At 36.4% G+C, this 63,045-nt stretch overlaps 1 protein-coding gene across 1 annotated transcript; it reads right to left on the bottom strand.

Moving 5' to 3' along the window:
- Positions 1-22,992: 22,992 nt before the first annotated feature.
- LOC121380065 lies at positions 22,993-56,631 on the bottom strand. The gene is made up of 8 exons (XM_041508808.1): positions 56,435-56,631; positions 49,819-49,875; positions 48,464-48,636; positions 47,817-48,057; positions 35,801-35,939; positions 35,154-35,394; positions 23,701-23,858; positions 22,993-23,296 (listed from the first exon to the last, which is right to left on the bottom strand). Exons 5-8 carry the CDS (start codon positions 35,861-35,863, stop codon positions 23,042-23,044), a joined length of 717 nt encoding a protein of 238 aa, XP_041364742.1. The 5' UTR covers positions 35,864-35,939; positions 47,817-48,057; positions 48,464-48,636; positions 49,819-49,875; positions 56,435-56,631; the 3' UTR covers positions 22,993-23,041.
- Positions 56,632-63,045: the final 6,414 nt, after the last annotated feature.

Below are 63,045 nucleotides of genomic sequence, written 5' to 3'. Positions count from 1 at the left end.
TTTTCGCTGGATGGAACTAGAGTGTGCGGCTTTAAAAGTAACAAATAATTTGGATTTGGGGGCGAACTGGTACATGGAGGGAACAGGCCAAACTAGGGGCAAAAGGTCATGGATTTATTGTCTATACAAAAAGTAAGTTTGTTTTCTTTAAAGACACCACTAGAGCACATTGATTTATTAATCATTGGCTATTGGATGTCAAACAGGTAATTTTGACATACAATTTTTGAGAGGGAACATGCTAAAAATTAATTAAGCTCAATGTATTTTTATCTATGCACCATCCCACAACAGGATACCACTTACCAAGATGAAATACATACGAAATCGTGCAACAATTGCCAATCGATGCATACTTATTGTTTGCTGAGAATATATATAAAATTAAAATATTTATACCATTATATTTTGTGTTACCTGTTTACTCCTCTGTTCACTTCACCCCCAACTGTCGGTATGGATGCCCCCAAATATTTACAACACATCTTTGGTTGCATTTTGTATTTATATTATAAAAATTGTTTCATATTACTTTGACTGGGGTGTGGTATCAAGCCATTTCGCCCCATGCCAGTTAATTTCTTTTCAAAACGCTTGTCTTCTCTTTTGAAAAAAACTATAAAACTCTTAAACTGACACAGGAAAATTCTTGGATAGGATATCAGAGATGCCAACATGTCGAAACGGTTTTCAGGAATCTTAAAAGCCATTTTCAGGAATATGATAGTATTTTCAGGAATCTTTACATTCTTTATCACTACATGTGAACTAAATCCTGAGATGACAACTGAACATTTTTTTAAAGTATAGTACCTTTATTTACAGTGAAATAAACATGTTTCTGGCATGACTGCTGGTTATGGCGGCTTTACTTCTTCAATGACTGATATGTTGCTGACTTGGCCTTCTTCAGCAAATCATCAGTAAAACTTAATTCGTGGCAAAGAACATCTGCAGCAAGCATGCTGAACTTCTGTACTAGCAAAGCTGACAACTGCTCATCAGACAAGTTTGGTCGGAACTCAGTTCTGTTTTTTCTAACTGTGCTAAAAATTCTCTCACTGTCAGCATTACTATGTGGAATAACCAAAATTTGTTTCATAACATTTGTCAGTAAACCGTATTTAGGATTACCATCAGCACTTGTCAGATGTCCTATGTTATTCCAAATGGTATCAATTCTCTCTAAACTGTCAGTGACATTATTGTGAGTAACCTCAGTGGAGAATGTGTCCACTTGGTAGTGTAAAAACTATTTCTAAATCATCCATTTTTCTGCCACCAAGTAAACTGGGGAACTTGTTGACAAAATACTCAACTGAGGAAAACTGCTCAGTTTTCCTGAGACTAACATCAGCAACTTCAGCACACAGCAGAAGCTCACTGTCAAGTGGACATTTGCTGACTATGTAAGTACATGCTGCCGAATAAAATCTTCTGACAGACTCGAAGAATATATCAATCTCTCCTTTGCTAACTGCATCTGCTTCTTCCAACGTGCGCAAATATTGTCTAGCCTCTCGTCCAATAAACACTTCTGAATTGTCTCTTTGGTTTCTCTTGTCATTATGCTCTAAATGAAGTACATCCTTGCAGGAAGCCACAGCATTTGGTGTCACAAACCTAACATAAATGTCAGTCAGTAATGACAACAGTTCTCTTCTTAAAATGTGGATACATGGTTCATTCCTTTGAAGCAAGATATTAATCTTGTCAAAAATGGGGATGGCATCATTCATAAAAAAACAGTAGAGTTTTGTCAGAGGGTCACTGAAAAAGATGTGTAACCTTTCCAGCCTTGATATATTACTCAATCTAAATTGTGATTCACTTTTGGATTTGCCAGACAGACTGCTGAGCTTGCTACTACTAGAACTATCTTTAGACTGTACTGACACACTGCTTTGCTTGCCACTACTAGAACTACCTTTAGACTGGACCGACCCACTGCTTTGCTTGCCACTACTAGAACTATCTTCAGACTGTACTGACACACTGCTTTGCTTGGCACTGCTAGAACTACCTTTAGACTGTACTGAGACACTGCTTTGCTTGCCACTACTAGAACTATCTTTAGACTGGACTGACACACTATTGTTTTTGCCAGATGACACACTGCTTTGCTTGCATTTTGAACTGTCATTAGACTGACTAATTCCACACTTCTGCTTTGCAACAGAACTCCTAGAACATGGAACATTACTGCGTGTGGCACTGCCACTCATTTTAGAACTCCTTTTCAGGTGTTTCTCAAATTGCCTTTTAACAAATTTTTCAAGTGCACTCCACTGCTCAAGTAAACGGCCAACACACTTTCCCAAGGAAAGCCACCTAGTAGTAGCATGCTTCAAGATTTTGTGGGCTGGAGTGTCACACAAGGACTGACATTCTTTCAGATCTTGCAAACGTTTGGCACTCTTGTCCAAATAGTAGAATATATCAATAAGAAAGTCGTCAACAGACACAGGCAATTCTTTAGATGCCTTTTCAGCAGCCAAATGTACCAGGTGACAGGGACATCCTTGTAAAAATACATGTGGTTGCTTTTCACGAATGAAAGCAATAACACCTTTGTGTCTGCCCACGGAATACTTCTTTTAGAAAGTTCATTGTCAACCAAATGAAAAATGTTTTCACCTGTACACCCATCAGTGCAAGATGGTACTGATAACAAAACCGTCACAACTTGGCCAAGACTATCGTCAAAGTATCTAACAACAATAGGATACAACTGAGAATCTGCATCATTGCTTCCATCAGTAGCTAGGGAGTATGGTCCACTTATCATTTGTGTAACAATTCTTGATGTCGAATCACTAGCCAGGGTTTGAATAATGTTTGCAGTTTTCGTTCTGGCACAACCGTATTTACATGTTTTTTTGAATTTACGTGACGTCGGCAATCATCTCGACCACCATGGGACACATTAAAGTCTGTGTTACAAATCTCGCAGAAAATATGATATTCATTCACTTTGGACTGTTTCAAAACAGGAAACAGTTCAGTGTACTCGTGTTTATACTTCTGTAAAACACGAGGCTTTTTTTAACAAGACGCCATTTTTCCACCGGTGTAACTGTTTACTAAACCCCCCGTGTAAAGATCCATTTTCTGCCGGTGTATGTGTAAAATGTTCCCACAAAAGTTTCAATACCAATTTCGGGGTTTTTTTCCGGAATTTTTTTGTCTCGATTCGTAATGCGTAATTTCAACCTAAAATTCGGGATAATTCCGCAAAATCCGGAATGGTTGGCATCTCTGTGATACTGTAGCGCTATAGTGGTATAAATCTTGTGCACTATAAATGAGTCCTTTTAATAATATGGGAAAACAACTGGTATGTGGTTCTGTATTTATTATATACCAGCTTTCTATATTATGAGAAATATTAAAGTTCAATTAAATAACCGAGCTTACTTCGTCTTGAAAGTTAGTTGAATTTTATGGATTGACAGAACACTGATCATCCTGGCTATGAACATGATGTCATTCCTGACTAGGGAGATGACATCATTCAAGTGAACATGTACTACGCATGTGAGATTTTCTATTACTTTTATTGCACAGTCAGAATTGTCTTTATAACTATACTTACATGTAGATTAAATGGGTATGCAATAAAATAAATGAACACTCAGCAAAAGTATATACTCTAGAGCTCTAATGATACGGGAGGTCGCGATACGATACATATCCCGATACTTGGGTCACGATACGATACATATCACGATACTTAACTTTTCATATCACTCATCGATAATAATAAAAATACACATTTAATACTTTTTTGTTTAGTAAATTTCGTAAACAAAAAATAAAGCTATGGTGTACATGAAGACATCAACGTTGAGGACTATTAATAGACATCTCAAATGCTGGGGAATTCCAGCAACTGAACGTCAAAATTATGTTTTAATTGCTCTACTTAATTCCATAAATTTCTGCTTCAACTTATTTACCAAAAATTACTTAAACATGAATGTATCGTATTGTATCGCGATACAGCTGTCCTGAATCGATGTATCGTATCGTGGCCCTCGTATCGCGATACGATACTGTATCGCCGTATCATTACAGCTCTAATATACTCAGTAAACCTCATCCTTGTATTAAGGTTATCGGCAATGTTGCATTTCCATACACACTACGTATATAGTATTTTCTTACAAATTCGATTTTAACTGTATGTATCACGTTTCTATTTGCAGATTTGTACAAAAAAAAAAATTAGGTTTTGTTACTTATTTATTTATTTTGTTAAATTAATGTCAAAAACCAAATATCTGGTAGCCCACCAGGCTTACAACATCAAGGATAATGGTTGACCAGCTATAAAAGTCAGGTCGCCCCAGATGCCTTAGTTTATAAAAACTTACCAGCTGTATTCAGTTACAATGGTTTATAAAGATTTGCCAGCTGTATTCAGTTACAATGGTTTATAAAGACTTACCAGCTGTATTCAGTTACAATGGTTTATAAAGATTTACCAACCAGCTGTATTCACTTACAGTGGTTTATAAAGATTTACCAACCAGCTGTATTCAGTTACAGTGGTTTATAAAGATTTACCAGCTGTATTCACTTACAGTGGTTTATAAAGATTTACCAGCTGTCTTCACTTACAGTGGTTTATAAACATTTACCAGCTGTCTTCACTTACAGTAGTGGTTTATAAGGATTTACCAGCTGTCTTCACTTACAGTGGTTTATAAAGATTTACAACCTGTCTTCACTTACAGTGGTTTATAAAGATTTACCAGCTGTCTTCACTTACAGTGGTTTATAAAGATTTACCAGCTGTATTCAGTTACAGTGGTTTATAAAGATTTACCAGCTGTCTTCACTTACACTGGTTTATAAAGATTTACCAGCTGTCTTCACTTACAGTGGTTTATAAAGATTTAACCAGCTGTATTCAGTTACAGTGGTTTATAAAGATTTACCAACTGTCTTCACTTAGTGGTTTATAAAGATTTACAAACTGTATTCACTTACACTGGTTTATAAAGATTTACAAGCTGTATTCACTTACAGTGATTTATAAAGATTTACAAGCTGTATTCACTTACAGTGATTTATAAAGACTTACCAGCTGTCTTCAGTTAAAATGGTTTACACTAAATTATCAGCTGTCTTTAGTTACAATGATTTATAGAATTACCAATGTCTTCAGTTATAATGGTTTGTAGATTTACCAGCTATCTTCACTTACAATGATTTATAGATTTACCTGCTGTCTTCAGTTAAATGGTTTATAGATTTACCAGCTGGCTTCAGTTAGAATGGTTTACACTACATTACCAGCTGTCTTCAGTTGGAATGGTTTACTGTAAAAACTTACCAGCAGTCTTCAGTTTGTTTGCCTCTTGGCGCGGAAAGTTGATTTGCACCAGAAAATCTTTGTTTTTTCTGGAATTCAGGATGTGAGTTATTGGTGGATCACTACCTCCATACATTGCTGACCTCAGTTTCTCTAGTGCATCTCTGATGAAGGTCAGTGGTCGACGAGACAAATAAGAACTAAGATCATGTAACTTCTTTCCAACTGCAGGGTCGTCCCCTGACTGAACCTCATCGGCCACCGAACGGAGGATCTCAGCAACTTCAGCTGATGATGATAATTTAACGCTCCTCTTTATGGCTATGGCAAGTTTTGACCTAACCTGCAGGATTTGTATTGCAGGTCCCACACTCCCTATCAGATGATCAATGTCGATAGCCTCTTTATCAGCAAAACTACGAGGGGGAGTAGCACCATAATACTGAGCAGAGCCAGAATCCAGATGATATGTAACAGTACATGATAAAGATTTAGAAAAAATTTATAGGAATTGTGAAAATAAAATCTGGGATAACTATATGTGAGACGGATTGACAGACGGACAGACAGACAGACAGACAGACCGTCCATGATACAGTAAAAAGATCAGTGTACTAGCTACAATGTGATCACTTTGGAGTAATGGAAGATGTATAGGATATCACTTTTGGTAGTACTAAACCAAAAAACTTCCGGCTGGGTTTGAAGTGCACCAAAGTTTTGATAGAGAAGTGAACACCACAAGTCCTGTGATTGGTGATAAAGGTGAGTGTGTTGGTTGTAAAAAAAAAAAGTTTCATCTGGACAAAAAATGTATGCAATTTTATTTCATCTAGTACCACTGTGTCAAGTAGCCTTGTGCTTGAAACATGTATGGAGTACCTGTAAAATATGTACTCAAATTTTGTGTGGAACTAGGGTAGTCACAGACAGTACCCGTTATCTCAGAAATGAGCAGCTTGACCTCCAATTTTTTCTGATTCACTTTAAGGGTGAGGGATGATAGTATTTATATCTGTGGCATTTATGTCGATTGAGTTTTAGCCACATATGTTACTACTGTCGTCTATGGGATTTGATTTGGTAGTATACATCCTTATTAATATTACTCACATGGTTTAAAATAAAGTTATTTAAATGTATATGGCATTGGTTATAATAAGACATTGAATACTGTTACGGCACACTTCTAATGTCTCTAGTCTACACAGCAGTTGCATGCTTGCTACAGGTGTGGCTTGTGAAATTTACATCATTTAGCACTTTCTAAATGACCTTGATGAATGTTATTAACGTTAATTCCTAAGGAATACAATCATACCAAACATTCTGACTAGTGAATTATTTTTTGACAAAAAAACACAATGATGGGGTACAAATTTATAACTTTTACTCACATTGTTTTAACTTAAATGTTTTACAAATACTTAAAATTATGATCATGTGTGAATCAATATTATCATGTGTGAATCAGTATTATTTTTTAGGGTTTTTCTCATTTTTATGATATTTTACATCAGTTTATGTTGATTAAAATTAGGCAAAAAATCAATAAAGTGGCATTTACTTATGTGGATTTGTGGCCAGATGACTAGTATTTATAGCCATTATTCCCAATAACTGTTTTTTTTACCTAAATTTGTTTTGGAAACATACTACATGTACAATTCATATCCCAATATTTCCTGATTTTAATTGTTGGTAAACGGTCAAATCTATTATCAAATCAGCTATCAATTCCTGCAAATGACCACGATGTTCTGCCATTGTTTTCAAGCGAACATTCTTGCTAAAAATGACTTTTTCAAAGTTCTCCACATTTCGAGGTATTATCAAGATTAGTCTCGATCAGTGTTCTTGTGGTATTATCTCAGGTCAGTGCCGTGTGTAAAATGAAGGGAAATATGAATGAGTGACTGTATTGTATGTGGTATACACTGTGTGGGTTTGTGTGACGTTGGACAGGATATCTCACTCACAGTAGTCAGACGTTAACGTCCATTTTAAATAAATAAATTATCACATATGTGCAAGTGTTACATGGAATTTATTATGTTTTATCAATAAAATAATTCCTGAACACATTCCATATATTTTGTATCGCACTCCTGCTTGTGCAATAATATATATAGATTAATATATTAGATAAATGAGGGCTAGCTACTCAAGCTTAACAAGGGCCAGTAACAACTTATTTTAACTGGACCTGCTGGCTACCATGAATTTTAAGTTAAGTTTCAATGCTGAGCGTAGGATTGTTCACTGTGTATATAAAGTTTTGTTTAGTTTCAACACTGATTGTAGTATAGGAAGGAAAAGTTTTATTTAACGACAGACTCAAACACATTTTATTTATGGTTGTATGGTGTCAAACATATGGTTAAGGTGTATAGTGTTCACTGTGTATATACAGTTAAGTTTCAACGCTGAGTATAGGACAGTGTTCACCGTGTATATAAAGTTTTATGTTAATTTCAACGCTGAGTGTAGGACAGTGTTCACTGTGTATATAAAGTTTTATGTTTAGTTTCAACGCTGAGTGTACGACAGTGTTCACTGTGTATATAAAGTTTTAAGTTAAGTTTCAACGCTGAGTGTAGTACAGTGTTCACTGCATACATAAAGTTCAGAACAGTGTTATAAGATGTATGTATATTACTGACACACATGCATTAAAAACAACACAGACATTTTAAATCCTGCGTGACTTGGTAACAAGATGGCATTCAAACCTTCCCCAGATGGATGACCAGCAGGGTGGGTACTCGTGTGCTGGTTACTTGCAGGGTTTTCTACATTCTCCCTCACAGTCATATTGCTAAATGGGCTACCTAGTTGTCTGGCAATTGGGATACTGCTGGGTGCAATTGATGGGAGATTGACTCTATATATGTATCTCCTAATTCCATCGGCTGCTCAGCAGCAACAGGAGCATAACCAGCAGGGTGACTACTCACATACTGGTCACAGGCCTGACCATCCCCAGATAGATGACTAGCAGGGTGGGTACTTGCATGCTAGTCACTGGCCTGACCATCCCCAGATGGATGACCAGCAGGGTGGGTATTTGCATGCCGGTCACTGGCCTGACTATACCTAGATGGATGACCAGCAGGGTGGGTACTCGCGTGCTGGTCACTGGCCTGACCATCCCCAGATGGATGACCAGCCGGTGGGTACTCGTGTGCTGGTCACTGGCCTGACCATCCCCAGATGGATGACCAACACGGTGGGTACTCATGTGCTGGTCACTGACCTGACCATCTCCAGATGGATGACCAGCAGGGTGGGTACTTGTGTGCTGGTTACTGGCCTGACTATCCCCAGATGGATGACCAGCAGGGTGGGTACTCGTGTGCTGGTCACTGCCCTGACCATCCCCAGATGGATGGCCAGCATGGTGGGTACTCGTGTGCTGGTTACTTGCAGGGTTTTCTACATTCTCCCTCACATCCATGTTGCTAAATGAGCTACTTAGTTGTTCGCCAATTGGAATACTGCTGGGTGCAATTGATGTGAGATTGTCTGGCACTATACAAGGAGCAGCTGCAGCTTGTGGCTGTAATGTTCCTGCTGATGCACAATGTAACACAAATTATTAACACAATGAATCAAACATTAAAAAAAAACTAAAAAAGACTACCTCCTATATAAAATGGAAAATAAATATCACTTACTGTCCACTCTATAAAATATCCTTTGCTACTCATGAAAACATGTAGCAGGTTTCCTGTAAAGACTATATGTATGTACCAGAATTTTCAAAAGTTTGATATCCAATAGCCAATATGATTGATTCATTAATGTGCTCTAGCGGTGTTGTTAAACAAAACATTTTTTTTTAAAAAGACACAGGTGATTGTGTGCTGTTTGTGCCATTCTCATGGAAAAAAATATGAATGTTGCCACCCCTCCACAACAGTGAGAAAACAAACTTTTATTAGTCAAATACTAAATCAGTAAATGTTCTTGTAATTTTACATAAACATTAACAATGTTCTATTCTGGCTGTTTGCCTTTAACCTACATGTGTCATACTGTATGTCATAACGAATGGCCGGCAGAGAGGATTGAATGTTCAGGTGTATGTGGTCTAATTTCAGATGAGTGATGTTCAGCTCGCTACATTTCAATTATGGCAGAGACTGCAATGTTTAGAATAGTTGTAATGCCCACACTGACACATGACTAGAAGTAATGAGATAAATAGTTGTAATGGAAGTGGTGTAGGCCACACTCACATGACTAGATGTATTGAGATAAATAGTTGTAATGGAAGTGGTGTAGGCCACACTCACATGACTAGATGTATTGAGATAAATAGTTGTAATGGAAGTGGTGTAGGCCACACTCACATACATGTATTGAGATAAATAGTTGTAATGGAAGTGGTGTAGGCCACACTCACATACATGTATTGAGATAAATAGTTGTAATGGAAGTGGTGTAGGCCACACTCACATACATGTATTGAGATAAATAGTTGTAATGGAAGTGGTGTAGGCCACACTCACATACATTTATTTAGATAAATTGTTGTAGTGGAATTGGTGTAGGCCACACTCACATAATATGTATCAGTGTGCGATTTTGGTTTTAAAAATTAAAGTGCCATAAGGACTCCCTGTTTACAAATCTTGAGAGCCCGGCAAGAATCCAGCGAGCCCTACAGCGCTATAGATTTTTTTGCAAATGGTATACTAGCAATCTCGTTCTGAAATGTGATGTATAAATTTTATGAAACTCAGCTGTTACTCTGTATATAGTAAATGTTGAAATGATCTGAAATAGGATTAATAAAACTTGCAAACAGTTATTAATGATACAGGATAGTACATACCATGGCCTTTGATATGCCAGTCGTGGGGCACTGGTTGGGACATGGCAAAAACCAATCTGAGAATGGGTCCACAGAGGAGGTTTGATCCTAAAACCAAAGCCCCCCAGACGAACACTCTTCAAGTCTATCGACTGAGCTAAACCTCGCCATAATCTTAAAATTAATGCAAATGATAATTTCCATTGGCAAATGTCAGATTAAAATTTAATGGAGACTTGCATACATGCATTGTTAAAATAAAATACTTTAACAGTAATTTAAAGTTTGTTTTTGTTTAACGACACCACTAGAGCACATTTATTAATCATCAGCTACTGGATATCAAACATTTGGTCATTGTGACAAGTAGTCCGAGGAAACCTGCTACATTTTTCCATTAGTAGCAAGGGATCACTTACCCGGTATATGCACTTTCCCACACACAGAAAAGCACATAGTACCATGGCCTTTGATATAACGTCATGGGGCACTGGCTTGGATGGTGAATCATGCTACATTATACAATTAAATTTGTTGACATTTTAAATAAAATGTTTTAACTGTACACCGAGTACTCTGCGGTAACCAATAAGTGTCAGTATGGGCATTGAAATTATCAACATCAAATTAAAGGTAAACTAAAAATAAAACAATTATTCCACACTGGACACAATATTCCAAATTTATTTCAGACAATCTAATAAAGACTTTCTATGATGCTGTAAATGGAAAAATATCTGTGCAGTACTAGTGAAACAAGTTTGAAGTTGGGTTGCCTTTCCATTAAGCTGTATCGTAATGAGCAAGTCCTGACATCGTCGTGTCACTGGTTAGGATACAGCTTTAAGACCTCTCAGAGTTCGGTAGAACGTTCGTAATGAGCAAGTCCCGACATCGTCGTGTCACTGGTTAGGATACAGCTTTAAGACCTCTCAGAGTTCGGTAGAACGTTCGTAATGAGCAAGTCCCGACATCGTCGTGTCACTGGTTAGGATACAGCTTTAAGACCTCTCAGAGTTGTGACAAGTAGTCCGAGGAAACCTGCTACATTTTTCCATTAGTAGCAAGGGATCACTTACCCAGTATATGCACTTTCCCACACACAGAAAAACACATAGTACCATGGCCTTTGATATAACGTCATGGGGCACTGGCTTGGATGGTGAATCATGCTACATTATACAATTAAATTTGTTGACATTTTAAATAAAATGTTTTAACTGTACACCGAGTACTCTGCGGTAACCAGTAAGTGTCAGTATGGGCATTGAAATTATCAACATCAAATTAAAGGTAAACTAAAAATAAAACAATTATTCCACACTGGACACAATATTCCAAATTTATTTCAGACAATCTAATAAAGACTTTCTATGATGCTGTAAATGGAAAAATATCTGTGCAGTACTAGTGAAACAAGTTTGAAGTTGGGTTGCCTTTCCATTAAGCTGTATCGTAATGAGCAAGTCCTGACATCGTCGTGTCACTGGTTAGGATACAGCTTTAAGACCTCTCAGAGTTCGGTAGAACGTTGTAATGAGCAAGTCCCGACATCGTCGTGTCACTGGTTAGGATACAGCTTTAAGACCTCTCAGAGTTCGGTAGAACGTTCGTAATGAGCAAGTCCCGACATCGTCGTGTCACTGGTTAGGATACAGCTTTAAGACCTCTCAGAGTTGTGACAAGTAGTCCGAGGAAACCTGCTACATTTTTCCATTAGTAGCAAGGGATCACTTACCCAGTATATGCACTTTCCCACACACAGAAAAACACATAGTACCATGGCCTTTGATATAACGTCATGGGGCACTGGCTTGGATGGTGAATCATGCTACATTATACAATTAAATTTGTTGACATTTTAAATAAAATGTTTTAACTGTACACCGAGTACTCTGCAGTAACCAGTAAGTGTCAGTATGGGCATTGAAATTATCAACATCAAATTAAAGGTAAACTAAAAATAAAACAATTATTCCACACTGGACACAATATTCCAAATTTATTTCAGACAATCTAATAAAGACTTTCTATGATGCTGTAAATGGAAAAATATCTGTGCAGTACTAGTGAAACAAGTTTGAAGTTGGGTTGCCTTTCCATTAAGCTGTATCCTAACCGACCATTTTAAAATTGTTATCAACAGTTGAAACCGCCAAGTAAAAGTTGTTTGATTATTTAATATATGGATATATGGATAGAAACAATTCTTATCGGTATAGTGTCGCACGCTCGACTACACGAATCTGATGCGCCGTACGCTGGCAGTTAGAATGCAGCAATTAAAATAAATGGTTTCTAAAAAAAATCGCTCGCATCGCATGTGTCCGGTTAGGATGCAGCTTTAGTTTGATTTTATTCCCATGGCCAGCTGTGCCGGCATGAGGGAAAAATAGAATAAAGCTGTATCCTAACCGGACGCGAGTGTCGAGCTGTATGCATGTGGTTAGGATACGGCGATTGAAATCAATGGTTTCTAAAAGAAAACATTGCTCGCGTGGCATGCGTCCGGTTAGGATACATCTTTAAGACCTCTCAGAGTTCGGTAGAACGTTCGTAATGAGCAAGTCCCGACATCGTCGTGTCACTGGTTAGGATACAGCTTTAAGACCTCTCAGAGTTCGGTAGAACGTTCGTAATGAGCAAGTCCCGACATCGTCGTGTCACTGGTTAGGATACAGCTTTAAGACCTCTCAGAGTTCGGTAGAACGTTCGTAATGAGCAAGTCCCGACATCGTCGTGTCACTGGTTAGGATACAGCTTTAAGACCTCTCAGAGTTCGGTAGAACGTTCGTAATGAGCAAGTCCCGACATCGTCGTGTCACTGGTTAGGATACAGCTTTAAGACCTCTCAGAGTTCGGTAGAACGTTCGTAATGAGCAAGTCCCGACATCGTCGTGTCACTGGTTAGGATACAGCTTTAAGACCTCTCAGAGTTCGGTAGAACGTTCGTAATGAGCAAGTCCCGACATCGTCGTGTCACTGGTTAAGTAGTCATAGGCTCGAACCCATACAATTACGTAAATGGCAGGCCCGTAGGACAGTGGGGGAGCTCATTTTTATGGTTGTTCTATCGTCAGGTTTCCGTATTAACATTATAAGACATTTTAAAGTCCCGAAATAAAAACCGGTGAAAAAAGTGTGTGTGTGTGTGTGTGGGGGCACTAGCCACTGGCTCCTATGGGCCAGAATGGAAGGAACCGTGTCATACGAAAGGCCTCAATGGAAATGTACTAACCATGCTGCAGGCGCATGTGCAGAAAATTAGATCGACTGGCTGGCGAAGCAAGTGCCACAGGCGCAAATTCAATCTTATCATCTTATAGAATACTGAACGAGCTTGCCTGTCATACCATTTTTATGAAATGAGTGAACAGTTTTGGTATCTGACAAGCGAAAGCGAGTCAAATACCAACACTGTTCACGAGTTATAATAAAGAACGCTAATCTTGCACAGATATTCATTAAGTCTAAATTAAAAATAATAACAACTGTCAAATTATGTTTTAATTAATTAACCCGATCAAAAATTTAAAACTGTAAAAGCAAAACTTTTGAAAAATTAATGTCCTCTTGGAGCATGTCGGTTTCAAAAAAATCTCTGTGACGAAATTGGCCGAGTTATTCCAAATTACGTTTACGATTCTTACTGACCAGAAAGCAACGAATGGGTTATCGAGACTACTAAATTTCCACACATGGAAAGCGAAAATAGCACCACGAAATCACGGAAAACATTGCGATTCAAGACTGTCGTTTTCATGGGTTTTAAAATATGTTGCATGTGTCATTTAGAAAATTCAATTTCATTTGTACAAATTATATTTAAGAACCATGCAGGCCCGTATTCGAGGCAAGCCAGCGAGTCCGACTTGCCTTACAATTGCACACTGTGTATTGAGATAAATAGTTCTAATGGAAGTGGTGTAGGCCACACTCACATGACTAGATGTACCGAGATAAATAGTTGTAACGGAAGTGGTGTAGGCCACACTCACACGACTAGATGTATTGAGATAAATAGATGTAACGGAAGTGGTGTAGGCCACACTCACATGACTAGATGTATTGAGATAAATAGTTGCAATGGAAGTGGTGTAGGCACACTCACAGGACTAGATGTATTGAGATAAATAGTTGTAATGGAAGTGGTGTAGGCCACATTCACACGACTAGATGTATTGACATAAATAGTTGTAACGGAAGTGGTGTAGGCCACACTCACATGACTAGATGTATTGAGATAAATAGTTGTCACGGAAGTGGTGTAGGCCACACTCACACGACTAGATGTATTGAGATAAATAGTTGTAACGGAAGTGGTGTAGGCCACACTCACATGACTAGATGTATTGAGATAAATAGTTGTAACGGAAGTGGTGTAGGCCACACTCACATGACTAGATGTATTGAGATAAATAGTTGTAATGCAAGTGGTGTAGGCCACACTGACATCACTAGATGTATTGAGATAAATAGTTGTAATGCAAGTGGTGTAGGCCACACTGACATCACTAGATGTATTGAGATAAATAGTTGTAATGCAAGTGGTGTAGGCCACACTCACATGACTATGGAAGTGGTGTAGGCCACACTCACACGACTAGATGTATTGAGATAAATAGTTGTAACGGAAGTGGTGTAGGCCACACTCACATGACTAGATGTATTGAGATAAAAAGTTGTAATGGAAGTGGTGTAGGCCACACTCACACGACTAGATGTATTGAGATAAATAGTTGTAACGGAAGTGGTGTAGGCCACACTCACATGACTAGATGTATTGAGATAAATAGTTGTAATGGAAGTGGTGTACGCCACACTCACACGACTAGATGTATTGAGATAAATAGTTGTAATGGAAGTGGTGTACGCCACACTCACATGAATAGATGTATTGAGATAAATAGTTGTAATGGAAGTGGTGTAGGCCACACTCACATGACTAGATGTATTGAGATAAATAGTTGTAACGGAAGTGGTGTAGGCCACACTCACACGACTAGATGTATTGAGATAAATAGTTGTAACGGAAGTGGTGTAGGCCACACTCACATGACTAGATGTATTGAGATAAATAGTTGTAATGGAAGTGGTGTAGGCCACACTCACATGACTAGATGTATTGAGATAAATAGTTGTAACGGAAGTGGTGTAGGCCACACTCACATGACTAGATGTATTGAGATAAATAGTTGTAACGGAAGTGGTGTAGGCCACACTCACATGACTAGATGTATTGAGATAAATAGTTGTAACGGAAGTGGTGTAGGCCACACTCACATGACTAGATGTATTGAGATAAATAGTTGTAATGCAAGTGGTGTAGGCCACACTGACATCACTAGATGTATTGAGATAAATAGTTGTAATGCAAGTGGTGTAGGCCACACTCACATCACTAGATGTATTGAGATAAATAGTTGTAATGCAAGTGGTGTAGGCCACACTCACATGACTAGATGTATTGAGATAAATAGTTGTAACGGAAGTGGTGTAGGCCACACTCACACGACTAGATGTATTGAGATAAATAGATGTAACGGAAGTGGTGTAGGCCACACTCACATGACTAGATGTATTGAGATAAATAGTTGTAATGGAAGTGGTGTAGGCCACACTCACACGACTAGATGTATTGAGATAAATAGATGTAACGGAAGTGGTGTAGGCCACACTCACATGACTAGATGTATTGAGATAAATAGTTGTAATGGAAGTGGTGAAGACCACACTCACATCACTAGATGTATTGAGATAAATAGTTGTAATGCAAGTGGTGTAGGCCACACTCACACGACTAGATGTACCGAGTGGTGTAAGCCACACTCACATGTCTAGATGTATTGAGATAAATAGTTGTAACGGAAGTGGTGTAGGCCACACTCACATGACTAGATGTACTGAGATAAATAGTTATAATGGAAGTGATGTAGGCCACACTCACATGACTAGATGTACTGAGATAAATAGATGTAATGGAAGTGGTGTAGGCCTCACTCACATACCTGTATTGAGATAAATAGTTATAATGGAAGTGGTGTAGGCCACACTCACATGACTAGATGTACTGAGATAAATAGATGTAATGGAAGTGGTGTAGGCCTCACTCACATACCTGTATTGAGATAAATAGTTATAATGGAAGTGGTGTAGGCCACACTCACATGACTAGATGTATTGAGATAAATAGTTATAATGGAAGTGATGTAGGCCACACTCACATGACTAGATGTATTGAGATAAATAGTTGTAATGCAAGTGGTGTAGGCCACACTCACATCACTAGATGTATTGAGATAAATAGTTGTAATGGAAGTGGTGAAGACCACACTCACATCACTAGATGTACTGAGATAAATAGTTGTAATGCAAGTGGTGTAGGCCACACTCACACGACTAGATGTACCGAGTGGTGTAAGCCACACTCACATGTCTAGATGTATTGAGATAAATAGTTATAATGGAAGTGATGTAGGCCACACTCACATGACTAGATGTACTGAGATAAATAGATGTAATGCAAGTGGTGTAGGCCACACTCACATGACTAGATGTATTGAGATAAATAGTTATAATGGAAGTGATGTAGGCCACACTCACATGACTAGATGTACTGAGATAAATAGATGTAATGGAAGTGGTGTAGGCCTCACTCACATACCTGTATTGAGATAAATAGTTATAATGGAAGTGGTGTAGGCCACACTCACATGACTAGATGTATTGAGATAAATAGTTATAATGGAAGTGATGTAGGCCACACTCACATGACTAGATGTACTGAGATAAATAGTTGTAATAGAAGTGGTGTAGGCCACACTCACATGACTAGATGTACTGAGATAAATAGTTGTAATGGAAGTGGTGTAGGCCACAATCACATGACTAGATGTATTGAGATAAATAGTTGTAATGGAAGTGGTGTACGCCACACTCACATGAATAGATGTATTGAGATAAATAGTTGTAATGGAAGTGGTGTAGGCCACACTCACATGACTAGATGTATTGAGATAAATAGTTGTAATGGAAGTGGTGTAGGCCTCACTCACATACCTGTATTGAGAAAAATAGTTATAATGGAAGTGGTGTAGGCCACACTCACATGACTAGATGTACTGAGATAAATAGTTGTAATGGAAGTGGTGTAGGCCACACTCACATACCTGTATTGAGATAAATAGTTGTAATGGAAGTGGTGTAGGCCACACTCACATGACTAGATGTACCGAGATAAATAGATGTAACGGAAGTGGTGTAGGCCACACTCACATGACTAGATGTACCGAGATAAATAGTTGTAATGGAAGTGGTGTAGGCCACACTCACATGACTAGATGTATTGAGATAAATAGATGTAATGGAAGTGGTGTAGGCCACACTCACATGACTAGATGTACTGAGATAAATAGTTGTAATTGAAGTGGTGTAGGCCACACTCACATGACTAGATGTATTGAGATAAATAGATGTAATGGAAGTGGTGTAGGCCACACTCACATGACTAGATGTATTGAGATAAATAGATGTAATGGAAGTGGTGTAGGCCACACTCACATGACTAGATGTACTGAGATAAATAGTTGTAATGGAAGTGGTGTAGGCCACACTCACATGACTAGATGTATTGAGATAAATAGTTGTAATGGAAGTGGTGTAGGCCACACTCACATGACTAGATGTATTGAGATAAACAGTACTCACATGACTAGATGTACTGAGATAAATAGTTGTAATGGAAGTGGTGTAGGCCACACTCACATGACTAGATGTATTGAGATAAATAGTTGTAATGGAAGTGGTGTAGTTGTAATGGAAGTGGTGTAGGCCACACTCACATGACTAGATGTATTGAGATAAATAGTTGTAATGGAAGTGGTGTAGGCCACACTCACATGACTAGATGTACTGAGATAAATAGTTGTAATGGAAGTGGTGTAGGCCACACTCACATGACTAGATGTACTGAGATAAATAGTTGTAATGGAAGTGGTGTAGGCCTCACTCACATACCTGTATTGAGAAAAATAGTTATAATGGAAGTGGTGTAGGCCACACTCACATGACTAGATGTATTGAGATAAATAGTTGTAATGGAAGTGGTGTAGGCCACACTCACATGACTAGATGTATTGAGATAAATAGTTGTAATGGAAGTGGAAGTGATGTACTGAGATAAATAGGTAATGGAAGTGGTGTAGGCCACACTCACATACTAGATGTATTGAGACACTCAAATAGTTAGTTATAATGGAAGTGGTGTAGGCCACACTCACATGACTAGATGTATTGAGATAAATAGTTGTAATGGAAGTGGTGTAGGCCACACTCACATGACTAGATGTATTGAGATAAATAGTTGTAATGGAAGTGGTGTAGGCCACACTCACATGACTAGATGTACTGAGATAAATAGAGAAAATAGTTGTAATGGAAGTGGTGTAGGCCACACTCACATGACTAGATGTACTGAGATAAATAGTTGTAATGGAAGTGGTGTAGGCCACACTCACATGACTAGATGTACTGAGATAAATAGTTGTAATGGAAGTGGTGTAGGCCACACTCACATGACTAGATGTATTGAGATAAATAGTTATAATGGAAGTGGTGTAGGCCACACTCACATGACTAGATGTACTGAGATAAATAGTTGTAATGGAAGTGGTGTAGGTCTCACTCACATACCTGTATTGAGAAAAATAGTTATAATGTAAGTGGTGTAGGCCACACTCACATGACTAGATGTATTGAGATAAATAGTTGTAATGGAAGTGGTGTAGGCCACACTCACATGACTAGATGTATTGAGATAAATAGTTGTAATGGAAGTGGTGTAGGCCACACTCACATGACTAGATGTATTGAGATAAATAGTTGTTCCGGTGATGGTTTCATAGAAACAGAGACCTATTTCACTTGATGATGGATGATGGCCGTAGATACTGGTTCCGGTACTCTAAACCATGAACTGTGACGTTATAATGGAGTTTCCGGAAGTCTGTCATATCCTGTGAGCCGGTTATCTGCCTATGGTGCCTATTCCGGATACGACAACACGAACTGTAATAACTTGTGTTTCGTCAAATAAATCCATGACAAAACAAGCCATGAGTTTTTATAAGGACTGTTGTTGTGATTCACGGATTAATAATACCGGTATTCATGAAGTATTACTGGTGTAATTTATAAGGACTGTGGCTGTGATTCATGAATTAACAATACCGGTCTTCATGAAGTATCTGTGGTGTAATCTATAAGGACTGTTTTGTGGAACTGTATAAAATGAAAAAGTGTGGACTGCATATTATATATATAATTGTGAATAGTTTATAATTGTATATTATGATATGTTTCAAGTGGTAGGAATATAATTAGTAATTGACTATTGCTGATTTCTCCTTTTCATTTGGGGAAAAGGATGTTGAGACAGTACTACCATGAATTGAAATGGGTCATTATAAAAGAGTTCAGGATGTTATAAATTGTCAAGTTTTGAAGATTGAATGCTACTCTGCTGTTGGATGCCGCATGTGATAGACTGTTGGTATTTTAACAGTGGATTGAGATGTTTGATTTGTTTATTAATTTACATATTTCGGCCAGTGAAATGTTGTTAAATTGAATGCTACTCTATTGTTGGATGCAGCATGTGATAGACTGTTTGTGTTTTAACTATAGAGTGGGATTTCTGGTGTGGAATCGATTTTTGAGTATGTGGTATTAATTCGAAAATTTAAAGATCTTGAGCTCTGATATAGAATCAAGGGAGTATAGGGGTACTAATATATATATGGAAATGGAAACTTGAGCTATAACTATTGTGAATCCTATAATATTGGAATTTTGGAAGGACGTAATTTTTTTATGGACCATAAACTGAGACAAGTAATTGTATTTATTAAGGTAGGTCCTTATTAATTGTATAGTGTACGAAACGGTTTCTCATGTTTTATAATGGGTTTTTTTATTATTATTTGAGACAAACCACAAGTCAATGTATTGTTATTTTTTTGTGTTTGGTTATTAATATGTGTATTATATAGTTGTATTATATATATGTATGGTTATATAGTTGATATGGAGTTTAGTTCATGGGAGGTTATTTTACATATATACTGAACAAAATAAGAAACTTCCGCTAACTTTGTTTGAACACAACTTGATGAAAACAAACCGGGGGAATAACTGTTATATATGCGTTTAAAGAGTGTTCCATGATACATCGTTTGGTGCAAAAATCATGGCCATAGGTTAACAGAAACTGGGAGAAATTTTGACCAAGTGTGGGAGGGGTTAAAAAAACAAACACCCACTTAATAACGGGTATGACTACCTCTTGAATTGACCACTGCAGTGCATCGCAGGCGCATAGAATTAACTAAAGTGTTGATTTCTGCCTGTGGAATATTGTTCCATTCCTGAATGAGCGCTTGACGAAGTTCGTTGACGTTAGCGGGTGGGTTGGGACGACGCCTCAATCGTCTGTCCAGACTATCCCAGACGTGCTCGATGGGGTTGAGATCAGGACTTTTAGCGGTGGCAGTTTGGAATCGATTGCGCAAATGCGTGTTCATGATATAGCGGTCTTGACCATGCGTTGTAACACGCGGACGTCCACGACGTGGCAAGTCGTTGGTGCTTCCTGTCGTTCGAAATCTTAAATTATTGGGTATTCTTGGTATACTAAAAATGCTACACAATGTAAAAAACGTTGTTGTTTTTTAAAATTTTGAAGCGTTTTCGTTCACTTGACAACAATGTCAGTAAGACAAGTAAAACTACACGGGACATGTCGAACCATGCATGCACGTGCAAATTGAATTTCACGTTGTCAAAGATTAACAGTGCAAAAATAATCGATAAAATTAATGAATCCTGATAATACAGCTCAAGGCTATACTACCTATATAATTTCATTACACAATGAATTTTTTAACACAACAAATACTATATTTACAAATCGGAAGTTTCTTTTTTTGTTCAGTATATGTGAGTGGCCTACACCACTTCCATTACAACTATTTATCTCAATACATGTATGTGAGTGTGGCCTACACCACTTCCATTACAACTATTTATCTCAATACATCTAGTCGTGTGAGTGTGGCCTACACCACTTCCATTACAACTGTTTATCTCAATACATCTAGTCATGTGAGTGTAGACTACACCACTTCCGTTACAACTATTTATCTCAATACATCTAGTCATGTGAGTGTGGCCTTGCAACGTCTTCTGTCGACATGCCAGCATCAAGCATGCCAATCGCCTGTTCGCGTAAATTATTGGGTATTCTTGGCATACTAAAAATGCTACAATGTAAAAACCGTTAATTTTTTTTACAAATTTTTAAGCGTTTTCGTTCACTTGACAACAATGTTAGTAAGACAAGTAAAACAAATTGACCGAATACTACACGGGACATGTTGAACCATGCATGCACGTGGAAATTGAATTTCACGTTGTCGACGATTAACAGTGCAAAAATAATCGATAAAATTCATGAATCCTGATAATACAGCTCAAGGCTAATACTACCTATATAATTTCATTACACAATGAATTCTTTTTTTGTTCATTATATATATGATTGAAGGGTATAGGTCTAATTATTGGAAGCTAGCATTGGTTGGGAAATATGAATAACTTTCCGCTGGTAATAATTTTTGATGGAGTAAAATTTGAGCTATGAGGACATAGCTTAGGATGTAGAGGAGGGGTATGTAGCGTGCCTGGTTTTCTGGTGATCTATTCTTTCATATTTCCTTGGTTATTATTTTTATTTAGTTCTTCTTCTGATTATTCTTCTTACTATTTATATTAATCACTAATACTAACCTTACTTATATTGGAATGTCAGGAACGTTACGTGACTGTAATAAATGGATTAAAGTATGGTATGAGACTGTATTTATTTTTGCATGTCAATGGAAAGTTACTCGTGTCTTTCCGGGACTTTACGGGTTTTGTCGGAATGATTCTGTTGTCTAACCAATCATGTGTTAGGAATATGATTAGCTGACCAATGGGAAAAGGCCTCAGATCAGCCCGTGGAAAATACAATAATTTTCCCCTCGAGCAAACACTTGTAAGGTTTGGCTCCTATTGTCAGGTTGGTCGTAGTTTTATGTCTGTATTTCTTGTTACCTGTGCTTGCTTCCAAATGTTTAGAATTCACTAAGTGTTAATATCAGGGTGAGGGTTAAACCTAGGTAGTTGAATTTTTATGTTTGGTTAATTGTTGACAGGGTTGCAGGGAGGTTCACTCACCAAGCCGTGTTGCCTGGTTATTTCAGGTGGGTTGGGGGGTGTCTGCTTGGGTTATAGTGATATTGGACCGATTTGCCGAATTAGCAAACCGGAACTAATGAAAAGGGTGCCGTTAGTCTATAACAGGGAGTAAGGGTCATGGGTTTGTCACAAATAGTGTGAGGGGGCACTTGCCAAATTAGCAACTCGGAGCTTATGAAAAGGGTGCCGCTAGTCTATAATAGGGAGTGTTCGGCCTCTGGTTCGAAGTAGCTAGCAGATACGCCTATTCCAGCCTAGTTAGGGCGGGGTACGTATGTTGTTTGGTGTAGGAACGCTGCAATAAAAAGGGGCGAGGAATTTATTTAGACAGCTAAATGTTGGGATTTGATCATTGAAGAGTTTATCATTATTTTATATGTTGAATGTCCTATGCTACCTACTAGAAATAAATATATAACCTGTCATGTTGTTATTTAATCTGTTTACATTTAGTATATGGTCGAGGTATACCAAGGTCACCTATTTCCGCTAGGCGGGATTTTCAGTTCGCAAGTCTACAACCGAAAGGGGTAGCTGGATGCGGGTACACTTCAGAAATCCCTCCCATTAAAGGGGTGGGATCCGTCATATTCAGATGAAATCCTTTACAACCTCTCACCTGTTTGTTGTTCTGTAGTCACATGGCCCGTGTTGGGCCCGGAGGTAGACTCAGACTTGCTGTCAATCTGCAGGAAAGTGTAGGAAGGGTCTAGAGACTTTGTGGTTTTCTCCAATTCCTGACAGAGCTCCTGGTGGCCCGTCCGAACCAAGGCCTGACAGAACACAGATAACGTTCCCTTTTGTCGCCTCTCCAGGATGTCAAGAAGTGCCCGTATCTTATCCGATAGGGTTCCTTTGACCTATCAAATGGCAAGAATAACAAAACACATAGAAGTCTTAAAAACTTGTAAAGCATTTTCAATATATTACCATATGACTTCACTACATCATAGTACATGTATTTTCATGTGGACCAGAGGGCGAACTTAGTCATAAATCTGACTAAATTTGCCAAATTACTATTTTTAAAAATGGGGTCAAGAATAAACCCTGCATGTCATTATTATTGAAGGTGCTATCACAGTTTGATTTACTGAATTATTACTTTTTAAAAATGAAGAGCTCTTACTAATTAAAAAGAAACAGACAAATTTGTGTACATCTGCTCTGAATTTAACAAAAATGAAAGTAAAGTTTTGTTTAACTAAATTCAGATCAAGAAAGTAAAAAGTCAGTGAACCATAAAAATATACAGGTTTCTTACATTCACTGATTGCATCATGGTATTTGTTACAATCTGTTGGGTCAATAAATGATCAATAATCAAATTCAAACTGTTCTCATCAGCAATCTTTGAGACAATAGTCACACGATTTAACTGAAAGCACTCTGCCTCCATATCCTCTTGTTTAACAGCAGGCACTGTGAAAGTAAACACAAAAACAGAAAAGATAATAAACAACTAAATAATATGCAATATATTCCAAGACATTTTACTTGTGAACTGTAAAACAGCAAATACACACAAAAAAAGAGATATAAAATATGTTATCATTTCAAACTGTGAACTATAAACAGGAAACACAAAACACTAAAGGTAGTACTAAACCAAATAACTTCTGGCTGGTTCAAAGTTCGAGGTGCAGCGAACTTCTGACAGAGAAGTGAACACCACAAGTCCTGTGATTGGTGATAAATATGAGTGTGTTGGTTGTAAAAAAAAAAATAGTTTCATCTGGGCAAAAAATGCATGCAATTTTATTTCATCTAGTACAACTGTGTCAAGTAGCCTTGTGCTTGAACCATGTATGGGGTACCTGTAAAAAAAAAGTACTCCAATTTTGAGCAGAACTAGGGTAGTCATAGACGGTACCCGTTATCTCAAAAATGAGCGGCTTGACCCCCAATTTTTTCTGATTCACTTTAAGGGTGAGAGGTGGTAATATTTATATCCATGGCATTTATGTTGATCGATACGCTGCAGGGAAGAGTTTTAGCCACATGTTACTATTGTCATCTATGGAATTTGATTTGGTAGTATACACCCTATAGCACATATTCAGTGCATAATAAAAAATATTATGATTTTGTCATTTTATTTAATTAAACTATACTGGTTGATTAACTAGCTGTCACTCGACCATGCAAGTTCACAATGGCCTTGACCTTGACAATGATCACTGTGCATGGCTCTGAAGGGAGATTGAATCAAAGTTAAGACTGAGGAAAAGTTGGTTTTGGCCTATAATTCATACTGTAAAGATTTCAATAATTTCTTTTTACATGGTATTTGATTTGCCATATACAACTGCTCTTAAATATGATATTACAGGCCTTTCCCCAGGATTTTTTTTAAGGCGCTTTCATTTTTTAGCATCAGTATAACACAAATCAAGTGGGTTGAAAAAACAGTTAAGTGTTTGCCTTCAATGCCTTCATGCTTTTTTTTTAACTTTTTTTTTTTTAAGTATGGTAAACCCATCAATTCCCCACCCCCAACAATTTCATAATTTGTGCCATGTTGTTGCTGTTGATTTCAGTGTCATGTTAAATGCTTGTTGTAAAATAACTAAGGGCACGAATTTGAAGTGGTTACAATATAGATTAGAACATCGAATACTATCTACAAACACAGTTCTCTGTAAAATAAAAATTCAACAAGACGACAAATGTTCATTCTGTAAATCTGTTCCACAAACTCTTATTCATTTATTTTGGTTCTGTCCATTAATACAAACATTTTGGCAAAACCTACAGGGATTGCTAAAAAAAGAATGTACTCATATTACACATCTCCATTTTACTGTTACAAATATAATATTTCAAATACATGATAATCATAGGGCAGATGATATATTAAATTTAATTATATTACTTGCAAAGCAGTATATATACAGGATGAAGTATATTGGGGTAGTACCAAATGTTCAATTGTTTAAAAAAATTAAAAATTAAATTACAACACTGAAACGTTTCTTGCATTTTGCAATTGTGACTGGACCAAATTTGATCAACGGTGGTCGATCTACAAACATTTAATTAAATAGTTGGTGTTTTGGGTTAAAAAGACGAGACTACATGTAGGTTCATATTTTTTAATACATCAAACAAGAATCAACTTGCATTAATACAGAGAAAATGCTTTCATTATTTACAAATATCTTTCACTTACACACACACACACTCTCTCTCTCTCTCTCTCTCTCTCTCTCTCTCTCTCTCTCTCTCTCTCTCTCTCTCTCTCTCTCTCGTTTAATTCTTATGCAAGTATATATGTATATACTATTTATTTTATTCTATCTATATTTTATTTATTTATTCTGTTGAAAATATTTTTGTCTTTTTTCCTCTTCTTCTCTTTGTTATTGTTTTTGTTTTTCTGGAATTCCAAAGGTATATTATAAATCCTACTGTATTACCTGCTCCCAATATACATTTCACAATATATTTACAAAAATTAAGCTTAATATCTAATGACATAATTGTATATGAATGTGTGTTTTTATACTAACAACTATTGTTTTCAAATTGTTGTGCAAAATATTGTGTTTTCAACATGTATTTATTAGTCAAATGTATAAATGTAGCTTTTGATAACTTATTTTGTAAGGTGGTGAATTTAGGAGTCCCCAATCCTAACACTACCAATGTATTTTGGGGCAAGTTAATAAAATTAAAATTTACGGTCTTTTTAAAATCCAGCTAACTATTAAATGTCACCTCACAGTCTTACAAATATAGATCTAACATTATCTAACAAATATAATTACTGTAAACTAATTCAGTGTACGTTTAACTGCAATTTGTATAAATACTACATGTTCATTTCCCGCGATCGCGATCTGCATGCGTACTCTCGACCAGAGGTACAAAATTAACAAAGACAAAGGAAATAAACGAAACTGTAGTATTCATTAATGCATACAACTATTGTTTTTCTACAAATTTACATTCATTACTTCTGTGTAATTGTATTGTTTAGAGTCCGCAACGATGTCTCTTGACACGTGGGTGTCAGCTGACTCTGATGCATGACTTATATTCGCGCCCAGAGCTGTCCTCAGTTCAGCCAACGAACGTTCTTCCTAACGTTCGCAAACTATTTGATTGGTGTCCGTCATGTCCATTTGGTTTAACATGAAGCACACAAACCAGTGTAGCGAACGTTGTGTTTTCGCTCGGTCTGGCTGAACTCAGCCCTTGGGGTAGCCTATACATGTCTTTCAGCCCTGAACTGGCATGTTTATTCAAATTGACACGCACTGTCGGTTTGTTTTTATTACTTTGGTTCAAAGACTTTACAAAGTTAAAATAACAAGTTACAGATCTTCCAGACAATGAATCACCGTCACATTGCTGTCATACATTTTGAATGCATTCCATTAAAATTAATAACCGTGATTATTAAAATAAGCAAACATCATAAGGCCAACGCTGTATTTGGTATTATTATTATGTTTGAGGTGTCGGATATATTATGCAACCATTTGTTCACATCAGAAGATAGAAAATATGGCTTAGCCAAAATTTTAGCCACTTGCAACAGGGGATCAAAAATCACATCGCCCGACGCCCGTGCCAAGTGGAATTTTCATGCCGGGCAAGTAATTATGTTAAATGCATATGCCCGATGACAAGTGACTAATTAATGCAACACCTAAACACTTTTTTTAATTTTGTTACAAATCTCGGTAAAACCTTTGGAAAGAGTTCCGATCGTCCGAACATTTACACAGCTCATAGGAAAACTAACCCTCACCCTAAATGCTGGAACGATCGGAACTCTTGCTAATGCGTTAACATACTAACACGGAAAACAATGTGTTGAAAAGTTTGATAACAACTTTAGAGTTATTCCCCTTTTACTATCGACTAAGATCGGTAATTTCTGTCACTGAACATTCGACTGAATTCGTACAAGTAATCGGTTTGACAATCTTCAAACTTTGAAATAGCGTCCAATACGCTTTACAGCTTATATAAAAATAAAGTATACATGTCTTGTGTGCGCAATCAAAATGTTTAATCCTTGCAAACATGGTATAGGAGGTGGGATACAGTTTAAAATTGTCATATTCAAATTAAATTAGACGTTAACGCGGTGCCGGAATCTGCTCTTTGCAAATGAACAGGGGCGTAAAGCAAGTTTATAATTTCCAAGTTCACTCGAACAAAGCATAAATATTATGAACTGTATTCTTATAAAAGTTGCAAGATATGTTTGTTTAGATACAATAAACCTTCAAGCAGAACATACTTAATGTTTTTCAGTACTTTGCAAATTCAAATATACATTTGTGTAAAATGAACGGGTAAAGTGAAATTACATTTCATTAGCCCTACGTCATAATCGTGACAAGTTAAGATTTCGTTAGCCCTACCCCATAATCGTGATGGTACGATGCCCTCTAAGCATACATGAATATATGCGTATTTTTCTGCTTTATTAATAGTTTTTAAATAATACATTATGCTCAATAAATTAAAAATACAAGGCTGCAATCGATGTTCACCCTCTCCCCTGCTGTTGTTTATCAAGCCTGCACTATTTAAAACATTTGCAGAGTAACATAGCTCATGTTTACTTTGAGCCCAGCCACGGCTGTTTGCAAGAGACCTTTCTCAGCTATGAACAAAGAAAGAAAGAAATGTTTTATTTAATGACGCACTCAACACATTTTATTTACGGTTATATGGCGTCAGACATATGGTTAAGGACCACACAGATTTTGAGAGGAAACTCGCTGTCGCCACTACATGGGCTACTCTTCCGATTAGCAGCAAGGGATCTTTTATTTGCATTTCCCACAGGCAGAATAGCACAAACCATGGCCTTTGTTGAACCAGTTATGGATCACTGGTCGGTGCAAGTGGTTTACACCTACCCATTGAGTCTTGCGGAGCACTCACTCAGGGTTTGGAGTCGGTATCTGGATTAAAAATCCCATGCCTCGACTGGGATCCGAACCCAGTACCTACCAGCCTGTAGACCGATGGCCTGCCACGACACCACCGAGGCCGGTCAGCTATGAACAGGATAAAAACATCCCAGAGAAATGTTTTGGGGCAGAGAATGTTAAATAATATACTCACAATAATGACACATGGGCCAAAATCCCTAAACAATTTTGAACCAATGCCAGCCATAAAAGAATGGCTCACAAGTGGAAAGGGATCTCACCACATCCATGGCCATACAACAAGTGGTAACTAAGACATACATCGACACAATAATTATATTTAGATGAAAAAGTGAACACTACCAAACAAATAACAAAGTATAAATCAATAAATGGACACTATTTAAAAAATAAAGTTTAAATTAACAAATAGAGAAAACAGTGGATACTACTGGACAGACATATACAGTGTTGTAACCTATTGGCAAAATTCTTTATTTGTGCAATTAAACCAATTACCTTCAAGCTTATTACATTATTAAGCATTGTATTAACACAATTGGTAACCATAAGAAGTATGGAAAAATATATGGGGCAAGTGATTATCTGATTGGCACTTTCCCTGTGGCAAGTAATTTTTGTGAAAACCTTTGAACCCGTTGCAAATTTTATTAGCCATTTTTTGTGAAAATAATTTTTAACTAGCCTATGGCTAATTTGGCTACTGACAGCGTGAGCCCTGGATGTTTTCAGTGTGTGTGTGTGTTTTGGGAAGGGGGTGCTAGGATAGAAATGAGTGATTGCCAATTAACTGTACTTTTAAAAAGTGCTTCACCTATCGTTTATTCATTTAAATGGTACAGTTGATTCTGACAATGGGCATCTTCTTTGATCGGCCTTGAAGCTGGATTGCTCTGCACGTGAATCCTGTTACGTGTAAGCGCCTTCCTGGCGGATTATAGCGGTCCCAATAGATGTGATAAAATTACCAAACACCAATTCTGAGCAGAAGACTGGTCCATTGTTAGGTATTTAGGAAGTGTTTTACCTGTCATAGTGATTAGGTGTGCTTGATATACTGGTACACAAGTTGTTTGCCACGCTCGTACTTGTCATAATTATTTTTCTAAAACACTTCAAATCAAGGCGTAGCGGCAAAGCGCTTACTTTACGGACCAAGGCGTGTCGGGCCGCTACGCCTAACGGCCCTGGGGAAACCCCTGTATTATATATAGGCAACCTGAACTAAGATTTTAATAGCTATTCAGGGTTTCTGCCAGAGGGTAAAACGGGTATGGCGCCATACCCAAATATTTTAACAGATATTTTTTTTAAGTTAACCTTTTGACAAAATTAATTATTCTTATCATTATTGTATGATTTTCTTAACCTTAACTCTAAACTTAACCCATTTTCTTTCTTGGGGAGGCCCCCCATACCCACTGTTGACCGTGCTTGCATTCAATTCCCAAAAACCCAAAAACAATTTTCTGGCAGAAATACTGCTATTATTTTTATATTAAAAATAACATGTGCCAATAATGGGTTAATGTCTTTAGTTTCCATTAACATATACTAGTGGAAATAAGTTCCTGTGCATTACTAAAAGTGGTGTGATTTTCTTATTTGTAAGTAAATCAACACAATTATTTGACACATTATTTATTTGCTATTTACGATCAATACCAAATCGAGAGAAAAAACCGTCTGGCATTGTCGTTACCAATCTCTGGGGTCATGAAGAGGGCTGGGGTCGAAAGTAAGTACACAATGTCAATACCGTGTATGGCCACCGTGTGCGTACGACAGGCCTGACAACGACGTCTCATTGATGACACCAGATAGTTTAGAAACCCTTGTGGGATGTTGTTCCAGACCTGAACAAGGTCACGACCCAGTTGGTTCAAGGTCAACGGCTCGTTTGGCAGGAGACGTAGGCGTCTCTCCATTTCGTCCCATAGGTGCTCAATGGGCGACTGGTCAGGCGAAACAGCGGGCCAAGGCAGTGTGTTGACATTCTGCTGTCCCAGGAAGTCGGTCACTATACGTGCGACGTGAGGGCGAGCGTTGTCTTGCTGCAACATGACGGCGCCACGTTGACCTTGAAGGAACGGGAGCACATGCGGTCTTATGATCTCATCCCTGTAGCGTACGGCAGTCAGATTTCCAACCACAATCACCAGCTGCTTCCCCCCCGTGTGATGTGATGCCTCCACACACCATGACTCTCCCACCACCGAAACCTGCACGCTGCACAACGCAAGCGTTAGCGTAGCGTTCGTTAACACGTCTGTAGACTCGATTTCGACCGTCACGACCGTTCAAATGGACTCTGGACTCGTCGGTGAATAGCACACCTGACCAGTCGCGACGGGTGAATCGTAAGTGCTGTCTACTCCATGCTAGACGCTCATTTCGGTGACGTCATAGCAGAATAGGACGTATTGCTGGGCGTCGCGGTCTGATGTTGTGCTCCAATAAACGTTTGCGAACTGTCCTGGCACCGATTACTCTCAACCCAGGGATGGTTCTGGCTGTCAAAGTTGCCGCCCGAAATCGATTCAGAAGATGTGTTACCCGAATATGGTTGTCCTGTGCTTGTGACGTCACACGCGGGCGACCTGAATGTGGTCTGTCTCTGGTGTTGCCCTGCTGTTGGTAACGTCGCCACAAATTCTGTATCGTGTTTCGATGCACGCCAAAACGTCTTGCGACCTCGTTATGCGCCATTCCAGTTTCGAGCATACCGACCGCGCGGTGACGTTCAAATTCAGATAGGCGTGGCATGACGTCAACGCCGTTTAGAATTAATCAAAGTTGTTTTTCTAACCAGTGGTTTTGTCCTCTACCGTTTTCCGTTGCAAAATGATCAAGGACATGTGCACCTGTACCACGTGATCAGCAAATCAGGTTACGAGTTGTGCACGTGCGGCACATGAACAACACGTGCGATTGCAATATCGAGGATAAAGTTTTCAACATAATGGTTGGGCACATGTCTCCTGAAAATGTTATTATTTTACAACTTGCGATTATGATTTTATTCAACTTTTTACCATGCACAGGAACTTTTTTCCACTAGTATAGTTAATTTCTCATGTATGAAATTCTGAAAACTCAAATTTGTAAAGAACTTGATTTTTATTGTCATTCTGACATATTTACAGGGTGCTAAGTTATATTTTAGACACATTTGTGCCTTCTGTTCTTATTTATATATAACAACAAGCTTGTTAAAGCGGCAGTCCCTGGAATATTTTTATTATTTAAGCATTTAGAACAATTAATCCAATCACATTTGGTGCATATAAGATGCTGCACTCCACATTGGATTCGCTACACTGGCTTTTCCAAGTTAAAAATAAACCCAGTATTTTGAAAGTGGGACACTTTTGACGGGCTCCTATCGACGTCAAATATGGCTAAAAATAGCACGGTTTAGCTACTGGTGCATTACAAAATGGCGAGAATTGTTCGAAGTGCGTAGTAAGCATTTGACGATATGCGTTAATGGCGACAACTCGCGAGTAAATTAAAAGTGCAGTTATGCTTGTATTTGAACTTAGAACTTGATTTTATAAGACTGAAACCAGAGATGGCAGCTTTAAACATACATTTAGGTCTCCAGATCAAATTTGCTTTTCAATAATCACTTAGTTTGCTCTCATGAAGAGCATTGTAAATTTATACTAGATTCCGAACCAATTTTTTCAGGTTTAATTATCTGCCTTGGAGTAAATTGATAATTTATTTTATTGTTAAAGCTGTATTACCCAAGGTTACTACTAAATAAAATGCTGGATTACAGATTGTAGGAATACATCCAATATACATATTGTATTCATCTGGATTAGAAAATAATGCAAGAAAATAAATGTTCGGGTAATTACGTCATTTAAAAAGGTTTTTTCAGTAATTAATAAAAAATATTACGTCATATTCACTTTAAATGCAGGACCTATATATGTCATTTAAAAATAGGTTTTTTGTTGTTGTAATTAATCAAAAATAAATGTGTGAAAGCTGTATGATAATTCGAGATATCACAAATATTAAAACCTCCAACTACAGTAGGGTATTAATAAAACATAGTCAGGAATATTGGTGGCTGCCAATGTTTTTGATGGTTCATTATGAAAATCAGCATGGCCGATGGATTTGAAAATCCCACATCTGGTAACTTGAAGACACCCACAGCCAACATACAGGATTTCCTCCCAACAGTAATGTTCAGGACATTAAGTCATTACTTCACACAGGTACAGTCATGTTGGTGTTTCTTTCCTCAGACAGTGTATTTTTTTAATACTGATATTTCTTTGATGTGCCTGTTTGAGGTCTTCATAATTTAGGGGTCAGTCAAGTGCATGTGTTTTAATGGAATTCTTTAAAGGGGTAGAGGTACTCTGACTCTCTTTGTTGTCTCTACATACATACCTAAGTACACACACACACACAACTGACAGTAAATATCTTCAGAGTTTTATTTTAAAACATTTTGTTGTTCAATATGACATATTGCATTTGTACAAAACTGTATGCAATATATATGCCTTATGAGGTATACATTATATTAGGTTGCACTGTAGAAACAACAGTTTCAGTGAGGTTGTCAGTTTATGTCAGAATACACCAGATCCTGGTTGTCATAACAACACATAGCTGGACACTTTTTGAAAAATGTATGTTATCAGTATAGGTTATATATATGTTATTATATATGCAATTGTGAATATTTTATAATTGTATATTATGATATGTTTCAAGTGGTAGGAATATAATTAGTAATTGGCTATTGCTGATTTCTCCTTTTCATTTGGGGAAAAGGGAGTTGAGACAGTACTACCATGAATTGAAATGGGTCATTATAAAAGAGTTCAGGATGTTATAAATTGTCAAGTTTTGAAGATTGAATGCTACTCTGCTGTTGGATGCCGCATGTGATAGACTGTTGGTATTTTAACAGTGGATTGAGATTTTTGATTTGTTTATTAATTTACAAATTTCGGCAGTGAAATGTTGTTAAATTGAATGCTACTCTATTGTTGGATGCAGCATGTGATAAGACTGTTTGTGTTTCAACTATAGAGTGAGATTTCTGTTGTGGAATCGATTTTTGAGTATGTGGTATTAATTCGAAAATTTAAAGATCCTGAGCTCTGATATAGAATCAAGGGGGTATAGGGGTACTAATAGATATGGAAATGGAAACTTGAGCTATAGCTATTGTGAATCCTATGATATTGGAATTTTGGAAGGAGGTTATTTTTTTTTGGACCATAAACTGAGACAAGTAATTGTATTTGTTTAGGTAGGTCCTTATTAATTGTATAGTGTACGAAACGGTTTCTCATGTTTTATAATTTATTTTTTTTAAATTATTATTTGAGACAAACCACAAGTCAATGTATTGTTATTTTTTTGTGTTTGGTTATTAATATGTGTATTGTCAAATGGTTATATGTATGGTTATATAGTTGATATGGAGTTTAGTTCATGGGAGGTTATTTTACATATATATATGATTGAAGGGTATAGGTCTAATTATTGGAAGCTAGCATTGGTTGGGAAATATGAATAACTTTCCGCTGGTAATAATTTTTGATGGAGTAAAATTTGAGCTACGAGGACATAGCTTAGGATGTAGAGGAGGGGTATGTAGCGTTCCTGGTTTTCTGGTGATCTATTCTTTCATATTTCCTTGGTTATTATTTTTATTTAGTTCTTGTTCTGATTATTCTTCTTACTATTTATATTAATCACTAATACTAACCTTACCGTACTTATATTGGAATGTCAGGAACGTTACGTGACTGTAATAAATGGATTAAAGTATGGTATGAGACCGTATTTATTTTTGCATGTCCTATGGAAAGTTACTCATGTCTTTCTGGGACTTTACGGGTTTTGTCGGAATGATTCTGTTGTCTAACCAATCATATTTTAGGACTATGATTAGCTGACCAACGGGAAAAGGGGCTCAGATCAGCCCGTGGAAAATACAATAATTTTCCCCTCGAGCAAACACTTGTAAGGTTTGGCTCCTATTGTCAGGTTGGTCGTAGTTTTATGTCTATATTTCTTGTTACCTGTGCTTGCTTCCAAATGTTTAGAATTCACTAAGTGTTAATATCAGGGTGAGGGTTAAACCTAGGTAGTTGAATTTTTATGTTTGGTTAATTGTTGACAGGGTTGCAAGCCGTGGTGCCTGGTTATTTCAGGTGGGTTGGGTTATAGTGATATTGGACCAACTTGCCGAATTAGCGAACTGGAAGTAATGAAAAAGGTGCCGTTAGTCTATAACAGAGAGTAAGGGTTTGTCACAAATAGTGTGAGGGGGTACTTGCCAAATTAGCAACTCGGAGCTTATGAAAAGGGTGCCGCTAGTCTATAATAGGGAGTGTTCGGCCTCTGGTTAGAAGTGGGAAGCTAGCAGATACGCCTATTCCAGCCTAGTTAGGGCGGGGTACGTATGTTGTTTGGTGTAGGAACGCTGCAATAAAAAGGGGCGAGGAATTTATTTAGACAGCTAAATGTTGGGATTTGATCATTGAAGAGTTTATCATTATTTTATATGTTGAATGTCCTATGCTACCTACTAGAAATAAATATATAACCTGTCATGTTGTTATTTAATCTGTTTACATTTAGTATATGGTCGAGGTATACCAAGGTCACCTATTTCCACTAGGCGGGATTTTCAGTTCGCAAGTCTACAACCGAAAGGGGTAGCTGGATGCGGGTACACTTCGGAAATCCCTCCCATTAAAGGGGTGGGATCCGTCATATTCAGATGAAATCCTTTACAACCTCTCACCTGTTTGTTGTTCTGTAGTCACATGGCCCGTGTTGGGCCCGGAGGTAGACTCAGACTTGCTGTCAATCTGCAGGAAAATGTAGGAAGGGTCTAGAGACTTCATGGTGTTCACCAATTTCTGACAGAGATCCTGGTGGCCCACCAGAACCAAAGCCTGACAGAAAACAGAAAACGTTCCCTTTTGTCGCCTCGCCAGGATGTCAAGAAGTGCCCGTATCTTATCCAACAGGGTTCCTTTGACCTATCAAATGGCAAGAATAACAAAACACATAGAAGTCTTAAAAACTTGTAAAGCATTTTCAATATATTACCATATATGACTTCACTACATCATAGTACATGTATTTTTATGTGGACCAGAGGGCGAACTTAGTCAGAAATCTGACTAAATTTGCCAAATTACTATTTTAAAAAATGGGGTCAAGAATAAACCCTGCATGTCATTATTATTGAAGGTGCTATCACAGTTTGATTTACTGAATTATTACTTTTTAAAAATGAAGAGCTCTTACTAATTAAAAAGAAACAGACAAATTTGTGTACATCTGCTCTGAATTTAACAAAAATGAAAGTAAAGTTTTGTTTAACTAAATTCTGATCAAGAAAGTAAAAAGTCAGTGAACCATAAAAATATACAGGTTTCTTACCTTCACTATTTCCACCATGGCATTTGTTACAATCTGGTGGCTCAATAAATGATCAATAATCATCAGCAATCTTTGAGACAATAGCCACACGATTTAACTGAAAGCACTTTGCCTCCATATCCTCGTTTAACAGCAGGCACTGTGAAAGTAAACACAAAAACAGAAAAGATAATAAACAACTAAATAATATGCATTATCATATAATATCTTACATTTTCAGTGCAATCAAAGTATGTGATATTTTTCAGATCACATACTTTAAGAATTTGATAACTTTGCAAATTAGATGTAAATTAATCTCGGTCACGGCACTAGGTTTATTGACATTTAAGCAAACGTACTTGGGTGACACTCCATAATTGACGTATGCATTCATAGTCATCGAATAAAAACATTTCAATGGCAATTTGACACTGAAAGCTATCCAGCGTTCAGAAAACAAAAAAACGTTAAGCCCTAGTTTGTTTTGATGTAAGGACATCCAAAATGATGTCATTTGAGTTTGACCTCATTTCCATTCAAAAATACACCACGCCACATATTCTTACGTCATTTGAATATCTAGTAATGGCAGACTGGAATTAAAGTTGCGTGTACAGTTTACAAAAACATGTTACATTAAGCTTGAGATTATATGATAAAGTTCAAGGTGCAGCAAACTTCTGACAGAGAAGTGAACACCACAAGTCCTGTGATTGGTGATAAATATGAGTGTTGGTTGTAAAAAAAAATAGTTTCATCTGGGCAAAAAATGCATGCAATTTTATTCATCTAGTACAACTGTGTCAAGTAGCCTTGTGCTTGAACCATGTATGGGGTACCTGTAAAAAAAAGTACTCCAATTTTGAGCAAAACTAGGGTAGTCATAGATGCTACCCGCTATCTCAGAAATGAGCAGCTTGACCCTCAATTTTTTTCTGATTCACTTTAAGGGTGAGGGTGGTAGTATTTATATCCATGGCATTTATGTTGATCGATACGCTGCAGGGAAGAGTTTTAGCCACATGTTACTATTGTCGTCTATGGGATTTGATTTGGTAGTATACACCCTATATAGCACATATTCAGTGCATAATAAAAAATATTATGATTTTGTCATTTTATTTAATTAAACTATACTGGTTGATTAATTAACCGTCACTTGACCATGCAAGTTTACAATGGCCTTGACCTTGACAATGATCACTGTACATGGCTCTGAAGGGAGTTTCAATCAAAGTTAGCACTGAGGAAAAGTTGGTTTTGGCCTATAATTCATACTGTAAAGATTTCAATAATTTCTTTTTACATGGTATTTGACTTGCCATATACAACTGCTCTTAAATATGGTATTATATATAGGCAACCTGAACTAAGATTTTAATAGCTATTATTTTTATATTAAAAATAACATGTGCCAATAGTGGGTTAATGTCTTTAGTTTCCATTAACATTATAAATTGTAGAAGCATCACGAGGGGTATATGGCTTTTTATGTACCCTCTGTGTGTTCTTTTAAAGAGCACACAGAGGGTACATAAAAAGCCATATACCCCGAGAGATGCTTCTACAACGAATTTATCTTGCCGACATGTTAAACCATAAAAATAACACCAGACAATAATTGTTAACAATTTATTAACGGAGCCGTACCACGCGGACGCGAACGAAACCACTTGCCAGTGACAAAAGATAGTTCCATCAATAAACGAGTTTTTAACTTCAAATGTTTGTAATACGAAATTGTCTGAAACAGATATTAATATTAATTATCAGAAATGTATGTAGTAAAAAAATAAAAATATTAAAAATAAAAAACAACAACAATCGCGCATTAATACAATAACACCACGACCGTAATTAGGTGGCCGAGTTCAACATTGCAGCTTTTGAAAGTATTGAAATAGTGTATTTTATAGTAAAAATAAAATTAATTATGTATACTTGATTGATTATCAATATTATTTATAATCTAATTATTGCTTTAGCATTAACTGGGGTGGCTGGAAACTGTTGGAAATTACAGACGGGGTATAAGAGAATTTGGCTCCGCCCACAGGGGTATAAGGGATTTGTCTAACGGCAAACAACCAATGAGATTAAAGAATTTTACATGAAGGCGAGATAAAGTTAATTTCTCATGTATAAAATTCTGAAAACTCAAATTTGTAAAGAACTTGATTTTTATTGTCATTTTGACATATTTATAGGGTGCTAAGTTATATTTTAGACACATTTGTAGTTTTAGGCAAAATTTAAAGTAAATTTGAAGAAAAACTTTACTAAAGACATAATTAAATCTGTTGTCACTATTGTGTCTTCTGTTCTTATTTATATATAACAATAATCTTGTTAAACATATATTTAAATCTGCAGATCAAATTTGTGTTTTAATAATCACTTAGTTTGCTCTCATGAAATTCTCATGAGATTCCGAACCAATTTTTTCAGGTTTGATTATCTGCCTTGGAGTAAATTGATAATATATTTTATTGTTAAAGCTGTATTACCCAATGTTACTACTAAATAAAATGCTGGATTACAGATTGTAGGAATACATCCAATATACACATTGTATTCATCTGGATTAGAAAATAATGCAAGAAAATAAATGTTCGGGTAATTACGTCATTTAAAAAGGTTTTTTCAGTAATTAATTTAAAAAAATGTGTGAAAGCTGGATGATATTTTGAGATATATTAAAACCTCCAACTACAGTAGGGTATAAATAAAATATAGTCAGGCATATTGGTGGCTGCCAATGTTTTTGATGGTTCATTATAAAAATCAGCATGGCCGATGATGGATTTAAAATTCCCACATCTACTTGAAGACACCCACATCCAGCATACAGGATTTCTTCCCAACACTAATGTTTAGGACATTAAATCATTACTTCACACAGGTACAGTTATGTTGGTGTTTCTTTCCTCAGACAGTGTATTTTTTTTAATACCGATATTTTTTTGATGAGCCTGTTGAGGTCTTCATAATCTAGGGGTCAGTCAAGTGCATATGATTTAATAGAATTCTTTTCTTTAAAGGGGTAGAGGTACTCTGACTTCTTTGTTGTCTCTACATACATACCTAAGTACACACACACACACACACACAACTGACAGAAAATATCTTCAGGAGTTTTATTTTAAAACATTTTGTTGTTTAAAGGCGAACTGTCACAGATTTAAGGAACTTAAATAAGTAATGGATAATAAATAAAAATTACAGTAACTGTTGGAAACAAAATCTAGCTATCGCATCACCTTAACTGAACCTTAAAGCCGCACACCCTAGTTTCATCCAGCGAAAATAAATTATAATTTGGTTAATCTAAAAACCTGTAACACACTTAGATCACGTTTTTATCAAATGGAGTGAAAAAGCAGGTTTTATATCGATAAATACCATGGGAATCCCCATGTCCCAATTGCTTGAAATAATTTTGAAAGTTAGTATTCTGATGTCACCGGTAGATGTCGCTCGAAGCACAACAATGCCTACGTCACGACAAATTTCACAGACTTGGGGTGCGTTCCTTTCACCTCTCCTGGACAGTTTCCAACTGTTCTGTCCTGGTTGTATTCCCTCTCCAGATATTGTAAGACTTAGCAAAATTATTGGTTTTAAGGGTTTGTAACGTTTTGTATTGAGACACTTACTTGTCTGAACTTTATTGTTACTGAAAATGTTCACGAACTGTGAAGAAAAATCTCACAAATGAACAACAACAAATCGGATGTTGATTGCACGAACCGTGAACGAGAAAACAAACCGAACCAAAATGATAACGGTCACGTGGTATACCAACGTCTGTGACATTGAAATGGAAATATCCCCTCTAAAAATAGATTAGACCTTGTCTGCTCAACGATTTTTTCTCAGAGGCACATGCCATTTATGAAATACAAAAAATGCATTTTGTGGTATTACAAAAACCAGGATTACCAAAAAACAGGTGAATGGAAATGTATATTCTAAATAATAAACGGTAAGTAAAGTGCAATTTTATTTGTGAAAAAATTGGTTTAATAGCGAAAAACAACGCCGTAATGGTTAACAATTAGCCGTAACTAGGGTGTGTCCCTTTAAGTGAAATCCATGTTATCCCTCTCGGCAATTTTAGTTTTTGAATTATGGACCATTGCCATAATTCAATTATTTTTACAAATGTCATTAATAAATGGAGTATGGTGGTTATGAAGATGGTTGAATAAAGTACATTTAGGGACAAATCAAATTATATTTGTTAGACCATTAAATAGGTCAGTGGTCTGTGACAATATGCCTTTAATGTGACATATTGCATTTGTACAAAACTGTGCGCAATATATATGCATTATGAGGTGTACATTATATTAGGTTGCATTGTAGAAACAACAGTTTCAGTGAGGTTGTCAGTTTATGTCAGAATACAACAGATCCTGGTTGTCATAACAACACATAGCTGGACACGTTTTGAAAAATTATGTTATCAGTATTATATAGGTACATAGTACTAAACCAAATAACTTCCAGCTGGGTCAAAGTTCGAGCAATCTGATTAAAATTAGCTCCACTATTACATGTGGAACTAACACCAGCCAGTTGGAGCTCATGTCCACCAATCAAAACCTCACTTGCAGAATCCTGCCAGTGATTAAAAAATAATTTAAAAACATTCCGAATTATCCTGAGGGTATACGATATGTTTCATGTGAATTACGAATGCCTTATTTAGATCAGTAGAACTAATTTTAATCAGATTGCTAACAACACTGCGTAGTCCCCAATGTCCAGGTAACATTTCGTCTGTAAATAATAATTTAAATATTGACCAATCACATTTCGCCTTTTATAACCTTATTTGGGAGCATACAAATTCTAAAAATATCGGGCGAGTCTATTTTAGTGGCCGCAGTACAGCGAACCATACCAATACGTACGGGGTGGGTTATCAGTCTTCAATTTTACATTAAAAATTATTTATTTATTTATAAAAAAACCCCAACTATATCAGTCTTCAGTTTTACATTACAAATTATTTATTTATTTATAAAAAAAACTAAAACTAAATCAGTCTTCAGTTTTACATTACAAATTATTAATTTTTTTAAATAAAACATGTTTTAAGTTATTCGTAATTCACATGAAACATGTCGTATACCCTCAGGATAATTCGGAATGTTTTCAAATTATTTTTAAATCACTGGCAGGATTCTGCAAGTAAGGTTTTGATTGGTGGACATGAGCTCCAACTGGCTGGTGTTAGATCCACATGTAATAGTGGAGCTAATTTTAATTAGATTGAAGTTCGAGGTGCACCCAAGTTTTGATAGAGTCCTGTCATTGGCGATAAATGTGAGTGTGTTGGCTGTAAAAAAATAGTTTCATCTGGGCAAAAAAATGTATGTAATTTTATTTCATCTAGTACCACTTTAAGGGTGAGGGGTGGTAGTATTTATATCTGTGGTGTTTATGTTGATTGATACGCTGCAGGTAAGAGTTTTAGCCACATATATTACTATTGTTATCTATGGGATTTGATTTGGTAGTATACATCCTATAGATATAATTGTTATCATTTTGAACTGTGAATTTACAACAGCAAACTCAAAACACTAAAGATATAAATATGCTACTTTGAACTGTGAACTGTAAACAGCAAAGACAAAATGCTAAAGATATAAATATGTTATCATTTTGAACTGTGAACTGTAAAACAGTGAACACCATTAGAGAGAAGAAGGTGTACATAGTGGTCTTACACCTACCCACAGAGTTGTTAAAACCCGCTCTGCATGGGAGCCGGTACTGGATTGTGAACCCCGTACCTACCAGTCTCATGTCCGATGGCTTAATCACGACACCACCGAGGCTGGTTAGGTTCAGTGCTTTAGGGTATTTTCAGTAATTAGGTTGGGGTTTTTTTCTTTCCAGTAATTAGGTTCAGTGTTTGTTTTTTCAGTAATTAGGTTCATAGTGGTTTGTTTTTCAGTCATTAGGTTCATAGTGCTTTGATTTTTTTCAATGTTCACATTGAGTCTTTTTCCTTTTTTCAGTATTCATGCTGACAGTGTTGTTTGTATTTTTCAATATTCACGTCCACAGCATTTGTCAGCAGGTTTTATTTTTGTTTTGTTTGTTTGTTGTGGAGGTGAAATGTACAGAAAAAAGTCATGGATGAAAAGTTAGGCAAAATTTAGTATGAAAGGGTGTGATTATTTCACCCACGTCTCCCCCTTGCATGATCCCTTTATCAAACATAGAATAAACTTGTTTTTATACCTTATAAACAGCATCAGTCTATTCCAGAATAAATCGAATCACTTAATTACAAAATAGGAAACCATACGAGTGTTAACAGAATAAAACACTTGTTGTGATTGGTTGTCTCTGATGTTTTAAAAGATCACTTTCGAGGAATTATAAAGAAAGATGAAAAAAACAAACAATTGATTTTGTAGTTGAATGAGAATCTCTTTAGTCCTTACAGCTTACATATATTTCAGGGATTACAATATTGTTTTAAAACATTCAAGAAATGTTTGTCATGAACATAATTATTATACTGAAAGGGATGTTTCTAGCTCAGGTTTCAGCCAGCTACATGTATATTCTTTTTATGTAAGAATATGGCTACTAGAGGATGTTGGTATTATTAAAAAACCTGTCAATTAGAGCATTTTCAGGGACCAAAGGATAGTTACGTATTTGGCTTTAAACTGTACCAAATCTAAGGCAATCAATGCTATGCCCAAAACAACTACTATAAATCAGAAGAAAAAAAAATGAGCGTATTAATATGGCGTCATTCATGGCGAATCAAAACTCGTGTAATTTATATGCATGCATTATATTCCAGGTGAGCTTAAAGCTACGTTTTTATTTTTGCGAAATTTACTTGTTGCGCCAATATGTGTATTTGTGAAAGAAAAAAACATATTGCTCTTTTAATCCAGTTTACAGTATATACCAATAATAAACCAGCCCAAATTATGGGCAAATATTTAACAATTGGGATTGGTCAACATGCTTAGCCTACTGGTATATATAAAAATCTTTCTTTACATTATACATGAAATGTTTAAAGATACTATCACAGGCCATAGGATATCAAATTCATGGGGAAACACTTTTTAAGTCCTGTGTCTTGCGATCATGGGAACCAATGGAAAACTGTTTTTAAAAAACTTTATATATATATATATATATATATATATACATACATACATACATACATACATACATACATACATACATACATATATATATATATATATATATATATATATATAATTTCCGTTGAACAGTCTTATTCAATATAATAATCATGGGAATAAAAAATTTGGTTCCATAATTTTACAGACACGATACCGATATGGTACTGAAAATTTCAATCATTTTAGTGAAATCCGAAGGCCTGCTATCAAATATTAAATAAGATGTTTTTCAAGCATGAGTTTTATGTTTACACAATTTCAACTGTCAGAGTTGTAAAGTCATTACAGCTTTTATTAAAGTGTCCATTCTTGTTGTCAATGTTAAAACAAGAGTACTCTGTAGATATCCATCTCAATGCATGTTAAAAATGTTTTTAAACATTTAAAAAAAATAAAACTTCGAAAAATTAAATTAAAATTTTAAAATAATAAAGTTGAAAAACAAATTTTGACGTCCATTGAGGAAACATTCATAGATAGAACTATAAATGACTATAAATAAAGTTGTGTAATTTATATGTATGCATTATATTCCAGGTTAGCTTAAGGCTTGTTATGCCAAGATGTGCATGTGTGAGAGAGAAAAAAAACATCACTCTATTAATCCAGTTTACAGTATATACCCATAATAAACCAGCCCAAATTATGGGCAAATATTTAACAATTGGGATTTGTCAACATGCTTAGCCTACTGGGATATATAAAAATCTTTCTTTACATTATAAGTGCAATGTTTAAAGATACTATCACAGGCCATAGGATTTCAAATATCATGGGGAAACACTTTTTCATTGAATAGTCATATTCGATATAATAATCATGGGAAACAAAATTTTGGTTGCATAATTTTACAGACACGATACCGGAATATACATGAAATCTGAAGGCCTGCTATCAATGACATCAATATTATTGCAATTGTTGTTGCAAAACATACTATACTGAACAAAATAAAAAACTTCCCCTAACTTTGCTTGATGAAAACAAACCGGGGGAATAATTGTTATATATGCGTTTAAAAAGTGTTCCATGATGCATCGTTTGGTGCAAAAATAATGGCCATAGGTTAACAGAAACTGGGAGAAATTTTGATCAAGTGTGGCAGGGGTTAAAAAAAAACCCACCCACTTAATAACGGGTATGACCACCTCTTGAATTGACCACTGCAGTGCATCGCAGGCGCATAGAATTGACTTAAGTGTTGATTTCTGCCTGTGGAATATTGTTCCATTCCTGAATGAGCGCTTGACGAAGTTCGTTGACGTTAGCGGGTGGGTTGGGACGACGCCTCAATCGTCTGTCCAGACTATCCCAGACATGCTCGATGGGGTTGAGATCAGGACTTTTAGCGGGCCAGTCATCAATGAAATCAATGTTATTTGTCCTAAGAAAATTTACAGTGTCTCTAGCTGTATGAGAGGTGGCATTATCATGCTGAAAAATCGAGATGTTGATGTTGTCATGGAACAGAGGAATGACGCGATGAGCGAGAATGTCATCGCGGTAACGTTGAGCATTTAAATTGCCATCAATGACGACTAGTGGTGAACGATAACCATGGGCAATGGCTGCCCAGACCATGACAGAACCCCCACCCCCAAAACGATCTCGTTCAAGAACACAACAGTCAGCATAGCGTTCATTTCTCCTACGGTAGATGCGCACCCTGCCTTCACCACGTTGTAAAGAAAATCTGGATTCATCCGAAAAAAGAACGGTATTCCAGCGTCGCCGTATCCAACGTGTGTGTACATGTGCCCAATTAAGATGATTTAGACGATGACGTTGCGTTAAAACGCATCCGACGTAAAGACGTCGTGGATGTGAACCGTTCTCCCGCAGACGATTACGAACAGTTTGCCCACTGATTCGGTTATTATGAAGCCCAGGTGTGTTAGCAGCGGTAGCAGTGGCAGTTTGGAATCGATTGCGCAAATGCGTGTTCATGATATAGTGGTCTTGACCACGCATTGTAACACGCGGACGTCCACGACGTGGCAAGTCGTTGGTGCTTCCTGTCGTTCGAAATCTTACGCGAAGATTTCGTATCGCTCGACTAGAACTCCCAACATGCCTTGCAACGTCTTCTGTCGACATGCCAGCATTAAGCATGCCAATTGCCCGTTCGCGTAAATTATTGGGTATTCTTGGCATACTAAAAATGCTACAGTGTAAAAAACTTTAATTTTTTTACAAATTTTGAAGCGTTTTCGTTCACTTGACAACAATGTCAGTAAGACAAGTAAAACAAAAAACCGAATACTACACGGGACATGTCGAACCATGCATGCACATGCAAATTGAATTTCACGTTGTCGACGATTAACAGTGCAAAAATAATCGATAAAATTCATGAATCCTGATAATACAGCTCAAGGCTAATACTACCTATATAATTTCATTACATAATGAATTCGTTAACACAACAAATACTATATGTACAAATCGGAAGTTTCTTTTTTTGTTCAGTATAGAAATATGTGTAAACATTACAGGGTTTTTTTTAATTGAAGTGTCCATTCTTGTTGTCAATGTTAAAAAAATGTACCAAACATTGATTTTTATGTGCATCTTAAAAAGTTACATGTATCTGAAACATCACACCTCAACCTGATGTTCATCTTAAAACTGTAGGGTACTTTGATAGGTGGGAAATTATTTAACATTAAATTTTGAGCTAGGCCTGCAGTTTGTAGTTCGACTGGTATATAGGCACTTTACATGCGTGGTGAGTGCAGGCAATTACCCCATTTAATTATTTAATTCCTACTTCATGCGGCGTATTGTCATAGTAAGTGAATCTACGAATGTCAAGCGTAGCCTGCCCAGAGGCAATTAGATGCATTCCAGAGTCATACTTTCTTAACTGATTCAAAGTAGAGATGTTGGGACTGAAAGGGTGTGAAGATCGGTAATTTGCTGCAACTTGTCGCCGTTGTTAAAATATCCCTTTTTATACAATAGTAAACATTTACTGTGGCCGCTTAATACAGGTATTTTAGTGATTTGGGATCCGGTTTAGGTGGCCGCGTCAGACAGGTAGCCGTTTATTACAGGGGCATTTACATTATATAGGTTAGGAATGTTAATATTTTTCTTTAAGGGTGCAGCCAAAACTCATTAACCCCAATTTCCCCCTTTTTTTATACTTTTGGCGTTAATATTCAAAATTTCCAAATTGACCATATTTGTTAGGTTATCCCTGTCCCGAGTCAGACCCCCGATCCTATCGGAGGCCGGGCTCAGGATAGGCATGTTCGAAACCCTATTGGTATATGGACACGTTAAACCAGTTACTAAGCTAAGCTCACCCGTTTGTTGTACTGTACATGTATACCTGTAATGTCTCACCTGTCTGTTCTACTGTATACCTGTAATCTCTCACCCGTTTGTTCTACTGTATACCTGTAACTGTATACCTGTAATCTCTCACCTGTTTGTTCTACTGTATACCTGTAATCTCTCACCTGTTGTTCTGCTGTATACCTGTAATCTCTCACCTGTTTGTTCTACTGTATTCCTGTAATCTCTCACCCGTTTGTTCTACCGAATACCTGTAACCTCTCACCGGTTTGTTGTACTGTATACCTGTAATCTCTCACCCGTTTGTTGTACTGTATACCTGTAATCTCTCACCTGTTTGTTCTAATGTATACCTGTAATCTCTCACCTGTTTGTTGTACTGTATACATGTAATCTCTCACCCATTTGTTGTACTGTATACCTGTAATGTCTCACCCGTTTGTTGTACTGTATACCTGTAATCTCTCACCCATTTGTTGTACTGTATACCTGTAATCTCTCACCTGTCTGTTCTACTATACACCTGTAATCTCTCACCTGTTTGTTGTACTGTATACCTGTAATCTGTCACTGGTTTGTTGTACTGTATACCAGTAATCTCTCACCTGTCTGTTGTACTGTATACCTGTAATCTATCACCTGTCTGTTGTACTATATACATGTATCTGTAATCTCTCACCTGTTTGTTGTACTGTATACCTGTAATCTATCACCGGTTTGTTGTAATGTATACCAGTAATCTCTCACCTATCTGTTCTACTATATACCTGTAATCTCTCACCTGTCTGTTGTACTGTATACCTGTAATCTCTCACTGGTTTGTTGTACTGTATACCAGTAATCTCTCACCTGTCTGTTGTACTGTATACCTGTAATCTCTCACCTGTCTGTTGTACTGTATACCTGTAATCTATCACCGGTCTGTTGTACTATATACATGTATCTGTAATCTCTCACCTGTTTGTTGTACTGTATACCTGTAATCTATCACTGGTTTGTTATACTGTATACCAGTAATCTCTCACCTGTCTGTTCTACTATATACCTGTAATCTCTCACCCGTCTGTTGTACTGTATACCTGTAATTTCTCACCCGTCTGTTGTACTGTATACCTGTAATGTCTCACCTGTTTGTTGTATTGTATACCTGTAATCTCTCACCTTTTTCTTGTACTGTATACCTGTAATCTATCACCAGTTTGTTGTACTGTATACCAGTAATCTCTCACCTGTCTGTTCTACTACATACCTGTAATCTCTCACCTATTTGTTGTACTGTATACCTGTAATCTATCACTGGTTTGTTGTACTGTATACCAGTAATCTCTCACCAGTCTGTTGTACTGTATACCTGTAATCTCTCACCTGTCTGTTGTACTGTATACCTGTAATCTCTCACCTGTCTGTTGTACTGTATACCTGTAATCTCTCACCTGTCTGTTCTACTGTATACCTGTAATCTCTCACCTGTTTGTTGTACTGTATACCTGTAATCTCTCACCTGTTTGTTGTACTGTATACCTGTAATCTCTCACCTGTTTGTTGTTCTGTAGTCACATGGCCCGTGTTGGGCCCATGGGTAGACTCAGAATTGGCGTCAATCTGCAGGAAAGTGTAGGAAGGGTCTAGAGACTTCATGGTGTTCTCCAATTTCTCACAGAGATCCTGGTGGCCCGTCAGAACCAAGGCCTGACAGAAAACAGAAAACGTTCCCTTTTGTCGCCTCACCAGGATGTCAAGAAGTGCCCGTATCTTATCCGACCGGGTTCCTTTGACCTATCAAATGGCAAGAATAACAAAACACAGAGAAGTTTTAAAAACTTGTATAGCATTTTCAACATATTACCATATGACTTCACTACATCATAGTACATGTATTTTCATGTGGACCTGAGGGTGAACGTAGTCAAAATTCTGACTAAATTTGCCAAGTTACTAAAAAAGAAATGGGGTAAAGAATAAACTGCATGTCATTATTATTGAAGGTCCCATCACAGTTTGATTTACTGAATTATTACACTTTTTAAAAATGAAGAGCTCTTACTAATTAAAAAGAAACAGACAAATTTGTGTACATCGATCAGCTCTGATTTAACAAAAATAAAAGTAAAGTTTTGTTTAACTAAATTCCTATCAAGAAAGTAAAAAGTCAGTGAACCATAAAAATATACAGGTTTCTTACCTTCACTATTTCCATCATGGCATTTGTTACAATCTGTTGGCTCAATAAATGATCAATAATGAAATTCAAACTGTTCTCATCAGAAATGTTTGACACAATAGCCACACGATTTAACTGAAAGCACTTTGCCTCCATATCCTCTTGTTTAACAGCAGGCATTGTGAAAGTAAAAACTGAAACAGAAAAGATAATAAACAACTAAATAATATGCAATATATTCCAAGACATTTTAGTAATACTGTAATACAGCAAATACACACAAAAAAAGAAGATATAAATATGTTATCATTTCAAACTGTGAATTGTAAACAGCAAACATAAAATATTAAAGATATAAATGTTATCATTTTGAACTGTGAATTTACAACAGGCAACTCAAAACACTAAAGATATAAATATGTTACATTGAACTGTGAACTGTAAATAGCAAACACAAAACACTAAAGATATAAATGTTATAATTTTCAACTGTGAATTTACAACAGCAAACTCAAAAACACTAAAAATATAAATATGTTACTTCAAACTGTGAACTGTAAACAGCAAATACAACACTTAAGATATAAATATATTTATCATTTTGAACTGTGAACTGTAAAACAGCAAACACACAACACTAAATATGTTGTCATTTTGAACTGTGAACTATAACACAGTAAACACAACACGAAATATGTAAAATACTGCCAGACACATCTTAAATAATTTATGAAAGTATAGGAAGGGGGAGGGTCAGTATTCATCTAAACAGGGTCTTTTATTATTTCAGCATTTCATGTTGAAGTGGGTTTTTGTTATGCTTTTTTCCACAATCATGTTCAGTTTTTTTCTGTAATTAGGTTCAGTGCTTTGGAATGTTTTTCAGTAACTAGGTTCACAGTGTTTTTCTTTTTTCAATATTCACATTGACAGTATTTGCCAGCAGGTTTTATTTTTGTTTGGGTGCAGGACAGTGCCCAGTGGTACAGCGTTCGCTCGATGCGCGCTTGGTGTGGGATCGATCCCCATCGGTGGGCCCATTGGGCTATTTCTCGTTCCAGTCAGTGCACCACGACTGGTATATCAAAGGCCGTGGTATGTACTACCCTGTCTGTGGGATGGTGCATATAAGAGATCCCTTGCTGCTAAATGGAATGAGTAGAAGTGGCGACAGCGGGTTTTCTCTCTCAATATCTGTGTGACGCCATATATAACCGTAAATAAAAAGTGCTGAGTGCATCGTTAAATAAAACATGTCTTTCTTTCTTTATTTTTGTTTTGCTAATATTTGTGTTGAAAATGTTGGTTGTTTTTTCAGTATTCATTTTGAAAGTGTTTGAAGGTTTTTTACTGTTTTGAAATAGGTACCAAATTACCGAATGTGGTGCTGCTAGTTATGACGGAAGAATTTAAGGCCGAGCCAGTTGAGGAAACTGCAAAAGACGACGACAATCAGAGTACTGGGAATGAGAAGAAGATAATAATTCAGCGATTCAGGACATACGTCACCACAATCCTGAAAGAAAAAACACATGTTATAAATAATAATACTTTTTAGAAAATGTGGTCACGTGATCTTTGGACAAAATGGAGGCGAAATGTACAGATACGTTCAAGAGAAAAAAAAAGTCATTGTCATTTTTTTTTTTCAAAAGAAGGTGACTTAGAACTTCACCATGCATGAAAAAGTTGGCGAATTTAGTATGATAGGGCGATTATTTCACCCACGTTGCCCCCTTGCGTGATCCCTTTATCAAACATAGAGTATACTTGTTTCTATACCTTATGAACCGCATCAGTCTATTCCAGAATAAATCGAATCAATTAATTACAAAATAGGAAACCATACAAGTGTTAACAGAATAAAACACTTGTTGTGATTGGTTCTTTGTGATGTTTTAAAAGATCACTTTCGAGGAATTATAAAGAAAGATGAAAAAAAAAGCCCAATTGATTTTGTAGTTGAATGAGAATGTGTTTAGTCCTTATAGCTTACATATATTTCAGGGATTACAATATTGTTTTAAAACATTCAAGAAATGTTTGTCATGAACATAATTATTATACTGAAAGGGATGTTTCTAGCTCGGGTTTCAGCCAGCTACATGTATATTCTTTGTATGTAAGAATATGGCTATTAGTATTAGAGGATGTTGGTATTATTAAAAAATCTGTCAATTAGAACATTTTCAGGGACCAATTGAATTGAATCGGTGTTTAACGACACCCCAGCACAAATAATACATCGGCTATTGGGTGTCATACAATGGTAAAAATAAAAGGTTAGGTTAAAAACAGTGTATAGAGCTGTGCGGTGGTACATGAAATTTGAAATGTTAAGTCAAAGACAGTGTAAAGAGCTGTACAAAATAATACATATCACATTTGTTATAAAGGTAAAATTCATGTTACAAATCAAATATTACACAAAAGTAAATATAAATTTGGAATAAAATCCAATTTCTTTTAAAAACTTTAGTACAAGTTCAGGGTGGAATCTAAAGGAATATATCATTTCTAGTCTGGACCAGATGATTACACTCCACCAAAATATGGTGCACCGTCAGTGTACACTGACAATGCTCACACTGAGGTGGAGGATCCTTCTTGAGGTAATGTAAGTATGTCCGATGCGAGCACGACACAAGACTATTTCATCCCTTCTGCACCGCCTATAAGAGGACTGCCACTCTCTCAGGACTGGCTTAACAGAATGAAGCTTGATCGCGACCGCAACGTTCCAATCATCTTGCCAAGTAGAAAAGATATAATTATTTACATGATGTTTGAGATCACTATAGGGAATACCAGCATTGGCACGTGGCAAAGTCAAAGCAGACTTGGCAGCACAATCTGCCTTTTCATTGCCTCTGATGCCAACATGGCTGGGTACCCAACAAAACACAATATTCTTATTGTTAATAGATAAAAAGACACACTTTCGTATCAGCATCCCAATTAAGGGATGTTCCAGCTCATATATTGTAAAGACTGGAGACACGAAAGTGAGTCGGTATAGATTATAAATTTAGAGGAGCTAGAGTTTTTTATTTCCTCTAGGGCTTTAATAATTGCCCAAGTTTCGGCACTAAATATAGATGCCAAATCAGGCAATCTCATAGAGATTATTTTGTCTGATGGAAAAACTGTGGCACAAGTCACAGAATTCCCATCCCGTGACCCATCCGTGTAAATAGGGATGTAGTCACAGTATTTCTCTTTTATTTCTATAAAATATTGGTTATAAATAATTGGATCCGTGCGATCTTTCTTCAGATGAACGAGATCCAACACAATTTTAGGTGGTTTTATGTACCAAGGTGGCAAAACAAAATATGAAGGTGTTTCCAAAATGTCTGAAAGATCAATGTTGGAAGCAGATAAAAGCTGCCTAATGCGAAGACCAAATGTGCAGATTGCATTTGGCTTCGCATCAAACAACTTCATAAATCGGTTGTCAAAGATAGCGTTATGGGTGGGGTGTTTTGGCATTGACTTTATCTTGGTAGCATACTGCAGAGACAGCTTTGCACGTCTAGCACCCAAACTAGGTTCGTGTGCATCGACGTACAAACTTTCCACAGGAGATGTTCTGAAAGCACCAAGACAAAGCCTAAGTCCCTGGATGTGTATGGGATCAAGCATCTGCAAGTAAGTCTTGCGTGCCGACCCATACACAATAGAGCCGTAATCTAGTTTAGATCTAATCAAAGATCGATACAGTCGGAGCATAACCTTATGGTCTGCTCCCTACTCTGTGCTGGCAATAACTTTAAGAATATTTAGGGCCTTTAGCCCTTTCTTTTTAACATATTTTAAATGAGGTATGAAAGATAGCTTTCTGTCAAATATAATTCCCAGAAATTTGGTCTCCTCGACCACGGGAATCTGGCTTTTGTCCAGAAACAGCTGAGGGTCTAGGTGGTGACCTCTTTTCTGGCAGAAGTGCATACAGACCGTTTTTGACTTTGAGAATCGAAAGCCATTGTCAGTTGTCCATTGTTGAAGCTTATTCAAACAAAGCTGCAACTGACATTCAATGATACTCATATTGGACGACCTGTAACAAATCTGAAAATCGTCAACGTATAGTGAGCAATCGACACCAGGTTTTAAACACTGGGCGATGCTGTTAATTTTTATTAAGAATAGGGTAACCGACAGGATGCTACCTTGGGGCACCCCCATGTCTTGTGAGTGGGAATTTGAAAACGTGGATCCCACTCGCACTTTAAAAATTCTATCTTTTAAAAAGTTAGAAATAAAATTTGGAAGAAGACCTCTTAGGCCCATGCCATGGAGGTCTTTTAAAATCCCATACTTCCATGTGGTATCGTAGGCCTTTTCCAAATCAAAGAAGACTGAAACCAGGTGTTGATTATTGACGAAGGCCTCGCGACAAAACGTTTCAAATCGAACGAGATGATCAACCGTACCTCGACTGGATCTGAACCCACATTGCACGTTAGTAAGCAATTTGTGGGACTAGAGAAACCAGACAAGTCTACGATTGATCATTCGTTCCATAGTTTTGCAGATGCAGCTTGTGAGAGCGATGGGGTGGTAACTGGTAGGGTCAGTAGGATCCTTGCCAGGCTTTGGAATAGGAATTATAATAGCCTTCCTCCAATCAGAAGGAAAGTCACCAGAACTCCAGATTTTATTGAAGATGTTCAAAAGAAGTAAAAGAGAAGATTTGGGTAAGTGTTTTAGTAGTTAGTAATGTATTTCATCTGGTCCCACCGAAGTATCATGGGCTTTTCGAAGAGCATCCTGCAACTCCTCCGAAGAGAAGGGCCTGTTGTATACTTCAGCATTCTCAGATGAAAAATTAATAGGTTGCTTTTCAGCTTTAGTACGGACAGATGTAAAAGCATCTGAGCTGAAAGCAGAAGAGGAGTTATGAGAAAAGTTGTCTGCCAGTGCATTGGCGATGTCACGATGAGATGTGACGTTTGTGTCATTGACAGACAAATGATGGACAGTACTACTGGATTCTTTTCCCTTGATTTTACGGATCCTATTCCACACAGATTTCACAGAGGTTTGGGAATTCAACTTGGAGACATATTTTCTTCAAGATGTTTTCTTACTTTGTCTGATCTCTCTGCGGGCCTTTGCCTTAGCAATACGATAGGCAGAGAGGTTGTCCCAGGTGGGTTCCCGTTTAAACCTCTCAATGTACCAAAGGATAGTTAAGTATTGGGCTTTAATTTGCACCAAATCTAAGGCAATCAATGCTGTGCCCAAAATAACTACCAGGGGTTTCCCCAGGGCCGTTAGGCATAGTGGCCCGAACACGCCTTGGTCCGTAAAGTAAGTGCTTTGACGGTGTGGAAGCGCCTTAAATCAACTGCTGCTATGCCTTGAATTGAAGTGCTTTAGAAAAACAATTATCACAAGTACGAACGTGGCAGTCGACTACCGCTTGCAAACAACTTGTTGTCTACTGTAAATTAGAAGACAAAAATGTGAGCATATTAATATGGGGTCATTCATGGCGAATCTAAAGTTGTGCAATTTATGTGTTGCGCAATTTATATGTATGCATTATATTCCAGGTTAGCTTAAGGCTTATGGGGTCATTCATGGCGAATCTAAAGTTGTGCAATTTATATGTTGTGCAATTTATATGTATGCATTATATTCCAGGTTAGCTTAAGGCTTGTTGCGCCAAGATGTGCATGAATGAGAGAGAGAAAAAACATCACTCTATTAATCCAGTTTACAGTATATACCCATAATAAACCAGCCCAAATTATGGGCAAATATTTAACAATTGGGATTGGTCAACATGCTTAGCCTACTGGTATATATACAAATCTTTCTTTACATTATACATGCAATGTTTAAAGATACTATCACAGGCCATAGGATTTCAAATTCATGGGGAAACACTTTTTCAGTCCTGTGTCAGGAACCAACCGAAAACTGTTTTTTTTTAAAATTATATATATATATATATATATATATATATATATATATATAATTTCCGTTGATCAGTCTTATTCAATATAATAATCATGGGAAACAAAATTTTGGTTCCATAATTTTACAGACATGCTACCGATATGGTACCGAAAATTTCAATCGTTTTAGTGAAATCCGAAGGCCTGCTATCAAATATTAAATAAGATGTTTTTCAAGCACAAGTTTTATGTTTACACAATTTCAACTGTCACAATTGTAAAGACATTACAGCTTTTATTAAAGTGTCCATTCTTGTTGTCAATGTTAAAACAAGAGTACTCTGTAGATATCCATCTCAATGCATGTTTAAACATTTTTTTTAAATAAAACTTCAAAAAATTAAATTAAAATTTTAAAATACTAAAGTTGAAAAACAAATTTTGACGTGCATTGAGGAAACATTCATAGATAGAACTATAAATGAATCTTTACTGCAGGACATGTAATTTATGAGAAATGAAGCTATATTTGTACAATCAATGTTGAGCTAAATGCAAAAGTGATGCCGCAGCCAACGAAAAAGTAACACCTAGATACTTCATCTTTTTAGTTTGTACTTGTATTGTACAGGTAGGACAAAAATCACCAGAATTAGCAATATCTTGTTGACAAATGATATGGTTACTGGTTATAAAAGTATAGTATATGAATATTGTATGAGAAAATTTTTTTGCACAATGACAGTGCAATTAATTAGGATTTTATGCACTTATTTTGATGATGAAAATACTTAAAACCAGTAAATATCATTGGTTTCATAAACTAACAGTGTTTCATTAGTAGTATTTGATATACATATCATTTATTAGTTGTATAAGTGAACTGGGCAAAACGTCACGTCCTGGCTTGTACTGAAATTTTTAAAAGTAAATGTTACATCATAAAGAATATTTTTTTAGTAAATTGCTATATGGCATTTAGAAATAGACTGGATATTGTGTTAAACAATGTATTTCAATAAGCAAACATTCTACCAGGAGAGCAGAGTTTTGGAATTGACTGCAGTGTTAAAAAAAAAATCATGTCCATTTTCGGCACGTCCTGACACATTTTACTTTTCACTTTATAAGTCTTTTTTTTTTTTTTTACAAAAACCCAAAATTAGGCCTGACATGCTACTACTACTATATGTAATGATAAAACTGCATTTCCATTTAAAAAGGACTTTTAGTTAAGGTGATCATAAGAGTCATAATGTCACATCCTGGCTTCAATTATTACCACGGAATGGCCCAGTACCGGTGAGGTACATGATACGCCCATCAGAAGTTTGATGGAAAAAATATATCTACATTAATAAATATGTTACAGGCATGATTCCATTCTTATTATGTGAAATGTTTGCAATGGGATGGATGAACAGTTTGTTTTGGACCAACCACCATCCCAAGTTGTTCCTACATGTGGTTTGATGGTCCTGTATGCAAGATATGGTCCGGACACAGATTTACTGTTATGTGCAGTAGACCATCAAACATAGGTCATAGTGACCTAGTAATAGTACGTGACAAACCACCATCCCATGATATTCCTACATGTGAGATTTGATGAGTCCTGTATGCATCTGTATTCAAAATATGGTCCAGACAAAAAAAGTTAACAAACGGACGGACAATACCATTGAAAGGCGTATAAAAAATGCACCAAACATTGATTTTCCTGTGTATCTTAAAAAGTGACATGTATCTGAAACATCACACCTCAACCTGATGTTCATCTTAAAACTGTAGGGTACTTTGGTAGGTGGGAAATTATTTAACATTATTTTTAGCTAGGCGGGCAGTTTGTAGTTCGGCTGGTATAGGCACTTTACAAGGGTTGTAGCGAGTGTGGGCAATTACCCACCTTAAAACACAAGGCCTGCATATTAAAAGTTTGTTTGTTTTGTTTAACGACACCACTGCTGGAGCACATTGATTAAATAATCATCGGCTATTGGATGTCAAACATTTAGTAATTCTGACATGTACATGTCGTCATCAGAGGAAACCCACTACATTTTTCATAATGCAGTGAGAATACCTGTCAACTGTCACGCATTTGGCGTGAGTCTCACACTTATGTAAACAGATCACGCTCTCACGCAACACTACACAGTGTTCTTGCTGCTCCATTTAAGCGGGGCGGCCCGCCCTGCTATTACATTTTGCCGCCCTCCTTTCACGTTCTCCGCCCTCCTTTATTTTTCTGAGACCCTACTATATTTTCCAGCACTTTTTCCACACATAAAAAAAACAACGATCAGTCTGCCCACTGGACATCAAAGGAAACAAGCCGCGTTGTGTACGAAAACGCAACTGACGAAACATGTTTACGACGGTTACCGTTACATAATTTAATAGTATTTTTAACAGCCTCTATTTTGTCCTATACCTGTATCCATTTGTATGTTTAATACAAACAATAAAAGTTATATTTTATTTGAGCAATGAAAACATTTTAATTTTTTATGGCTTCGGCAATCTCCGACTGGAAAAACCCCACTTATTTGGCGCCAAATTTGTCACGTGATCAGAACGGTCACTCCATCTTTTGTTTCCACTAACTGTCGTCTGATATTTTGTCCTCAGTTACAGATATAACTGATTGTAACTGACGATTTTTACTTTCTGTCATTTCTGTTTATTCAGCAGTTCTTATAACATACTGTAAACTTTTAATTTGGGGGGGGGGGGGGATATCACCGCTTATAAAATCAACGGAAGTGGTAGTGTTTGGCATTAAAATCATTCATCTTGGGTGCCAAATAATATATACACCGCCACTACAAAAACGAAACTACTTTTTATCAGTTGGCGATAATATTTTATCACAGCGATCGATTCATTATATGAAGATGGGAATAACAAAAAATGTTTTCGACATTAGGGGATCACACAAATGTCTTTTTTGTTTTTCGTATATCTTGAAATCTTTATTAAAATAAAACTTTGATCGGTTCAGCAAAACCGGAACTGCCAGTGTTTATCAGACCGATAACATCTTCGGTTCAGTTAAAAGACGAGTTTGCATGTATTTCGTATAAACGTTTTGTAATCAAAATAAGGAGTATGTCTTTCCACAAAGTCTATCAACACACAACATGGTAACCACCAAGCTCCCCCCTGCCCCCCACCCCCACATTTTTGTTTGGTGTTTTTTTTAAGGGTGTGGTGCTGCGCGGCCGCCCTCCTTTAATTTTCACCCAGTGAGAACACTAGGATACTACAATCTCACGCTTTTTAAAAATCAAACTATTTTATAATAGTGATTTGTATTTTTGAGCTGAATGGAATTATGTGCAGTGTCTCTGTATTAGTTACCTACCACAGCATATGAAGCCTGTTCTGTACCAACAATCACTACCGATGACTGACATATGTAGTTTAACATTAAGCATAATAATTACTAAAACCTGCACTCGCTTGATTTTTAGTTATCTCCATTTTGGGCTTCGATCAACAAACAAATAAAAGCCCTGTTTTACCCAGGGTGGTTAGCCCCATGGATCCCTTGATCAGGGCTTGTGACCTGGACCTGACCAAGAGCCTGCAGTCCCTGGCCCCTGACTTCTAATTTTCTCATGCCTAAAAATTGCCACAGGTTGACAGCTCTGAGCAAGGGATCTTTTATATGCACTTTCCCACAGACAGGAAAGCACATACCATGGCCTTTGACCAAGCTGGTTGGAACGAGAAAATACTAGGGTTTTTTTTACATTTTCCCAAATATCCTTAGATAAAATTGAGTAGTATATATCAGTAATAAGTGGTATATATAAAGTATAAAGCTTCTATCACTGCTAATACTAATGCAATCAACATTATGTTTTAAAGTAATATTCTAAAAAATATGTTGAAATTTTATTCCTAATTCAGTTACAGACATTCTGTTTGTAAGATTAGTATTTAATGGTTTCTGTTTAAAATAAATCATTTTTAAATAGAATATTGCTAAAATATTACCAAAAATCATCAGAAAACTTAAAATCCTTGGCCGTATTAATAAAAAAAATAGTTACTCTTAACAGTTTCCTATTTAAAAAAAAACCTCAGTTTATTCTTAGAAATGTATCACATAAAAGCTTATCTATAAGCTGTACCTACATGTATGTGTCCTCATATATTTACGCTGTGCATGTAATCATATCACTGAATCCGATTTTATAAACCGAAACGGCTGTAGGTCTAATTTTTTATAAAACATTTCACTAGTCATGTTGCTTTTTAAAAAAAAATTTTTTTTATAGAATGCTGCATAGTTAATTTTTGGGTCCCAGTGAGACTCTTTATGCAACCTTTCCCGTGAAATGTTCTGCCCATATATAAAGTATACATTTAAGTGTTTTTATAAATAATTAGTCATGGGGATGCAAATAATTACTTTTTACTTTGTAAAATTTTATTACATGGGAAACACAACAGGTATTTGGGTTCATTTTATAAATAATTATTACAGTATTTATTTATTATTTTTCATTTTATTATTATTACCAGTATATATATATATTTGCTTATCATAAGTTATGCTTTTAAGTGTCATATCAATTAAACAGCACACACCTTAGGTCTGCAAATTATTTTTGTGCAACCCTTTTTCTTCGGATAATCCATTTTCAAAATAATATAAAATACTACATAATTAATTTATGTAAATTTTCATATAATTAAATAAAATCATTAGTATTTTGTTTTAATGATTTGAGAGAATAAAATTATTAATATCCATTCAGCTGTTTTCCTCTCTGCATTAAACCATGCACTAAAATAGTTTTATTTGTCCCAAACAGATAGAAATAATAAGAGAACAACTCAGAACATGTATTTTTCATGAACAGCCATACAGACATACAACATCAGATTTTTATCACCGTATCAGTCTGTTAACATTTGGGAATCTTCCAATATATTTAGGATATGCTGCAGAGTTTGACAAATCTGCTAACCTGACTTCCGGGGCTAGTGACAAATGCAAACTCAAAAGTGAAAACAGGACAATGGTTTAGGATCTAATGTGACAAAATTAGGTTGAAAAGAAAATTATGTTGGGTGAGTCCGTTTAAATTTTTAAAAATAAATATGAATGTATTTTTGAAACTTGATTCAGCTCTACAGGTCGAAATACATTTTCACCTACATAATAATAATAATATTTAAAAAAAATTATACAGTGCCATTGAAAAATAATATTAAAGCCTTATCTAGTTTGTTGTAATTGATCAGAAATTTGGGCTAGTGGTTTGTTTGTAAGGCCCAAAACACACCAGGTCTGGGTCTGGGTCTGGTGAACACTGGGCGAGCTAGTACGTCCTGCCCCAACACCCATACCAAGTTCAATTAACTCATTGGGTAGGTGTAAGGCCCAAAACACACCAGGTCTGGGTCTGGGTCTGGGTCTGGCAGGTATGGTGCCAGTCCAAAATAAACACATTGAATCGAATGTGACAAAACACACCGTGTCTGTGTTGACATCATCTGGCAACAAAACATTTAGAACATGTGCTATATTTTAAAAACTGCCAGACACGATGCTCAAACCTTATTTGGTAATTTTTCTTAATAACAAAACAGGAAAGGTGTATATTAATTATTGTGGATTACTCATATGGTCGAGTATTGTAAAACCGCAAGTATTCTAAGTTTGAGACTCAGCGATTTTCATGAAATTCACGAGCACGATCGCACTTGTTTTTGCTAATAAAAACATCAGAAGAGAGACCAACATGTTACAAACAAGTTTCAAAGTGAAAATGTTATACAAACAGGTATCCCTAGAACAAAATGTTTGTTTATATAGTTTTTAACTGTTTTCATTCATTTCTGTTTTCTCCCCAGAAATGAAAACCCGCATTATCAAAAATACAGAAGTAGACAAAAATGGTTTGGGTTGGATGGCAAAAATTACAGCTTTCGGTCACCTGACACATTGAGAGGTACTCTTTACAAATAAACAGCAAATAGAGCACTGCCAGATTACTTGAGAGTGGGTTATAATGCAAGAAATTGTTCTTTTAATGTACTGCACCAAAGAAAGTGTGACCAGGAGAGATGATCGATTCCTTTGCATCAGTTGGTTTAAAAAGTGAGGGTTTTTTTAAATAGAAAAGAAATGTAATAAAATGCTTCAGAAACAAAACATTTCTTTTAAGTGATCTCAATTGAATGTGATGTCATAGAAAGTGGCACTATGTTTCTCTCGACTTTCAATACTCTAAACAATACTCTAAACAGAAACACTGTTTTATGTGATCTCAATTGAATGTGATGTCATAGAAAGTAACACAGTGTTTCTCTCGACTTTACAATACTCTAAACAGACGCACTTTGTTTTAAGTGATCTCAATTGAATGTGATGTCATAGAAAGTGGCACTATGTTTCTCTCGACTTTACAATACTCTAAACAGAAACACTTTGTTTTATGTGATCTCAATTGAATGTGATGTCATAGAAAGTAACACAGTGTTTCTCTCGACTTTACAATACTCTAAACAGACGCACTTTGTTTTAAGTGATCTCAATTGAATGTGATGTCATAGAAAGTAACACTATGTTTCTCTCGACTTTACAATACTCTAAACAGACGCACTTTGTTTTAAGTGATCTCAATTGAATATGATGTCATAGAAAGTAACACTATGTTTCTCTCGACTTTACAATACTCTAAACAGACGCACTTTGTTTTAAGTGGAGTGTGTTTGGTCTACAATATTATAATGATTGTCAGCTCCATCTAATTTATTCCTTGAAACATATTCATCTAACTATTTTCAAAACTTGTACTACAATTTATATGTAGTTACATTACAAATCTGCACAGTTATTTACTTAAATAAAGTACTGAAAGTGCATAATTATCAAACATTAATTCTCAAATGTTAACCTTAACATTTAGAATTTAGAAATTAACATAAATAGATGTACATGCTAAGTGTAAACTTACCTCAAATAATCCTGATAGCAACAAAAGAACAGGAATGATACACATGCATCCGTCCCACTAGGGGCGGGATGTAGCCCAGTGGTACTGCCGTTCTGTTCGTGTGTCGGTTACGCAAAATTAAATTTATGCGAACCGCAAATCGGTTTACGTTGTGACCTGTAGACGTTTAGAAATTAAGACTTGCAAACTTAACAATTACAGGAAGTTTATTAACGCAGACATACTACTATAGTAGTGTCAGAAATAGAATAAAACTGATTTTTGTCGATTATTTCTTTCATATTAAACTGGCAGGTAAATATTTTGTAAATATATCTATTTAATGATGCACTACCTAATTTAGCATTTACTTGTTTGGGCTCTCATTGATGTACAAGGTGGTGTTTACTCTTGGAATTAAAAGAAAGATGTCGGTAAACAAGTGATTTGTGTACTTTATTGGAATAGACTATAAAAAATCTACTTGGCCATCCTCAGTGGTCCATGCACATATCTTTAAAACTTTTGGCTCGACATAACATTGGATTGGCTATAATTTTACAAATGTTCAAAGAGATTTTAACATAAACAGGAATCCAAAAGTTGAATAATACTAACATCGCATAATGAGCTTTAAAAAACAAACATTTGGAATGTCATTGTAGTATAGACGTGTACCATCGATAAAGTGAAAGTAGCATGGCCAAAGCAAAACGAAAAAAGGGAATCTGGAAGTGTTCCGAAAAACCCCCATTTAAAAAGTGGCATTTCAAAAAGGATTTCAGTAATATCAGTGTTAAATGGTGGTCTTCCTTTTTATGTCATTATAAGATTTATTTGTATTAATCTATCACGCACCAATGAGTTGTGTGTCAGTGAGTTGACGGTTTTATACATGTAGTTATAGGAACAGGACATTTGCTTTGGGGGGTGGGGGGGGGGGGTAATCTGCTGTATACATTTGTACTAAATTTTAAATATCAGTACCAAATACTAGTCTTTATTTGTGGTTATTAATATTTATTTTTTATTAGTCTAATCATGTGCCAGTGAGTGCTGTGCGTTATTCTTCAGAGGAACCAGAGAATGGACATTTTCCCTCCAAATGTGTCTATTTCGTTTCAGTAGGCTTACTGGCACCGATATTTAGTCTTTTTACAATATTGTTAACTTTAGCAAGTATTAAGGAAACTGTTTTATAAATTGTTTCCTTTTGTATTTTGTTTTAACTTTGAACTAAAAAATATGTATTTAAAATATAATTTCAACGTAACTTTGAGGTAACCAATCAGGTAACTCGTGGGTTACATAACTGAACAATAGGTTTACCTAGGTAAAAACCACATGAACCAACTTCTGGTTACCTCAGATTTTGAAATATTGACCCCTGTATATCTATATCTCGTTATCTCTCTATCTATCTCTACCTCTCTCTCTCTATTTTAAACAGTCACACAAGGCGGTAGATCGAGGAAAGTGACCGCTTCAGACAGGTGACTGCTGATTACAGGCCCCGTGCTTATAAACCTTAAAGTCTAAACTTTAATGAAAGAAAGAAAAGAAAGAAATGTTTTATTCAAAGACACATTCAACACATTTTATTTACGGTTATATGGTGTCAGACACATGGTTAAGGACCACACAGATTTTGAGAGGAAACCCGCTGTCGCCACTACATCGGCTACTCTTTCCAATTATCAGCAAGGGCTCTTTTATTTGCGCTTCCCACAAGCAG

The sequence above is a fragment of the Gigantopelta aegis genome, chromosome 8 (assembly GCF_016097555.1).
Source record: "Gigantopelta aegis isolate Gae_Host chromosome 8, Gae_host_genome, whole genome shotgun sequence".
Taxonomy (NCBI): Eukaryota; Metazoa; Mollusca; class Gastropoda; order Neomphalida; family Peltospiridae; genus Gigantopelta; species Gigantopelta aegis.
Note: the sequence above shows the minus strand (reverse complement) of the source record. Positions and strands in the feature narration are given on the sequence as shown.

Excerpts from the sequence above, each read along its gene's own strand:
- LOC121380065 (XM_041508808.1), bottom strand. The coding sequence starts at position 35,863 with ATGATTATTGATCATTTATTGAGCCACCAGATTGTAACAAATGCCATG. Across the intron at positions 35,395-35,800 it reads CCATGGTGGAAATAGTGAAG|GTCAAAGGAACCCTGTTGGA; the intron begins GTAAGAAACCTG and ends GCCATTTGATAG. Across the intron at positions 23,859-35,153 it reads GACTACAGAACAACAAACAG|TGCCTGCTGTTAAACAAGAG; the intron begins GTGAGAGGTTGT and ends TTACTTTCACAG.